The sequence below is a fragment of the Rutilus rutilus genome (assembly GCF_951802725.1).
Source record: "Rutilus rutilus genome assembly, chromosome: 24".
Taxonomy (NCBI): Eukaryota; Metazoa; Chordata; class Actinopteri; order Cypriniformes; family Leuciscidae; genus Rutilus; species Rutilus rutilus.
In genome coordinates, this window is record NC_140228.1 from 9,998,842 (window position 1) to 10,052,471 (window position 53,630).

Here is a 53,630-nt window from a genome sequence, read left to right on the forward strand (position 1 = left end):
GTTCTCGTACGGAATTTATTTGTGCTCCATGCACTGGCATGAGGCGAATTGCTTATTTTCAGTTAACTTATGTGCACCATAAAATATTAAATTGTTTATTATTAGAGTCGACTTATTAATGGAAAAGATTAATAATCTTATTTATTTATTTAAAAAAAAAAAACTAAAAAAACAACAACAACAAGTGTCTACTTAGGGGTTCTGTGGAATTTTTCAAAGAATTTTTTTTAAAAGGTATCATTATATTTCGCGATATTTGGCATTAAAAATGTAACAGTGCATTATAGTCAACATTATGTTTGTTTTTGTTTTTTTGCTTTTCAAAAAAATAAACTGCAAACGGGAACTCCAAACGAAGCATTAAAGCCCCTTTCCTCACAGTTACTAGTGAGAGCTTGATGTGTGTGGGGGAAAGTGGGTGTCGCTGTTTAGAATAATTATACGAGACAAGGGAGGTATTTTCTGACTAGTCGCTTCACAGAGGACTCAACAACTCGAGATCTGAGGACTGCTGTGCCTTCATCTGCAGTACGGGTCCCGTGAACGGATTTGATCTGGATTTTCGACAGGTATAGGACCGGTCGAAATGTGGATGTAATGTATCCAAGCACACATTGTCTCGAGATCCCGAACTCTTAAGTGGACCTATGATGATCTGTCTACGAAGAGACGCGAAGGGTGCAAGCCACCACAGAAGCCCCGCGGACTGCTGTTGTCTGAGAAATGATAACAAATGAACGACACGGAAAGGAACATGGTTGAAAGGACCAGTAAATTTCTGTTGATCGTCGTCGGATCGGTCTTCTTCATGCTGATTTTGTACCAGTACGTGGCTCCCGGGGTGATAAACTTCGGCTCCCCGCACGGGTACCTTCTCGGCGAAGAGGACATGACCATTTTCCCCACTCCGGATCCGCACTATGTGAAAAAGTACTACTTCCCTATTAAAGATCTAGAGCGCAATATCGATTTCGAAATCAAGGGAGAAGACGTGATTGTGTTTCTCCACATCCAAAAGACCGGCGGGACCACCTTCGGCAGACACCTGGTCCAAAATGTTCGACTGGAGCTTCCGTGTGATTGTAGACCGGGGCAGAAGAAGTGTACTTGCTACCGTCCGAACCGAAAGGAGACCTGGCTGTTTTCTCGGTTCTCCACCGGCTGGAGTTGCGGTTTACATGCGGACTGGACCGAGCTCACCAACTGCGTCCCGGGAGTTCTCAACAAAAAAGAGAGCAAGTCAAAAAAAATGAGGTGAGTTTGTTTGTTTGACCCTGTAAGTGCTGAAAATCTCAAGGTTTTCAAAACATTCAGTGTCGCGAGGAGTTACTCTGGCTCTGTAAGTCAAATTTTGGGTTTATCGTTGCCTGTATAGATAACTTTAAGGTTTTAAACTGTTTTTCTGTGTAAAATCGCCTCAGTAAATCTCCAGTCGTGTGTAAACAACAGCATTTCTGTAGCCTAGTTCTCGCTTAGAAAACGTTCAAGTCGCCGTTTACCCAGTCAAGCTTAAAGTATCAGTTTCACGAAGAAAAAACATGCTGGAATCCGTTACATTTGTTACGAATGAGTTTCTTTTGGGCAATATCGCTTCATTTTTTTTTTTTTTTTTTTTCATGTACTGCTTCGGTGTGGGATGGTGTTTCCTCATTTGTTTTACCTAAGTTATGCTGTAAGAGTTGAAAGGGACATTCCACGGCTTTTCCATTTTGAAAAAGTGATTTTGACGTATTTTATTTTATTTATTAAACGTTTAATCAGACAAAAATATGATTTAGATAGATAATTTTCATCCGTAGTAGTCTCTGGGACCTATATATAGCCTAATAATATATTGCCATATTGAGATGTAGTATTGCTGTGTCTTTGAAAAGGCTGATGGGAAATAGTTGACAGCTTTTAGTTAATTTAGCCATTGGTCATGTGTTCAAGCCAAGGTAGTGGCACTACAAGTCGTATGTTAGAAAGATTTAATGTTCACGTTTGATATGTCCATATTTTCAATAATCAGTTGTTTACTCTATGTATCATGGTTACAGGACTAACTATTTAAAACCTACTGACAACTCATTTGACACTTGTCCTTAAAGCGTTTACATCCTGAAGAGATGATGTCATTATGACATAAAAAAAAATAATAAAAAAAAATATTCATGGAATATTACATCATTAAGTTGAAACTTTTATTTAGTCCCTTGAACTTGACCTAAAGAAAAATGTATTACTCAGTGGCATAGTAGTGATAGTTAGTTTATTGCTCCATCCCTTTGACTTTAAACTTGTCCTTAATTTCTATGAAAATGTCCCATAGTTTCTGCAAAATTGTATTTGGAACTATCAGAACTTTTTCTTATTTAGGCTAGTTTATATTTTTGATGAAATTGGTATCACAAGTCCTTTGGGTGAAGGTCTCTGCGTGTTACTGTCTTTCTGCGTGGCGAAGTAATTTAATTCCATTTAAACTTTGATCTGACTCCATTTAATCACGACCTCAAATTTAAGTTAGATTGCTGCTAATTGGTTATTGGTCAATTATATAATAGTTAAACAATAGGCCTACATTGGATTGTTCTAATTAACTCTTTACTTATATTTTACCCGTTCATATTAGGAAGCTATGTCGCTCAGAGGTCCTCATGCCTTGTTTAACGTGGGTCTCACGATCACAATCTCGCCAGCTTCGATCACTAAACAGAGGCAATTGCTATATACCTGAGATTGGTTGCATTCACGCTTACACAATCAAAGATACTTTGGTATAGCCCCCGTGATTGCATACACTTGAGATTAAAGTAACGTTTACTTCAGTAGAGGTATGGCCACTACTACAGATATAAGTCAAATTACTTTACTTGTCTTATAATAGCTTTGAATTGGCCATGCCGTGGTTTCCCACGTACACTTAACTAAAGTAACATTAAATTAAAACAGAGGTAAGACACATCCAGATTTACGTTGGTCAAGCATCACTTTTGCTGCCCTAAACGAAAATGCACTTTTTGTCTTTGCAAAACACATACACTTGAATTAGTGCCAAATATTAGTCATCACTAATCTGACGCAAAACTTGCTGTAACATACGAATCTGTTTAATCTACTTGGGAAAACTATTTCAGAGTCAGTCGGAATAAATTCAAATGTAACAATTTATTATGTCAGGTAAATGTATCATGTCAATTTCATAATCAGTTGCTCTGAAACACCAAATGCTCTGGAATAAAGAGAAAAGATGCAAACCTGACATTAGAAAATACATGATGCTGAGAGTAATTAATTTGAGCTACAAATCGCCCTGAGCATCTTGTTGCATTTCTTTATATAAACGGAAACTTCTTTCACATTGAAACATTTGCTAACAATGGGAATTTGCATTCAGAGTTTTACACCTTTTGGGAGCAGGATGCCATTTGCCTGGAAGACACACCCTCCTCTGTGTGCGAGTTATCTCTAAACTCTTAAACACCTTAATACCTTTTGGTTTACTTCTTTGAGAATGAGACCTTTGTACTAGTCACACGGAGACATTTCAAATGATACCAAACATGTGTAATACTGTATGATAATTATTCACATTAAACCATATAGATTCTTGGGTGAATTTTGGTGATCTCAGCATGAGAGAGAATGAATGGGGGAAGAGGGAAAGAGATGTAGATTAGGATGATTCTGAGGTGAGACTTGCGTCTCGAATGGCGCACAAGAGTTTGAATGTTAATTTCATTTGTTCTCTCAGAGAGTTGCCCTCTTTTCCAGGTTTTCCAGTCTTACATAACTATGGTATTTTGGTGGAAACTGTGGTTCCACCACCCCATGCAGGGCTTGAACCTATACAGCGTTTCATTTTATAGTTTTAACCAGTAAGCTATATCACCCCTATTTCTGTCCTGCATGTCAATTTTTTTAAGTTGATCACAAAATGAAGTGGCTCAGTTGTGTTTATTGTCACAATGACTAGAAAACACCAAAGCAGTTTCAGTTTATACACAAGGAAGCTCTCCAGCTGTGTAACCAGTTAACTCAGACGCACAATGGGGTGTGTTTTAGCAGGCCTGCAGGGAGAGCTGAAATAACATGCTGATATCTTGCTATTCCGGACAGCTTAAAAAGACATCTTTCATGACTTCTTTGTGCATTTAAAAATCACTGGGACTAAATGTGATAATGGATACTGTGACTCATGTTTCAGAGTTACTAAGTGCAAGGAAAAGTCATCCTAGAACTTGCCTTGCCTTTCACTTTCCCAGGTGGGTTTTTAAAGAATTTTTTTTTTTTTTTACTCTTCCGGGGAACTTTGTGGAATGACTGAGCATTCCAGTGTACGTTTAGCAAATGGCCAGTTAACCTCTTGAACCTCTAATTGACATGATGTTTGGATAAACCTGCACTTTTCAGTCAAGACCTTCTAGATCCACAGGATTCTCAACCATTGAATGGCCACATTCTGTCAGCTGTAGGCTAGGCTGATGAAAATTGGAAATTTCATGGATGGTTATGTCCAATAACTGAAAGAGAGGGTTTAAAAGCTGGCCCAACTAGCCTAATAGGTATCCCGCTGGCTGAGTGCATCACATATGCCTTGATGCACAGGCCTAAGTGACTCGCACTACCAAGAGAGCCATCAGTTGTTACTGGCTGGTCTCAACAGCCCCACACCATCAGCCACAGTTACACTTAAACAAGTAGAGCGCCGTTCACACTCCCCTGCTGTTGACATGTTTTCAAGATGGAATCGCCATGTGTTCAGTGACTACAAAGTGCTTTATAGTACACAATTCACTGGGTTTTAATACAGAGATAATGTGACCCTGTAGGAAGGTTAAGTTAAAATCTCTAGGAAAGTTTTAAAAGAGGTAAATGCATATTAAGAAATGTGTTCACATGCTAATGAAATTGATGGTATGCACAATATATCAGTTATCTATTATAATATATTTTGAATTTTTTCATTTAGATTATGTTTGCCATCATCTAATTCTCACTTAAAGTTAATCTACTTTTTTATAAAAACACTATACTACAATGTATACTACATTCTACTAGAAGTTGAACCTCCTTCTCTGTGTTTTACAGTTGCTTGTTAAGATTATCATAAAATTCAGAGTAAAGGCACATTATCTGTCCTTCCCCTGGGTAACGTCTTAATGACACACGTGTGCGTGTGTGTGTGTGTGTGTGTGTGTGTGTGTGTGTGTGTGCACGCCGATGAGAGAAGGAGAGCAATTTGAGACTCAACCAGAAATAGAATAAGGTTAGTTGCACTTGAGGAAAATGTTGTAACTGATAGTATGGGGTCTACCGTCTGTGCACTACTGTATTAACATCGCATGCAGTTGCATGGAGAGGTGTTGTGTAAATGACTCATTTGTGATTTGTGACTGTCAATGAATACTTTGTGTATCTTGTGTTCGTAATAGGCCTTTATCACACTACCGTGTTCAGGTTCAAGCTTCAAGCTTCAAATAGTAGTGTAAAAAACTTCCGCTATAGCCTGTATCAATAGCTGTGCCCATAGCACGGGATTGTTGTGATGTCAAATTCAGCACAGATAGGCCTACTTCTTCTAAAGACACCAATCTCATTTTACAATCATTAATTGAGTATTGTGAAACAAGAAAAAAAAAAGGTGTCGTAATATTCCGACACACATATCGTGATTTACTACAAGTCCTTAACCTAATTATAATGATAACGACATAGAGGAATGATATTCAGTTTTTCCCACAGGATTTTGTGAGACTTCATTTAAAGGGGAGCGCTTAAGCCATACTGTATGTGTATGCGCAACACTTTAGAGTCTGACCACCTTATTTTATTAGAGAACTGCAAGATTACAATACTTACTGTATTAAACAATGTTCGCATTTTTTCACGCACTTACTTCACAATGCAATCATCAATAATTTAGATCAAATTGAAGTTGTTTAAATAAAGGGGTATTTCCAGCCCATGCACAATTCACGAAATTAACTGGTTTGGTTTGAGCTATATCCTCCGTGTTTGAGTGTAATGATTTGATAGCATTATACTGTAGTGTAGACAAAAATTGGTGGTAATATAATGCAAAATGAAAGAAAATAGCTTTAAAAACGAAATTAAATCAGTCAGACAATTCCTCATGACTAGTTGACAATCGCGTCTCAGATAATGTGACACAAAATAAAAGACGACATACATAGGGTCAATATAAACCGATTTAAATGATGTTTGATTAAATTAGTTTAAATTAGTTTATTTTAATTTTCTTCTCAAAACTGGCGTCCATTGACAATAATGCAGGCGGAAATTCGTTTACGCTACTAATCGGAGCCGATTGTGAAGAGGCTGACTGTGATAAAGGCCTATACAGGAAATGCAAGTACAAGTTAGTATAAGCAGAACAGCTTCAAACAACCTTTAAAATATTTTAGCAAAGTCAGCAGATTTAACAGAAAATTGTCATTTCAAAATAGTATTCAACAAGTCAAATTATTGGGGTATTAATCGAGCCAGTAGCACAAACTGTGGACATTGCTAAAGTTTAATACTGAAGAACACTGCATTCTGCCCTGTGCTTAATCCATCACCCACACACACCATGTTAGTTTTCACCTAAGCAAGCAGCTATTGACAGCTTTAAGTCCAATCTGTCTGTAGCCCTTGGCAACAGACTGTTTGCATCGTCTGCATGTCATGAGCGTATAATCTTAACGATTATATAGGAAACTGCAGTTTAAATGCAGGGCTGTCGTCCATAAACCTTACCGTTATCAGATAAGATAAGATTATGTTGCAATAATGTTATTTATTAATCTGTATGTAATTTAAGTAGCACCACACCGCTCTACTTTCTGGGCTGATGATGTGCAGTTCAAAGTGGAGATGTGATGAAACGCTGGCTGTCATAGATCTGGATCAGGCGGGATGGTGACATAGATTTAGACAGAGCTGCTTTTGTGCTAAATTTGGGTCTCGGGCTCCACTGGGAACTGTTCAGGGATATTATGTCTAGGTAAGGTCTCTTTGTAGCTTGAATGATTATAAGAGGATTTGTTCTGGACATAAATGCTGATAATAATCAGTACAGCAAATCTTCAGCCTGATTTTTCCACCACAGCTATTATGAAACTAATGTGCAGCATAGGTTTATTATGAATTGCTTTGCAGTATTCATGGTGCTTGTGATGAATACTTGGCCCACTAGAGTCAAATGGCTATTTCTGGAAGACTTTAACTGACTAATAGGTTTCAGTCGAAGATGTAGCCTACTGTATGAATAAAGCAATTTGTGTATTAAAACTAAAGGAGACTGTAATAACGTAATAATAGAACAGAAATGTCTGTTGGCGTTCCTATTGTAGTTCTAGCATGTGTGTGTTTAGAACGATATCTGCATCGTTATCAACATATAAATAGCATCTGAAATGTAGTATTTCAAATGAACAACTTTAGAGATGTAAAAATGTTAATGAATAGTTTTAGGTTCGTAGGATATTGAATTCATTGAGTTGATTTTATTGTATTTAATCAACACGAATAATTTAATCTGTTCAATTCCATCAAATTTGTTTAATATATTTACCTCATGTCACATTATTAATGGTTTTATTCTGCTCTGTGTGATTTATGATGCCATATTGAACTAATTTAAAAGGACTTCATCACTTTAGTTTAGCCTAAAAATAATAAACTTTAAAATGGGAAAATTATTAATTCTGTAATTTTAATCTTACATAATCATAACATTTTTGTAATGGTTTATACTTTTTTCTTTTTTTTCTTTTTTGAGAAGGTTTTTGGCTTAGTGTAGGATTGAGGTGTGGTTTATTTATTTGCTTTTTTGAGGGCTTTTTTATTTATTGGGGGGTTTGGAGTCTGATTTATTCTACTGTTATTGAAAGTATGAAAAATTACTGTTTTCTATGTATGTAAACGGATTTTAAAATGTAATTTATTCCTGTAATGGTAAAGCTGAATTTTCAGCAGCCATTACTCCAGTCTTCAGTGTCACATGGTCCTATACATATATATTTATATTAATATAAAGGATTCATAAAGATTTTTATGCCATTTTTAGCAAATCTTTTTGCCTTTTGGTCACCGGTAAAACATAATATAATAATGTTGCTTGCAAAAAAAAAAATATATATATAATTACGTAGTTTTGTCATTTACCGGTAGGGCCTAACGGCTAAACATAACAAGCTGAAAAATTAATACAATGAATGATCAATGAGACCGAGGGGTCACAAAGGTTCTAAATAGACTCTGACTGGGTGAATCCTCTTTGCCGCACTGGTGTAATCTTGAAGAAGGTGTGTGGACTGGTAATAATAGTGGTGCTGGCTGCAGGATGTGATTTACAGTGAGCCAGAGAGACAGGACAACAGCCTGTGAGGGAACAGGCCAGCGGTAAGCCACTAACTACCTGTCCGCTGAGACAAATTAGGGCCAAATTCTCTCAGACTTTCCCCTGCTCTTATTTTTTTTTGTTGTGCTCATTACCTCCCTCGCTGTATCTACTGCTCTTTCTTACCACTTCATAGCTTTTCTCTCCCTGTTCTTCTCTGCGGGCATGACTGAAATGTCTCCTTTAATGTAAAACTGCACAATTATGACCATCTTCTTTTGTGTTGCTTGCGTAGTAAAATGATGCTGGAAAAGTATATAAATTGTGGTTACCTGGCATGCGAGTTTAATGCAGAAGTCTGGCCATGGATTTCCTGTAGCAGGCATGAAACTGGATGAGCTCTGGATGAGCGGTGGTCTGTAGCGGCGATGAGAAGCAGGAGGTTCGTCGCTAAATTGAATCAGATACTGTCTGGCTGTGATGGCTCACGGTTCAGTGAGAGCCACTCAGACACTCTTTGGAGGTAATTGGAGGACTTTTCTGTTCAACCTCACTCGTTCTTACGTTGATTTATCTTAAGAGATACCGTACCGGTGTAGAGCTGATATTATTCAGATTTTTCACTGATATCACTCATTCAGACCCTTTTCTGGGCCTCATTGTCCGCATTGGAGCTTATTCATTCCAACAACCAAACTGTGAGACATTTGAGGTAAATTGGACATCATTCTTTGAGTAATGTGGAATATAATAGGTTTTTTTCTTCTCTCAAACTCAAATCCCTTTATTTTTTTTGTAGTCTGAACTCTGAACAGATATTGAAATTAGATTCAAAACAGATTTTGTTAATGCATCTCAGTCTGAACAACCTTTGTCGTTTTCACGATGCATTTGGATTTGGTTAACTGACCTCATGAAAAACATAATCAATGGCGGTCCATCAATTGCACATTTCTTGGCCATTACACATTGAATTGGATGTGGTGTTTGCAAAGTTCAAAGCCTTTGATGGTTGTGGTAAAGCTCAGTATTAAGGTTAGCTGGTCAGAGGATACACCTGAACTTTGGGACGTTAGCTGTGTCAGTGACTGTACATTGCATGATAGCGTAGAGCACAGCCACGTCCATATGAGCTGGGACAGCCTTAGTGTGTTAATCCAATCAGATCAGCGAGGGATTAGAGGCCGTTGTCTCCGAAGAAAACCATGGAGTTATGCTAATCTCTTTAGCGATGTGTGCTGGGCCATTGCGTCTCTCTCTCTCTCATGAGATGGAGACAGACAGTTGGTTCCTGTGTTGACATGGGGTAATTTCATACAAAAAAGAACATCCACGATGATGCTTTTTTTTTTTTTTGGACCACAAGGGTTGGGAACATAGAAACGTCTTAATGCCAGTTCACACTGAACTGACAGACGCCGACCAACGGCAACAGGTTTTGTCAGATCAGTGTGTTACCCCTGTCGGCATCTGTTGTCGTTGGTCAGAGCGCGTTTTCACCATTTGAACGTGTTTTTTTAGGGTCGTGGAATGTCTTATATATAAAAATTTGTAATGAATCAGAAACATGCAGCACAACCATGGCTGCATTTCCCAAAAGCATCATAAGCCTATGTTGATCGTAGAAAGCATTGGTGGTTTTGGGAAACACCGCCCAGTATAGTTTGATTCCTAAATTAATTTAATATAATGAGTCAGTTCTTTTTAGTGAATCAGAAACATACTGTGCAACCAGTTTCCTGAATGCATGAATCTTATGAGTCGGCTCATTTTAGTGAATCAAAAACATAGAAAACCGTTATCGGTAACACTTTAGTTTAGGGTCCAATTCTCACTATTAACTAGTTGCTTATTAGCATGCCTATTACTGGTTTATTAGTACTTCTAAAGCACATTTTGCCTTATTCTGCTTGACCATATTCTACATCCTTTAATCCTACCCAATACCTAAATGTAGTAACTACCTGACTAACTATTAATAAGTAGTAATTAGGAGTTTGAGGCAAAAATTTTAGTTAATAGTTAGTGAGAATTGGACCCTAAACTAAAGTGTGACCAAATTATCTTATTATTTGGGAATGCAATTGCATTTTCCCCCCAATGTTTATTTCCGACAATCACTAAGAAACCAAGAATTTCAAGAATCGTTACTGGAAGTGTTATCGAAACCAGAGCCGTTAAATTCTTTACAATTTTGATCCCTACAGTGTTACGGAAAAGGCTTAGTCAGGCCTCGGTTTTAACAAACTTGAAAGTTTTTTCTTAAATATGAAACTCTTGTCTGTACCAAACCGAGAAACACTTTTAATGTCTTATTCAGCATGAAAGTTGAAATTGATGCTTACAAATGCGTCACACTTTTAATGGCAAAAAGTCCTGCTCGAATACGCCCTGCGCTGCCTCAGTGACTAGATGACTGATGTTCACATCATTTGCCGGGACTCAGTGCTGTATGAAATTGAATTCAGGGAAAGCGAAGCCCGCAAGATGGGGATTTAGTAGCTGATCATTGTATTCTACTCGGGAGAGAAATGTTATCAGTTACTCCCTTCGGGAAAAGCAGGCTTAAACCGAAGCAAACATATACGGACTTCACCACACAGGAAGTACACGAAAACTGGTCGATCTGTCAAATAAAAGAGTTTCTCATGATCTGTGTTCCTGTCGTTCTCATCTAGCATCAAGGACATTAGGGGGATGAGGAATTTATGTTGGCAATAATGACTTTTAACATTTTGCCATGAACTTTGATTTCCTTGCCCTCCTTTGTCTTGGTGTGTGAGATGTCTGCAGTTGAATGACATCTCACTTAGCACGTCTTCAAATCTATACCGGTGCGCTCAGGAAATGGGCCGTCCTGCCGTCTTGCACTAGATTGATGCTCTACAAGGGCAAATTACAAGGTAATGAGTGGTTAGCAGGAGACACTCTTTAATTATGGCCTGATGGTCTCGAGTGAATCTGAAGGACAACTATGGATTATTGTGTGCCTGTTTCTGTGTGTCTGGATGTTTCAAGTAGCTACTGGTCACCGTCTCACACTTTCCCCTGTATTTTTAGTCTATTCCGAATCTGGAGGCCCATTTCAAGGCGGACTAATAATAGCCCTGGGGCCTATTATGACAATGACGTGCAATCTGTCTCTTTCTACTGAATGGTCGGCAGGACACAAGCCGACTGCAGAGATTCAGCTCGTGCTAGCTGAGATACCCTCATTAAAAGTGGTCTTAATGAAACATGTGAAAACGAGTGATGAAGGAGAGCAGTTTGTGCGGGAACGATGACAGAATCAAAGCTGTGACCAAATGGTGGTTCCCAGTGGGATTTCATTATCGAATTGTCAAGCACATGTCAACATATTTGCACATGCACACTTAGTGGTTCATGTAGGAGTTGGTGTTTTTTTTTCTTTTTCTTTTTTTGGCTACATGTGGACGTCATTGGTGACAATGGGCAACACAAGCTGTGTTACACATAATTGTGCCTGCACAGAATCTGCACACTTTTCCCCCACATTTTCCACACTGACTGTGGAGAAAAATCAGCTGTATTAATGTAAATATAATTTAATTTCTTTTTTTTTGCCTTTTTGCTTCTTCAGTGAGAATTTTGCATCGATTTTGCAATGTGCACATCCGCGATAGTCACATGTGCGATGTCAAGTATAGGGATCGTAGTGATTCGTATAGAACAGGCCCCACAGTTCGAAACGCACATGATTTGCGGATTAATTACAAAGTTGAACCATCATAGAGTGAAAGTTTATCATTTGCATGTGTTTTAGGTCCTGTCAGTTTAAACTTTCAAGCAATAAAAAAAATGTAAGCACAAGACATGAAATATACAGTGGGTACGGAAAGTATTCAGACCCCCTTACATTTTTCACTCTTTGTTATATTGCAGCCATTTGCTAAAATCATTTAAGTTCTTTTTTTTTTTCCTCATTATTGTACACACAGCACCCCATATTGACAGAAAAACACAGAATTGTTGACATTTTTGCACATTTATTAAAAAAGAAAAACTGAAATATCACATGGTCCTAAGTATTCAGACCCATTGCTGTGACACTCATATATTTAACTCAGGTGCTGTCCATTTCTTCTGATCATCCTTGAGATGGTTCTACACCTTCATTTGAGTCCAGCTGTGTTTGATTATACTGATTGGACTTGATTAGGAAAGCCACACACCTGTCTATATAAGACCTTACAGCTCACAGTGCATGTCAGAGCAAATGAGAATCATGAGGTCAAAGGAACTGCCTGAAGAGCTCAGAGACAGAATTGTGGCAAGGCAAAGATCTGGCCATGGTTACAAAAACATTTCTGCTGCACTTAAGGTTCCTAAGAGCACAGTCGGTGTATGAATGGGTGAATGTGAGGCTATATGTACAGCGCTTTGGTGGCCGTAGGTCTGTGAAAGCGCTATATAAATGCAGTCCATTTACCATTTACAGTGGCCTCCATAATCCTTAAATGGAAGACGTTTGGGACGACCAGTACCCTTCCTAGAGCTGGCCGTCCGGCCAAACTGAGCTATCGGGGGAGAAGAGCCTTGGTGAGAGAGGTAAAGAAGAACCCAAAGATCACTGTGGCTGAGCTCCAGAGATGCAGTCGGGAGATGGCAGAAAGTTGTAGTAAGTCAACCATCACTGCAGCCATCCACCAGTCGGGGCTTTATGGCAGAGTGGCCCGACGGAAGCCTCTCCTCAGTGCAAGACACATGAAAGCACACCTGAAGGACTCCAAGATGGTGATAAATAAGATTCTCTGGTCTGATGAGACCAAGATAGAACTTTTTGGCCTTAATTCTAAGCGGTATGTGTGGAGAAAACCAGGCACTGCTCATCACCTGTCCAATACAGGCTCAACAGTGAAGCATGGTGGTGGCAGCATCATGCTGTGGGGGTGTTTTTCAGCTGCATGGACAGGACGACTGGTTGCAATCGAGGGAAAGATGAATGCGGCCAAGTACAGGGATATCCTGGACGAAAACCTTCTCCAGAGTGCTCTGGACCTCAGACTGGGCCGAAGGTTCACCTTAAACCCAATTGAGCATCTCTGGAGAGATCTGAAAATGGCTGTCCACCAACGTTTACCATCCAACCTGACAGAACTGGAGAGGATCTGCAAGGAGGAATGGCAGAGGATACCCAAATCCAGGTGTGAAAAACTTCTTGCATCTTTCCCAAAAAGACTCATGGCTGTATTAGATCAAAAGGGTGCTTCTACTAAATACTGAGCAAAGGGTCTGAATACTTAGGACCATGTGATATTTCAGTTTTTCTTTTTTAATAAATGTGCAAAAATATCAACAATTCTGTGTTTTTCTGTCAACATGGGGTGCTGTGTGTACAATAATGAGGGGAAAAAATGAACTTAAATGATTTTAGCAAATGGCTGCAATATAACAAAGAGTGAAAAATTTAAGGGGGTCTGAATACTTTCCGTACCCACTGTAACTCAATTTGGAATTTGTGCGCTGTTTTCTGTGCAGACAACATGCAAAAACAGAATTCCGTTCTTTCACGTCTATTTGGGCTTGAACGGACATATGCATGCAAAATGCTGTCAAAATGCCAGACTCTGCGAGTATCCTCGCAAACAGTCGCTTAGCCTATGGTTTAAGTGAACGTAAACAACTAAAACAGATGTGTACCAGGATCCATGCATTCGGTCTTATAGTGACAGTAGCCTAATAAACCTGCTAATGTCTGTGTCATTAATGTTAATCAAACAATAAAATACAAGAGCTATTCAAGTCATCTGGTGTTTGTTTTTATAAATAGTTTTTATATCCCAATATATATCCCAGAAAAACACAACATCACTATGTCTGTTTTTTCCAATATCGTGCAGCCCTACCAGTGAGTATGTTTAAGGTGCGGTCTCTGCAGTGAGGAACAGCCGGGTAATGTGCTATAGTGGAGAAGAACAAAGTTCCCGTGTAGTTGTTATAGAGCAGCACGGTTGGTTCTGATTCATTGGATTCACTCTTTTGCAGACGTTCACCTCCCACTGCCTCTAATATGCTCAGCCCGGCAACACGCGTATAGTAATTCCAGGCTCCCTCTGGCTGCTTTCTGGCTTTACAGTAAGTCCTGGACACAGATCCTGCAACACTGCACCAGATTGATTCCTTTTGCATGCCGTAAATCTTCCCACACCCCTGCTAATGCCCTGAGAACTGAGCTGGGAGAGATGCCTCTTCATTACCCCAACAGCGGGGCATCCGAACCAACCTGTGACACAGCCGATTCTCAGCACAAACTGCATCTGTTATCCGAGAAGATGTTAAATAAAGAAAAGGAATGGCTGAGCGTGTTGAAAATGATAATTTGGCTTGAATCTGAAGGGTTTGGGTTTTTTTTGTTTACCCTTGTTGTTGCTGAGCAGATGTCTTCAGCCAGTGCGAATTTGATGCCGTGAAATCAGGGCTGGCATTGTGTTATTATAGACATCTGGATGCTGTTGTCTGATATTTGGCTGTGCAGCAGTTGAGGGCTTTAAACCAGCAAATTTTTCGATTTTTCTGCCTCTTGCGCCCACAGTTGAAAAAGCATAAACATCTAAACGCTAGAAGGAAGAGATCGATGGACATGGAGCATATGCTGGGAAAACAAAAGTTGAAACTCATATTTTGAAGCTTCCCACCTCCCTGATTTTGAAACATAAACCTAGTGGGATTGGGAGGGAGGGAAAACCAATGCACACATCACTGGAGATATTATTACCCATTTATGGTACTATTTATACCTCCACTGGGTCTGCAGAACACTGAGGGGAAGTGAGGTCATATATGTTGAGATTGCTGGAGGCTGATTTACATTCTCCTGAACATGTTTTATTTATTAATACAATGATGGAGGTCAGTAACAGGCGCTTTTCTGCACATATCCAGCATGGTGTTGGAGGCGGCGAGAGCACCGGCTCGCCTGCAGCGAGTCGAGGGATGTGGGTGGGTTTTGGTTTATGCTCTTACCTGGACATGGATCAGAAAGGCAACAGGCCGTTCAGGCTTTCAGTGGTTTGAGATGTGAGAGCATGCCCATGGGTTGTTGTTGGTGTTGAAATTGAAGGAGAAAAAGAGAGGGAGAGAGAGAGAGGAGTGATAAATACATAAATCTAACCACATTGATGAAAAGATTTACATTGACCTCCAAAACTGTCTGTGAAGAGTAATTGTGGGAAAAGATGAATGGTCTGTTGCCTCCCTTCAAAATCACAAAAGGGGATTGGGTGCAAGACCGTCTATTTATCTATCTCTCTATCTGTCTGTCAATGGCAGAAACGTCAACAGGATATATCCCTTGGCAGGGATTGAAAAAAGTATCAAGTCAGAGTTTTGCTTCTAGTGCCACAAACATAAATAAATGTTAAAAAACATCAGTAAATTACAAGACTGCGCACTGTACATCATACCCGAGGGATGATGGAATATCATGTCTACTACTTCATCTTCTGCTGTTTTGCATTATTCAGCCGTTTTCAATTAGGTAGCAAAGTTTTTTATGTAACTAAACATAGCACAGGGCCACTAGTCTCCAAAGCAGCTAAAGGATTCAGTTTTTGCTTTATAATCTGTTCTCCAAATAACTATAGAGGAGATTATGAGCGAGTTTAACCTTAGGATGCTGATGTTAAAGGGATTGGGACCAAGAAATAAAAATCTGTCATCTACTCGCCCTTATGTCATTTCAAAGCTGCATGACTGACTTTCCTCTGTAGAACACAAAAGGTTTTCTGGAGAACGTTTTGGGCTCTCGTTTGTGTAACAAAAATGAATCAGGACTGTCAAGCTCCAAAATGACCAAAAATGTACCAGAGAAGTTGCACATCTCATACACTATATTCCAAGATAGCTTTGTGTGAGAAACAGACTGAAATATAAGTTATTGACTTCTAACCGTCCACCCCAGTGAAGTGTTAACCTATGCGACTGGATCTCAAGAAGTGCTCGCCAGTCCCATTACCTTGAAAAGTGTGGCCAGGCTTTTTGTATAAAAAGGAAGTCATACAAGTTTTGAATGATATGAAGTTGAGTAAATGATGACATAAGGTTCATTTTTGATGAACTATCCCTTTAAGGAGCTTGAGAAGACACTCTCAGAGTTGTTTGTTGGTGGTGTGTGTTTGTTTAAATTTCTTGGTGTGGCCCTGAGTGTGGGTTTTTAATATGTCTAGATTTTATTGCCATTGGGAAAGGCTGGAGCTCTTGTGAACTACAGCCTAAATTGACAAGTAGATTGAATTTGTGCAAATGGATGATGAAATGCTATTGAAATATTCATTTTTCCGTTGTGCTACAGATGGGTTGGGGCTCCCACCCACATGTCCCGGTACTGCTTCACTTGAGAAAAAACTGTCACAGATTCGTCACCTCACAGCTGTTCCCCAGAGGAAGAGAGTTCCCATAAACGGACACATTTCTCTTCATGATCAAACCACTATTGAAGTTGTTCCTCAGAACGAAATGAAAAGAAACCGAGGGAACAAGCATTCTTAATACAAGAACATCCAGTCTTCTGTTATTAAATGTTCTGAGCTGTTGTCCTGCGTTGCTATGATAAATTTAAAAGGGGAAACTTGGGATCTAATATATTAAAGGCAGAGCTGGAATCTTGCAGTATGGAGGTATGTGAACTGGTCTGTTCGATGAGCATGATAATTGAATTGTTGGAAATGCAAATCCGTTTCAATGGCATCTGCAGACAATGACGAGTGCAAGAAAAAGACCCACCTGTGAAAGCTATGAGTATGTGCAGGGAATTGTGGGAAACCATTGCTTTGCAAGCAGACAAAGACCCTTTGAATCTCTGCAAGCTTTTCAGTCTTTTCTCTCTGGACTAAAAGTAGTTAAGACCCATCATGTCTGTCAATCTTTTCTCTCCTTTCTCTGTCTCTCATTCACTCTTTCATTTTCAATAGATTTAGTCAGTGTAGAAGTTTTTTGTTTGTTTTTTTGTAGGAATACATTGATATTGAAATTGAAAAGTCGACATAGAATTTTAATACTGGCCATTTAAGGGTTCTCAGTCATAACATGAAAACACTAAGCAATTTTATAATTAAAGTGAATTTAGGCATCACAACATTATAATGTACAGTACGAAAAATGGACATTCATTTTGAGACATTCACAAAAGATTGCATTTAATAGTGTTGTTAGTGTTTTTAAATATTAGCTTTAAGTGGGTAAATCTATCGCTATCCCTTTAAGTTAGTGCTTTGTATGTTTCACTTATAAGACTTGTTTGTATTTGTTTGAGCGTGGTTCTAGTTGGGCGAACACAAGTACATCCAACCATCCATCATTCTCATCAGGCGAGCATGTCTTTACCTCAGCAAGCCGTCCGTTCCCCCTAAACTCCTGAGTAGGTGCTTTGGAAAGTTTGTTCATTGAAAAGAAGTGCTGAAGGGAATTTTCCTTTTGAAGCGCAGCGGCCACGGCTACGTACAGGCCTTTGCTGTATGATGGCGTGATTGAAAGCTAAACATGCAGGATTTCTAGAAGATCAAATGATACGAGTTGCTTATTCCTCCAGTGCACAGTGTTTTCCTTGGATTAGCGCTGATTTGCAGGGGTTTGAATATGTTAGTAGGTGCAGTACACGTTGCTTGCAGGCCTTACACTTCAAAGACATCTCACACACTATTTTAATGGCCACTGGTGGAGGAAACTGGATGTGATTTATAGGTTGCGAGTGAAACCACTTGATTTACTTTGCTGCGTCTTACGTCATTTCGAAGGAACTCTGCTCCATCATCGTTTTTTGGCAGCCCTGTTGAAGCCACGGGGACTGTGACCAGGGGATTTTTTTTTTGTCATAGAATGTTCTGGGTTTTTTTTCCAAAGAATTATAGGCTAATTGATGACGCAGCTTAGCAAGAATAAAAAGTGCTGGTGTCTGCCAGTAAAACTGGATTGCGACCAGAGAAAACAAAAGAATCATGTATTTCTTGTGTAGCTGGGTTGACTTCATTTTTTTATGTTCTACTGTACGATATGTGAAGCTCAGTCTGGTTTTGTTTCTTTTTCAGGTGCGTTTAAAGCATCCGTCCATCCCCGACATGGCAGAGTACTTTCCCTTTTAGTTTAATGCTAATCTCATAGTGTTTACTCGCTGCTTAAAGATGTAATTGCCTTTGGTAACAAAATATTAAACCTAGGTATGCACAATAGGCTATATCAGTAACATAACTATTAAACAGGTTTTTGCATTCTCATTTCTTCTATTCACATTTAGATTACATTTGCCGCTCAAAGTTCATCTTTAAAACATTAATAATTTAAAAACACTGTTAAATGTAATCTTTAGAGGTGAAAGTGTTGTGATTAAATGATTGATTTTAGCCTGAGATTGGTCGATTGAATGAAATTTTGCTCATTACACCTGTGCACTAAAAATGTCTGGGTTAAAAACAAGCCATTTGGCAACCCAGCACTGGATAAATATCGGACAGGACACATGCTGGGTTAAAGGAAGTGTGGGTTGCACACTTTTACCCAACTTTTGCTCATATTGACTAAAAGCTGGGCTAATTTTGGTTAATGTAACACTCGCTTAACAGGAGATACTTCAAAATGGCCGTGTCGTGTCTCTCACTTTGTCTGCAATGCAAGCGAACCTAGCAGATGTGAAATAATGTTGGTTACTCTCTCTGCAGGACACTTGTGTGCATGACCTCATACATGCACTAAAAATGATGTGTGTGCGCTCTTGCGTTGGTCGGTTGCGTGTATGGAGTTCAGTGCGGGATGCAGTGGTCTGGGTCCCTCTGTGCTAATGAAACACGAGGTGATCTGTGATTTATTGTGTCATTTATCACCTTCTATGTCCCAAGTAGCTGTTGCCCAGATGGTCTTGTCGTTAAGAGGTGTAAATTTCACATTTAAATGGAATCATTCCAGAACTATGTATACGCATACATGCCTTTTAAAATGAGTTCTTTATCACATTTTAAACAGTAAACCTCATTGCTAATGTAAAAACTCTGCAGCCATCTCCAAATATAGTTTGTCAAAGCTTTTATTTGCCATTTTGTGGCATGTCACCAGGCATTTTGCTTATTTTGGTCCTGTTATTGAGGATTTTGTGTGTGCGTGCTTGTGTGTACACACATATATGTGTTTGTGCTGATCCTAATGCTGGCAGCTGCATCCTGTTATCATTTACTAGGGTCAGCAAACCCATTGAGTCTTTGAATGATGGCTTTAGCCTCCCTTAGCAGGTGTTTAATGGAAGAATGAGCCAAAGCCTTTACCTTCAGTTTCATTAAACCTTCAGACTGGAGCTTTTAACAGCAGCTGAGGATGGGCCGAATAAAGCCGAAATCATATTTAAGCATCTTTCAGGGAAGAAATGGCCTTTCAAAGCATTGAGAAGGAAAACGGCTCATCTGGGATTCTTCCTAAAGGTTTTGGGTCAAATAGGATTTACAGAGGGTTCTTCTCAGGACTGCTTTGAGCTTCATTTAAGAACATAAGATGTTTCTATTTGCCTGTTTTTGGGCAAACTTGCTTTGATGTATAATATTATTTCAATGTTAATGCAGCGATGTTGATGTGTTAAATGTGCTTGTCCTCTATCATGTTGCTGAACTCTAAATAGACCATTTGGCCACCTGAGAGAAGAGGTTTGAAGTTTGAACAAACCAATGTCCCCATTCACATGCTAACAACTATTCAGTTTCACGCAGTATTCCATACAAATGGATAGGGTATCGATTATAGCTGTCATGTTAAGGAACATCAAGGGACAGGGTTATTATTTTTTTAAACAATTAAAATTCAATGATGGCTGAAGGGTCTTCCCCCTCGTTGATGTCAATTATCAAACACTGTTTGGAAATTGACCTGTGAAAGACAGAAAGTCAATGAAAAGCACTTAACCGTCATGTGGTCAATTAGTAGACACATGCTGATTGATTTTTCCATTGGTCAAGGAATGCTGAAAACCTTTAATGGTTTGTTTACATTTGCCCTTTTTTACAGGATTGAAGGCATGAAACGGCATTCACAATGCTGTTAACTTGTGACATTTCTAAGTGAAACATTTAAATTTTGGCAGATGCTTTTCATCCAAAGTCATTTCCAAGTGCTTTCTTGGAATTAAACCCATGATCTTGGAAAAATATTGAAACATCCTTAAAGCAATATAAATGTATTTCAGATTCAGAAGCGAAACTGTGATAAAGACCTTCTTTTATATATATGCATAAATATAATTTTCATGGTTTTGGGCTTAACACAAGCATAAAAATATAAAAAATAAAAATTTCAAAGTGAGGAAAAATAAATTATATTATATTTAGATGAAATATTTTATTATATTTTTGCTCTTTAGAATAATGTGCAGTGATGAATCGTGCAACAAAACCAGAATTTTTTTTTTTTTAGAAAGTCAATGTCAATTTGTTTTCTTGTTGTCCTGAAAAGCGTTTCTCTTTCTTCTTTGTTTTCGTAGAAAGGCCTGGCTTGGTTTAGCCTTGTCTTATTCTTGGTTTCTCTTAATTACATGCTCGTCATACGCCCCTAACTGTAAGGCTGTAATTAACTGGAAAGCGTTTCGGCGAGCAGCTGTTTGTGGTCTGTGGTGTGGGTTGGGTACAAAGCATGACAGCCGAGACTCTGGATTAACAAATCACTGTGTCATGATCTGTTGCTGAACGTTATGATAACGGTGGTCATTATGACATGATATACAGACACAGAGTTTTCTAAAGTCAGGCAGGGCTGACAGTGGCAGGTGGCACCATAGACCAGAGAGACTCTTTTGTCCAATTATTACATTATTCCACTGGTTCTCTATGTGAGTTCCTACATTAGTTGTTTCAGAGCCATCTGGACCCACTCACTCTTGTCTTAAAGCTCTTTTTCTTCCGTTTAAAGGTCAGTGGCCAGCGGGAATCTGAGCCTGCATGTGGGCTAGAGTGGTCACCACCATTAACATCAGGCGTAGAGGTCAAAGGGTCAGTCCCTGTGGACTTATTTTATGGCATGCCGCCTCCTAGTCAGAATGATCCCATTGCTTTTTCCAGATCGGACATCAAGCCCGATTGGTCGAAAGCAGAATCGTCTTGCTCACCACAAATCTTTTAGGTGCAATATAATGGATTTGATTTCAGTTCAGTGATACTTGACACAATTCCAAAGTGACTCTCGATGCATCTCAATTTTTCAGCTACATTTGTATGTAAATCTTTGTCGAATTAAGACAAATTCTTAATTCAAAAGCAAAACAATATATTTTTTTTATAATTATAATATATAATAATAGAAATTATATTAATAATTATAAAAAAAAATTATTCAGTTTATTTCATTACGAAAAATAAAACATTTCTGGATAAAACCAGATTAGCTTGATGCATTTGGAAAGTGTGAATCACTGGTGGGTTAAAAAATGGATCGACTGCAATGCAAAAATGTTTAGTTATTTGCTGAAGGTCTTTGTGGAGATGTGTTTTTTTATTTTATTTTATTTTTTTCTAAGATGAGCTTTGCCATTTAAAGCCCATTAGGTTGATTGATTGTGTCTGTGTTATGGTAAATGGCAGCGTTGGGTTGATGCCCCTTTTCATAAACTCCGTTTTTAATCTTGCAGAAAGGTTCACGCATCTGTTCATTTTTCATCCTGGCGGCTGGCTGAGGTTCATCGTGGCTGGGGGCACCATATGGTTGAATTACCCAAAGGCCACTGGTTCATCACCTGTTTTTTTGACCTAATGTAAAAAAAAACAACACTGGTTGAGAGTGCTTGAGTGGGCAGAGAGGGCAGAAACACAGACTTGTGAAAAACAGCATACACTGAGGATGCCTTCTCTGTCTGACTGAATGTCATGCGGTTCACGAGGAACTCTAGGTGTGTTTAACTAATCCAAAAATGTGTCTGTCACTTTTTTTTATGCTAATAACGGTGAACCCTGTCTGTTAAGTTAGCATAAGTCTCAACTTTAGATGGCATCCTTATTGACTGTTAGCGATGGGTTATATTCATATTGCACTGATATTAAAATGATTGTTCATATCCATAAGCCAGTAATGATTTTCATGTTATGGCTGATAACCGATGAATTTTTTTATCTAAATAAATGAACAACTAAAATCGAACTAATGTTAGATTTTATTATTTTTTCCTTTTATATCTTGTTTTTTCTTTTGTTTTTAAATGTAAAATAAATCAATGTAGTTATTATTCTTATTCAATTCATGTTTATTTTTTTATTACACATTTTGCATGTAAGTCAGGACAGCATTAAAATAGTAAATATTTTAACATAGAGGAGCATAAGGTTTCATCAATCATATAATTTCAAAGAATTATTAGAAAGAAATGCATGTTGCTATAAAAAATAAAATTATTATTACTTTTTTTTTGTTATTATTGAATAATTGATTATAATAATTAAAAAAATAAAATAAATCATTATTTTTATTTTATTTTAGCACCTTTAAAGGTAGCTTCCATAGGTAAACCTCTGATCAGATCATCATGTCTAAATTGGTTAGTTTTTGGACAGAATAACCTGCACTGTGAACCAAGTGGACAAAGTCTGCTGATGCGAGACTAATAGGACTTTGATAAACTGGTGATGATGACGGTTAACTCCATAGTGCTGGTAATCCGGAGTTCGTAGGTCTGTGCGTTTGATGTCCCTCAGTTCTCAGATTATCCCTGTGGATCCCTCAGTTCTCAGATTATCCCTGTGGATCCTGTTAGTGTGATGTTCACACTGCTAATCTGAGCCAGAAACATGCAGCACACATCTCATATTCACATCCACACATGGACACCTGCTCATGAGATCACAGCTGCGATAGAGAGGACGGGAAAAAGATTTCATTTGACCTCATCAGATGTTGTTATTTTTCTGCAGCGAGCGTTAATCTCTCGTGTTTTCTCCTTTTGTCTGCTTCTCACTGTTTTTTTTTTTTTATCTCCCAGATCGGAGAAGAAAAGATCTGAAATGAACCTGTCACTGTTTGCAACGTTCGCTTGTAAAAGGCAGATTTCACAAATTAGAAACTGTACTGATCTTGCTCTACTGTTGTCTCTTTTTATCTCTTTGGAAAAGACTATTTATGTGCTGCTTTAGTGCTGGTCTACCTAGTTTTATTCAAATCATTTACCTTTTAAAGGGATAGTTCACCCAAAAATGAAAATTGTCATAATTTACTCACCCTCAAGTTTTTTTCCAAACGTGTATGAATTTCTTTCTTCTGTTGAACACAAAATAAGGTATTTCGGAAATTCTTAATTATAGCCATTGAACATTAGTGGAATTGAAAGCTATCAATTTTAAAATGTATTAGGCTTAAAAAATATAACAACTTTGAATTTAAGTGATCTTAAAACAATCCTAACATAATAAATGTCATAAATGTATTTGCCTGTGTCTAACAGGTAGGAAATACACAGAAATTGAATAGTTATCAAACAGTCTGCACTGCATAAAGGAAAAATTCAATATAGAATAGATGAATCCTTATTAAAAGCTACAAAAGTTCTTTAGTCAAGAGCAATGAGTCATTTTCTCTGTTCCCTTTGTTCTTTGATGAACGTTAATGACAGACAGCATTAGTGGCCGTTGTCACTAAGTCCTGCTGCACATGACGTGGATCTGACACGCATCCCATTTTCTCACAACTCTTCACGTTCATTTAAGACTGCTCTTATGAGGACACTTTTGTCTTGTCGCGCTTGAATGGTTTAAAAGCATTTGCATGAATAAGAGCGTGATGATCATATAATGTTACGGTAGCCAAAGGATGCCGGGAAAAACAGATGCTGCGTTAATTGCGCTAAATATTTTTAACACGTTAAACTGAAGAAAAAAAAAGTAAAATATGTACAACATTAATGTTGACCGCGCTCATTTTTATATATGCACATTTAGACCACTTAACTTAGTGATTGCTATCAGGATGCAAAGAGACTTTCAACCAGCATAACAAAAATGTTTCTGGAACAAATCCCTTTCACTGCCTTTTATTATGAGCAATAGTAAAAGTGCCGGTTTAAAACTAATTTGTTTCTATTTTTCTCTCTTTTTGTTCTCATGCTGACCATCTCTGCATCTCTACTCAAGGTAAGGACATTTTATTTTTCTCAGTTTCATTCCCTTTTATAGTGTGGTATCTCGGTGTGAGGTATTTCAGGTATCTCTGATCGTGTTGCCAATAATGACGCCTCATGGGATCTAGGGCCCTTCTGTGTCAGTGGTCCTGCCTTGAGACCATCTGGGTCTTTCGCTTTTGTCTGTCATCAAAGACTAAGATTATCCAGATATCTTTGATATGGAAGACTGCGGATGAACATGCACAGGGTTATACAAGCTCAGTTTTTTCTGGTATTTCCGTTTCCTTTTTTGCTTACTTTACCGTTCAAAAGTTTGGGGTCTTTAAAGAGAAAAAGGTTTCTTTGCTGTAGGTTTTTGCATAGCCTCAGCCACAGTGAAATATAATTTCTCAAAAATTGTATGACTGCGTAACCGTTTATCAAATAATGCTCTGATTGGCTGTGATTTTGTTACTCAGTGAGGACCAAAAAAAATGTTGAGGCTAGAAACTTTAACAACTGGTTGTGAATTTAAGCTGTTCAAAGACTGCTTAGTTCAGATTATTTGCTATTATTTACAGCTTACTAGAGCAGATGATTTCACTGCATATGATCCAAGGGTATATCTGTCATCTGGATGATCTCCACCCAATGCTTTAAACTTGCATTCCAGCTTGCCCTTCCCTTTACAGTCAGCAAATGGTGGAGGATTGTGGAAGGGTTTCTGTTGCTATGCAAATGCGTATTTGGTTCATGTAAACCAAGCCATAAATAAACCAAAAAACAGTGGCCTGAGAGTTTGTGCATAGGCTCCTGTCAGAAGCTGCTCTCCTCATTGGACAGTGCAGTTGTCCATCATTTTGGCCAGCCAGTCGGTGTGAGTGAGTGAAATGAGGTAAAAAATTGTTCTAAAAACAATTTATGCAAGTAAAAGTTCTGCAAGCGAGGAGGCGATCCTCTTCGAAGTGGAGTTTATTCTTTTACACACTCTTTCCTTTTCCTGAAATCGGTAAAGTTACCATAGAGTTACAACACCGTGTCTCTACCAAGAGACAGTCCTTTCACTGAGGGATCAAAGCGCCAGCACTTTTGTCTCAAGCTTACAGAGGCAAAAGATGAGACCGTAAGATAGAAAGCGAGCATTTGAGGAAGGCATTCAGATGTTCCTCTTTGCTGTTGCTCAGTTTTCATCTACTTTTAACTGTCTCCCCCATCCGTGTGTCTCTCATACTGTCACTTTCTTTGATTTGCTGCCTCTCTCTTCACATGGAGATATGAAATCTTGTAATTGCAAAGTGTGAGGCTCTGTGCCAGCTGTACATTTTCACAAAATGAAAATTCTGTCATTGTTTACTCACCCTCATGTTGTTCCAAACTCATATTAGTTTCTTTCTAGTAAAGAACACAAAATAAGACAATATGAAGTTACGGTTTTCATTGTTTTTCCATGAAATTACAATGAACTGAAGCTTTAATGCTTCCAAAAGGATTCAAACGAATCATTCTGACTGGTTTTGAGAACCAAAGATAAATATTCATTGTTAAGATTTGGTTAAAAAAATCTGACATTTCTTCTTCTCTAAATTAAGGAGAGTTAAAGCAAATTAAAAGATTTTCAATGTGAAATGCTTAAGTTTTACCCACACAAAACTCATTATGGTTTCTGAAAACTTGGAATATTAGTCATATGGACAACCTTTATGATACTTTCACAGTTATTTTGGAGCTCGACAGCCCCAGTCCTCATTCACGTTCATTGTATCAAAAAGAATGACCAGGGTATTCTTTAAAACGTCATATGGGTTAAGAACAACATAAGGGTGAGTAAATGATGACAGAATATTCATTGTTTATGGTTTTGTTGGAGTGAACTATCTATTTAAGGTTTGTTGGAATCAGATAAGGAATCAGGCACTTTTCATTTTTGTTGTCTGACTATCTGAGCAAAGTCATTTTTGATTGTCTTTTGGTGCTATTTGAGTGGATGAATTTGTTAGTATGACAATTTTTTTTTCAATTGTAACTATTTTTACACGACTGATTCAGAGAAATTATGTTTCCTCATTCTCAGAAAAGCGTCAGCAGTAAAGACGTAGAATACTGAGACTGATCCGTGTATGGTGACGGCTGCAGTGTCTATCATTTCTAAGCATTAAAGGTTTACTTGTTTCTTACATTTCAGTCAGTTGACACCGTCCCAAGAAGATGTTTACTTCGAGTGTTCACCCCTGGTGAAATAGCGTCTCTTTGAACAGATCGTTCTCCTAACTACCATGTCCTTCTCAGAGGACTTGCCCTGTTTGTGTGGATTCTCTGGGGTTTTTTCTCTCTGGTGACTTACCTTTTACTGTCAAGTTTTTTGAGTAGCCTGAAGAGAGCTGTCAATCTAGTTGATTGACATTGAGAATACATTCGCACCTTGCCTTTGGTTTGGGAGTTTTCCTTCTGTCCATTCATGTGTGCCATTATCCGTCCCTGCGGCCCATGGCACTAAGTCTGTCACGGCGGCCTGTGAAAAGTCACGTTCAGTTGTGTGTATATGTGTGTGTGACCCGGGGGAATGTGGCACCTCATTCTTCAAACGAGACAACAGAAGCGCCGATCTTTGAAGCCTGCGGTTGTGCCGGAATTGAACCCTGTGTGACTCCGTGACCCCAGTATGGGAGGAAGCTTGTACACTGACAATCCCACGCAACTCAAGTAGAGGAACTTCCATCTCCCTCATGTGCTAACTGCTCATTAATGTTTAACGTGCAGCATATGGCAAACACGCACACAATACTGTCACCCTGCCAAGTAGTAGTGAATGTATTGGAATGGTTAGGCTATTCTATTTCAAATAAATGTTTATAACTAAATAAATAAAACTTTCTATTCATCAGAGTCCTGAAAAAAATATCAAGTATTTTCAATATTGATAATAAGACATGTTTCTTGAGCACTAAATCAGCATATTATAATCATTTCGGAAATATCATGTGAAGTAAATTTCAGATTTTGGATGACCAAACGAGTGTCCAAACTTTATCGAACAGGACCTGTGGTGGACTCTGATATGTGTAATATGTGAATGATTTTTGAAAGTTAAACATTCTTTTAAAACCACCTTTTGTGTTTAATTGAAGAAAGAATGTATATATAATGACAGTTTTAATTTATGGGTGAACGATTTCTTTAATTAGTTTTGGCAACGATAAGCTCTTCCGTTTGGCAACAATCACTTGTGTTGCACAGCAGTGCAGATCTCAGGTGCATGAGTGCGTCTGCACATCTGTCCCAGCCAGGGTGGGAATTATGTAATTTTAGGGGCAAGGCCATTTGGCCTCCACCTTTTCTTTTTTTTTAGGGGCACCAAGGCCATATGACAGGGCACAAAGGCCATTGAGTACAATTCAATGGTTTTCCCATTCAGATTGATACTATAACATCCTAATTTGGAATAAGACATGGATTATGACTTTTTTAATAAAAAAAAATAAAATTTAATGAGAGAGAGAGAGAGAGCGCCATTACATCCAGAAGGTATACACCCTCACACAACAATAGAAACAACATAAATGCCAATAAAAGCATTCAAAATATTCATTCAGTCCTCTATATCATGTGAGAATGTGAGTGTGTGAGAGAGAACCATTTCATCCAGAAGGTATAAAATAATCGGATAAAAGAAAATGAGTGTGTTTTTAAACAACCAAAACAAATAATGCATAACGAAAATGATGTGGCTGTAAAATGATCAAGCATTTGGCTTTTATTTCTCAAAAAAAAAAAAAAAAAGTATTTATTCCAACTCCAACATTTGGTTCCAAAACTAAGCCTATTTATTGTAATTTTTACCCATTTAGTGTTTATAAGTGCCAGTGCCAACAATTATATAACAATACAGTTAAGTCAACTTTATACTGTAAAATATGTATAACATGTAAAACTATGAATACAAACTTAAATAGTAAAGGCCATTTGGCCTTAGTTTTGTCTTCTTAACATTACAAAAAAAGGATTGCACCTTCTGCAAATTACCCACCGGAGAACAAAAATAAATGAAATGAATATAAAATATCAAGCCAAACAGGTACACAATGTATACAATTTATATAAAAAAAATAAAAATAAGTGTAGCTTTGAAAAGGGGAATGTTTTATTGCAAATATGCATTTTGTTAAATAGAAAAAGAACAGCATTTTGTTTTTCACTTAGGCTAGTTGAAGTATATTAGCACGTTTTGTAGTAGGCTATTATATATTTTTTGTTAATTGAAAATGTTCTATGCTCAATTACTTTGCTATAGCCGATTATGTCTTCCCCAAAAGTACGAGTGGATTTGGAGAAGCAGGCTGGGGAGTTTCATTTTTTGTTGTTTTTTGTGACATAGCCTACAAACAAGGTCTCGCAAAGACTGCAATACAATATTTTTTCCTCCATCACGTCCCGGTGTATACAGTGAATGCATGCTGAAATTATTGTTGCGTGGCTACATGAAAGTTTAAGCATATGTGATATTGCCGCAATTGGTCTGACTGGCGCGTGAGAGAGACGAGGGTGCATGTGTGTGTGTGTGTGTGTGTGTGTGTGTGAAGGGGTTCTTTTTTTAGGCTATACTCTCTTGCAATTGAACGTGAATACGTTCGTTTACTACTTAAAAACATCAAAGCTAAACATCATATCTAGTCAAACAAACCGCATCACGACATCACTACAAATACAGTATGGGATTAAAATCAGCGAACATCAATGTATAGGCTTCGGTACGGGCGGAAATATTGGCGCTGGGTTAAAAAAATAAAATGCGAGGGACAGTATCGTTACCTTGTTTCAGCAACGCTGAAAGGAAGCGATCCCAAACTTTAAACATTCTCTGCCGTTTATGGACATCTTTACTCTCCGCCATCGCGCCAACTAAATTCAAAATGTATCACGCGCTATGGTGTGCTTCCTGAACATTGAACAACGGTCCGTGTGAAACAATCAGATCCCTGCTCGCTGTAATTCAAAGCAAGCGCACTATGCCGCACTGGCGCTTTATACATGGAACTTGGACAGGGCCAGGGCACACAGGCCACTGTGGCCGTACGATGAATTTTTTTTCACGGGGCAGGAAGGCCAAAGTGTAGGGCAACGGCGGCCATGGCCGCGTGGCCGCGGTATAATTCCCACCCTGGTCCCAGCCATTGTCTCTGTTTTTTTTCTCTCCAACAGTCATCTTCGTGTTTTCTCATTCTCTCTCTCTCAAGGCCTGTTCACACCAATAAACAGTAACAAAAAAAAAAATCACAAAATAAAGTGATTTTCCTCAACAAAACTAGTCCTGTTGGAATTCTAGTCCTGTGGGAGTCTTCGAGAGTATTTGCATGCAGTTTAGCTCGTTTTGTTTTACTCTGATTGTTTTGTAGCTTTTAAAACCCCACAAAACTGTGAACTGTGAACAGACCTCAACTCTTTATCTCGCTAGCAAAAGTGTATGTTTGAGGAGGAGGGTGTTCCCGCCAGCACAATAATTTGCTGACATGCCTCATGGGACCTGAAGAAGGTTGAGCTTGTGTGTGTGTGTGTGTGTAATGCACCAGGGCCCTGTACTTCAGCCCCAGGCCTGATTGGTGAGCTGTGTTAGTGGAGGTGAAGGGCTGACATGAGGTGAGGGGTCTAACTGTGGCAGGATCTCCACCCCAGAGCTGCTCTGTGGCCCCAGCAAATGTTTCTCATTCTCAGCTGTCATCCGCTCCTCACAGACAGACTGGCACGCAGGGATCACCCCCGCCCAGAGCCCTGGAACGCGACATGCCGTAATGCTCCACCCCCAGTGCCGCCCGTCGGGGTCTATAGAGACAGAAACGGAACACAAGCCCCTGCGAAATTCACAAAATATGCTTGTAAGCCGCCACATAGACGCTGCACTCTTTTTAAACCGAATAAAGGAGTAAGACCACCCCTTTCTTTCTCTCCCCCCGCTCTAATGGAGTTGCCGGTTCAGTCCCAGAATGCAGCTCAAGAGGATTTGGGAGAAGTATAGATTTAGAGATGAGTGCTGCATAATGACCTGTTCATTTATTAATTATCTGATACTACTTTACCAATGTAAATAATTCCTGATAACATGGGTAGCTAATCAGGGATATACTGTTAACTTCTATTGTTTTTAAAAAATGTTTAATTTTTTTTTCACAACATTTTAATGGCCCACAGATTGTGTCGTATAAATATCTGAACATGCAATATATCATAAGAAAGAACAGAGCCTCTGCTTAAAAACAAAAACATTTTATTATTATAGCTTCATGCATTCTTTTTTTTGTCAACACCTGAACACTTTTCATTAAAAAAAGCAACATTTTGAACAAAAAGCTGAGAAGATAAAAAATTTTTCAAAGACTACGTCCGGATCAGATTCAGAATGATGATAAAAACATAAATGGAGTACATCAACACCCCCAAAGCTTGCACAGTCCTATAGCTCGTCCTGGGTTGACATTTCATTCAGTAACTTTAGGCAGTTTTGATTTATATGCTGTTTAATGTTTGATGATCGTGTTTTTTTACATGTACATAAGCAATGCTTTTATAATCGTTTTGATCCGGAGATTCTGTACTCTTTCAGAAGATGCGTAATAGCGCCCCCTACCATATCACCATGTCCTAACCAGACGCGATGAGATTCCAGCGACAAATTATTTGTCTTTCCACACCAGACGCAACGCGATAAAAATCACAGCCAATCAGAAGAGATCGAGTCTGAGGCTGAAGCTGTGTCTGAAATTGCTCCCTATCCACTATATAGTGCACTATTTAGGATGTCGGCCATTTTGTAGTGGTGTACGAATTCTGAGTGAACGACATCATTCCCTACATTCGTTCACTACTTTTACCCACAATCCTCTCTGAATTCGAGTGTACATCCGATGTACACTTGCTAAGACACTATTTCCCACAATCCAACACGATAAGGCGATAGAGCGCGAATGAAAAATAAACAACGTCACCATGGCAACGGCGCAAACAATCATTTATAAGACCAGACGCCTGGTTATTTATTTATATATATACCGTTATATACTGTTGTGTAGTGTTTTGTTCTCTTTTATTTTCACCTATAATTATAAATGTAAAAAGTAAATAAATATGACAAGCAAGTGTTTTTATTATCTTTTTTTTTTTAAATATCAAATAACGCAATAAACGTGAAAAATACATATAAGCCAAAAAAGGAAATATTAAAGATGGGTAGGTAATGTTTATGACGAAATTGTCCGAGCTCTCTGGCGCGTGATAATTATGTCAGCGTCCGAATTCGCTCACTCATTTTCGTTCACTCTTTGCTGATGTAGTGCACTCAACTGCCATTCACTATGTAGGGATTAGTGAATGAGTGAACGAGTGAGCGGTTTCAGACACAGCTAGTGACTAACAATGAGTTGACAGTTTGAATGTTCTTTTTCACTTTTTTTTATTTTGAAGATCTGAGGTGAATTGTTGCTTTCAATATGGCTATTATAAAAGGCACACAAAATTATATTCAAACGCACACAGACAATTTTAACATTAAATAAAGCACATAAACAGTACCTGAGATTATCATACTTTCTGTTGTTGTTCCAGCCGCGATGTCGCAAAGATAGAAACCGTTTCTAAAAAAGAATCATCACGTGTCGCCGTCGCGGCTGGTTAGGACAAAACCTCTGATTAACATGGAAAAGATACCTTTTATCGCATGTCGCGGCGTCGAGTTGCGTCTTGTTAGGACACGGTGTATAACAGTGAAAAATATGGATTGCCAGAAATTTCCATCAATGGCGGGGAAGCGTTGTCTCAAAAATGACAGAAAATTCTGTCAATGGCGTGGGAAGAGTTAAGCTAATTATAATTTCTACAGACTAAAACTAACCTAATTTAACTTTTTAAAAAAATAAGCTTGATTGATTTTCTTGCTAAATTTTAATTAGATTTTTTTTAAAACACTTTTCAAACCTCTTGGTCATTACCAAGAAAGGTTTAGTCAGATCTAGCTATAGATCTAGGGATATCAGTGAGTATAAATAAATGAAAAAATTCAAGATATCGGTTATCTTTTTCTTTTCTTTTTTTTAAATCGGTATTTACCACTATTGGATATTTTATTGTTCCTATTTATTTTTGATACATTTGTGTGTGTTTTTCCTGCGTATTATTTGTATTTTTGCTTTTATTTTAATAGATTTGTCAGGTGTTTTTCAGACTCGCTATTTGTTTTCTCTTGTCCCATGGAGAGAAATTCAAGAGATTCAAGTTTGCAAAACTTCTCCAGATGTGCACAGGGCTTTTTTTTTTCTCTTGTCCCTTTCTCTTCCTCTTCCTACACATACCCATAAATCAATAAACAGACAGTCTTAGAATAATTGGGTTGTTAAAGTCCAAGGCTGTCTTTTAGAGAATTTCTATTGAACCATTTTTCTGAAAGTAGTCCTACAAATGAACGCAGGCGACTGTCAGATCGATAGAAATCATGTGGTTAGTCAGACCATCTCTCACATGTGCCAGAGGGAGAATAGTCTCTTCTATACAAACTTCCATAGACATTTACTTGGCGGTCTAAATGTAAAAAAATAAAACTAAATTTAAAGTATGGCTATTACACATAGCTCTGTGGTGCTCACATGGGGGATGTGAATTCGATTCTGACCCACAATGTGTCCTGATCCCATTGCATCTATGTACTTTTGCCACAAATAACGTAGGCTAACTAACTAGTTTAAAAACACTCTTAATGTAAAAACGGCAAAATAATAAAAATAAATATTTTGACTAGTTTTGTCTTTACGTGTCCTTCTCTTTTCACTATTGTTTCTGGTCATGTCTACTTCTGCTATGAATGAATTAGCTCGAAAGGCTAAAACCATGCTTTTTTAAATAGTAAAGTAACATTTATTAAAACGCAGAAACCACAATCTTCATTAATGTCCTCCACTTGCTCTCTGTCTCTCACACACACACAGGCGAACATTAGCGAAGGGAGGTAATTGTGTCAGAGCCTTAGAGGGAGGTAAAATGGAATAATGAGACTCATTATCATACTAAAGAAGGACAGAGAGAGAGAGAGAGATGGAAGGACGAGGAGGTGCTTCCATCAGTTTGCGAGCGAGAACGTCTGTGCTCTTGTTAACAGAGTTTAGCTGAGGAGCAGTGTCAGTCTGGCATTACCGAATATTCTTTCTTACGCCACCGAAATGAAACCACTTTTCCCTCTGCTCAGTTTCTTTGATCAGCCCGCTCCAGTCTTCTTCCACAATGGATGAATGGCTGGGAAATAAGACTAGTGGAGCGCGTTACTGCCGTGCAAATGACAGGTGAAGGGCAGTTTCCTCTCGCTCACTGGCAGGGCTGATCCAGTGACAGACTTTGAAGTTTAGAGGAATCTCCTCTTCATGTTGAATCGGGGTGGATAAAGCACTTCAGACTCTGAGATGTTTTTGTCTCCGCTCTGAAGTGGGCGAGATTACAGCGTTTTGAGTTTTTTTAATCCTAACCGAGCGTGAGATTAGAAACACCAGCACAATGGAGCAGGAGGAGAGTTGTTCAAGGACAGGAGAAGTTTATGTCTTGAGGCAAATATGACAGGCAGAGACCACGTTTTTCTGCATGTTGCTTTAATATCAGAAGCCTAGCTGTAATATCTCTCACATTAAGAGAGGGTGAAGGGGAGAGAGAGAGAGATAAAAGAAAGCGAGCGGTGTTGTTTGATATGATGCACAATGATGCAATATTTTGTGAAGGAGACTCTTTTCTTTCTGTAGTCCCTTGTAACCAGACTTTTGATTATTTTAACTATACAAAAATAAAAAATACTATTAAAATTGTGCTACATGTTGCTTTGCTGGCCGTAAATGCAGTGAATCCATGATGAATGCAGTAAACTAAAACTCAATGATAATTAAATGCATTTGGTGGCACTGTGGAGCGAGTAAATTGTGAACAAACATTGTTGGGTGAAACTGAGTTATCATAATATCACCACCACAATGAGAAATCACATGATGTCCAAACACCGAACCATCGTTATTGACCAGCCGAATGAGGAAAGACAGCTGTCCATCAGCCGAGAAGATAAGTTATCTGATAGCAAAATGATTGTGAGACATGCTTCCTTTAAGTTTAGTACAGGGAGATGGGTTTAAAAACACACAGCGCTGCAAAAAACGTCGCTTTGCACACCGTTATCTTTGTGTCCCTGCAACGCCTGTGTCGGCGGAGAGCGTTTTCTCTGCAGCCGGCCTTATTGTTATCAGACCGAGGAGCCGAATTTCACCCGAGCATTGGGATATTCATGAGCATGTGAAACAATATAAACACGATAACCATATGCCGACTCAAGTGTATTCTGCACGATATTTGGCGCAGTCTGCTTTATTAGTGTTTTTTTTTTTTTCATTTGCACTGCTTGAGCTCATATGGTTTGTTCTGTATATTTTTTGTTTAATGTTTTCAACTAAAAGAAAACCTCAAGATATAATGTAAGCTTTTATCATGAATTAACATGAATGAGCAATTATGTATAAATTAACATTAATCTAAATAAAAAATGCTGAAAATATGGTCATTGCACTGCAGTGTTGGTTCGAAATACCAAAATTGGGTCAAGCCAGCCAATGAGAATGACACTACAGTTTTTCAGCCAGCACTTGCCATTTTTGTGTGCAGTGTGCTAAGAGAGTCATTGAACGGATTGTGGATGGTCTGTGGGTGTGCTAACTTAGGCTAAGATTTTTTTTTTTAATTTATGTTGTTTAAGGGTAATTGCGTTAGGATATGTATATTTGGAGCAAGGCACAGATTCACAGATGTTAGCACTCAAACCTGTGATCACCATGAATCATCACTGTATACATTTATATGTCTAGCACTAGACTTTTTATGACCTTTGCCAAGAGCAAAAATAGATAGAACTCAAAAAGCAGATGAAGTTTTTAGCCATCTGATCGCTATTTAGTAGATTTGCTGGTAACTTTTTACTTTAATGTTTTGAAAGAAGTATCTTAAAGGGATAGGTCAACCAAAAATGAAAATTGTCATCGGATACTCACCCTCAAGTTGTTCCAAACCTGTATGAGTTTCTTTCTTCTGTTGAACAGAAAATAAAATATTTTTAAGCACATCAAAATATTAAATTTTATTAATAAATGTTGAAATTCGCATAATAGCTAAGATTAATAGATGCTGCAGAAGTATTGTTTATTGTTAGTTCATGTTAACTAACGGTAAAAAATTAAACCAACTATTTTTTTTATTCTAGAAACATTGGGCACTAACACTAGGGCTTGTTTAATAGTCATAAAAGGTGAGGAACACTAACACATTTCTGTTTATTACAGTTAAAGAGATGCTATTTGTGCTCTTGTGGTGTGCTCATCTCTACCGCTGAGCCAATGAAAATATAATTTGATTACCTTTTATTGTGTGATGCCAAGAGCTCTTGCTGAAATTATGAGTCAGTTTTAATAGCATCATTACTCTTTTATTTCATGTAAATGAGTCATTAGCTGTGCGATATATCTACCATCTTTGGCTTCGTTTTGTTTTGGCTTTTGTTGTTTATCTGTAATCGTTCATATGAAATATTACTCTTTGTGTGTACCAGTAAATGTGGTTTATATTTAGTATTTTCCACCAAACCTTTGATTACAGGGTGGGTGGCATGACCTAAATCTTCTATCACGCTATGATGTTTTATATATTGCATAACGGCAAAGCTGTCTATGTGAGAAATGACTATACTGTTCATTTTTTTTAAATCGAGCCATGGATGTATACAGTACAGCCATATTATTCAACCGTTTTCAGCTCTAAAAAAGATACAGGTTTATTGAATGTTTGTTGAATGGACAGTGACCACCTCCTGTTTGACACTTTTGTTGTATCGACACTAAAAAAAAAACAGTGTGTTGTGATTTCAGATTCACTTTAAGCCTACTGGTTCTTTTGATGGATCACAAGGAGGACCAAACACACTTCACATGTCACTTGCTTCTCCAGGGTTTTGTGATTTGAAGAAAATGCTGAGCAGGCCACATGTCACCTGTCACTTCACCTGCTATCAAACCCGCTGAGGCATAGACGCTGCGCACGGTGCCTACCCATACAGTGTGTTTGTGTATCGGTGCATGTCCGTGATGTTTCTTGAGTGCTTTGACGATATGTCTTATCTTTGCTGAGTGGCTGCGGTCGTGTCTCGCTGTGGGTCTCGCTAAGAGTGCTGAATATCTGTTCTCCACTTCCAAGACATTTATATGCGTTTGACCGCTGTCCTTGGTGCTGAACAACTGTCTGGGTGAAAGCTGGAGTGATTGAGTGGGGCACTTGTACTCACACAGGTGGAAGGAAGTGAGGGACCTACCTAGTGTGGATGGTAAAGTGATGCAGACCAAACTTGATCACGTTGTTAATTGAGTCCACTTCCTCTCTGGCACCAAACCCTGCTGCTCTTCAACCCCGAATGACTAACATAGTGGATATGGGGTGTGTCTTAATGTTGTCACCTAGTAAAGTTTCCTAAACAACTGAGATTGACTGAAAATACAACCACATTATACCACCCATTATAGTATCTACTGTATATTCAGCTGTATATTCCGGATCCTGTGTTGCATTACAATTCATAGATTTATTATTTGTGAGTATAAAATTATACATACATACATACATACATACACACACACACACACACACACACACACACACACACACACACACACACACACACACATACACACACACACATACACACACACACATATATATATACATATACACATATATACAGATATACATACCGGTATATATACAGATATACATACATATACACACACAACAATTAACATAGTTACATAACACAATTAACAAGTTAATTGTTATAGCTTTGGTTCCAATAAGTGATAAAGACGTCTCATAAAGACACTAAAAGAATTGATTTATGACACTTGAAAATATATATTAATATTTATATTAATATATAAGCAGAAATCAAGTTAATTTACTGATCAGCAGTCTCTGCGGGAGATAACCAGTTTGTAGTGGTTGTGAAAAAGGCTAAATTTGTATTGCCTTTTCTTGGTCTCTTTGTATTTTTTGAATTAATTTGTGTATTTTGTTTCTTTTCAGTCTTTCCTTCCTTGCGGTTTAGATCAGTGAAAGAATAGACAGCACTGAATTGCTAACTAGCGGCCAGTTGCTTAAACATATAGCCATTATGTCTTAATTACTATGACCAACTAGCAGTTAGTCAAGGGGGGACCATTCTTACTTTTTGGTATTAAATTAGACCAATCTACATTTTTATGTAACTAACTTTAAGAAGTTATGAATAGTCTTAAATAAAATATGATGATAAAATTAAATAAAATATGATGACTAGCTTGTGAGACAATATTCTTAGCAATTTATGCAACCGGCCCCAGTTTGACTGATTCATTGAAAACAACTGAATCAAGATTTAATTTTGAATCGTACACTATCATGTTCTCTTTTTTTTTTCTTTTTTTTTTTTTCGTACTTTGTTCTTTCTTTTTTCCTCTTTTTTTCTTTTCCTGCATCTTACCTTTTACTTTTCCCTCCTATGATTTTTTCTTTTTTTCCTTTACATTCCTCCTTTTCTTTGTCCTCTTTTTATACTTCCATTCCTTCCTTTTCTCCTTTTTCTGTTCTTTTTCTTTCCTACTACTTCCTTGAATTTTTCTTTCCTCTTTTTTTCTTCCTTTTCTTCCCTTCTTTTTCTTTACCCGAGCACTCGCGCGCGCGCACACACACACACACACACACACACACACACACACACACACACATATATATATATATATATACATATATATATACATAAAATATCCTTCGCTCTTTCCTTCTTTTGTTCTTTCTTTCTTTCCTCCTTTCTTCCTGATGACACTATACATTGAGAGTTAATATATTCTTAGTTAAAATATACACAACTTGTAGTCTTGTCAGACTCAGGAATCATGCTCCTTTTGTTTTGGCTATACTTTCGCTATTAGCTTGCTTTGTGTGTGCGTGTGTGTGTGTGTGTGTTAGTTCAAGTGTGGGAGATTGACATCTGGCCCTGAAGGGTCTCCAAGGCCCGTCTGCTTTTATCAACCTTCAGGCATGTGAAGGTCTCTGTCTGACCTCCTACCAAGGACCCTCAATGCATTACAGCAAGGTCAATGTTTCATTTGAGCCTTCACTTTTTTTCTTGTTCATCTTTATACTGCTTTCTCTCAGCGTCACCATGATAAAGATGCTGTCTGTGCTTTTAAATGACAGAATTCACAGATGTCTCCATTTGCCCCGATCTTCATCGAACAGAGCGAAAATAGACTTTGCAATTATCCAGGAGTATCTGATGTGTAACAGGCATCCTGGAGAGGTCAGAAACACTTATTAACATCAAACTGTGCAAGCGTGCGTCATGTCTTCCTTGTGCGTTTGTTGTCTTTGTACACTAAATAAGACATTCTTTGTTTATTTGCACAGAATAATGTGAACACACGTTAAACGTGATGGTTTAAATATAAAACCGATAACAAGCTAAAGATACAAATATCAGCACACAGTGTATTCTGACTAACATAAACCAATCCTAACTAGCAACACAATGCATACTGGTCTCATTTTTCAGCATGGCAGTAAAATGAATGTGTATATTCTAATATAAAGGAAAAATTGCAGTACATGGTACAATAAATAGACAGTTTAGCCTGAAAGGATGGATGTGCAACACCAGCAGTGATGTGAGGAAAAAAGGGGAAAAGCCTCTGGCCTCCTTCCAAACAGCCTGAAAAAGAGGAGCCAGAGAGAAAGAGAGAGTGAGAGTGAGGATGAGGAGGAGCAGAGAAAGGAACGGCATCTGCTTCGCGCCTCAGTAGTTTTAAAAAACAAGCGGAGGGGAAAAACGCTGGATGCCAGAGACTGAGTACACCTGTCTGTGTGTCACCATAGCAACCTAATTAAAAGGCCAATAGGATGAAGGCACGGGTTGGTTAGAGCTCAAAAACAGTTCAGTGGGAAGATCAGAGTGAGACTGCAGAAAGAACGCTTCAGCTGGGGTGATTTAGAGAGAGAGAGAGAGAGAGTGTCAGTGTCAGTCTGTCTGGTCCACATCAGAATTATTATTATTTTTTTTTAACCATATGTGACCCTAGACCACAAATCCAGTCACATGGGTCAATTTTTTGAAATTGTGATTTATACATACTATGAACCCTGAATAAATACGCTTTCCATTGATGTATGGTTTGTTAGGATAGGACAATATTTGTAAAAATGTGTAAATCTGGGAATCTGAGGGTGCAAAAATATCGAAACATTGAGAAAATCGCCTTTAAAGTCCATTTATGTTTGCAATTGTGCTGCATTCACTCACAAAAATAAATGTTTTATATATTTACGGTAGAAATTTTACAAAATATCTTCATGGAACATGATCTTTCTTTGCTTAATATTTTGCCACAAAAGAAAAATCGATAATTTTGACCCATACAATGTATTGTTGGCTATTGCCACAAATATACCCGTGCGACTTGTGACTGGTTTTGTGATCCAGGGTCACATATTTACAGTTGCTTTCTTATTATTTCATAGTATTATAAAATATTGCTTTTCTCTCTTGTACCTTTATTGGATTTTTTACTTTTTTTTTATTATTATTATTTTATTTTTATTTTTAATCAATTTTACTTGCTAACCCATATTTATTCTTGCTTTTGTTATTTAGCCGCCTTTTATATTTCTACTTTTTTTTTTTTTTTTTACTTTTAAATTATTATTTTATTAATATAATATTTGTCTTTAACCCAAATTTGCTATTGCTTGTATGTATATTGTATGTTTTTTTAGTTCATATTTCTTTTCTTTTTTCTTTTTTACTCAATTTTACTATAACCTTTTCATTATTTGTACATTTATTTACAATTTTATAAATTATTGATATTTTATGTATTTTTTGCTGTCCCATTTTGGTCACACTTTAGTTTAGGGTCCAATTCTTCCTATTAACTAACTATTAATTACGACTTTTGCCTCAAACTCTTAAGTACTGCTTATTAATAGTTAGTAAGGTAGTTGTTAAGTTTAAGTATTGGGTAGGATTAAGGGATGTAGAATATGGTCATGAAGAATGAGGCATAATAAGTTTAGTGCTTAATGAGTACTAATAAATAGCCAATATCTTAGTAATATGCATGCTAGTTCATAGTGACAAATGGACCCTAAACTAAAGTGTCACCATTTAACTTAATTTATCATGCAGTAAAAGCACACTCCGTCTCAAACTGATTTCAGAGAAATGGACTAGAACAAAGGTCTCATGTATTTCACTTCTAAGCCCCTCTGTCTCACTCTCTCTTTCTCTAAGATCTCTTTGTCTGTCTGGGAAGACTAGTGGTCTAAAGATGCCCGGGGTTAAACACATTCCAACACTAAAACCTAAAACACACTAAAACAGGCACCTTTGTTCTAAATAAAATGAATGAAAGAAAGAAATAAGATTAGTTTAATTAACTAAACAGACAGGGAAAGCAGTCTTTGGTAATGAAAATAATTCAATTTTAGTCCGGACTGTATGCATTAAATACCCAGGACCGAAGAGATCATGTTTCCATTTTATTCCAAGCAGTTCTGTAGGAATTGTGGGTTCTGTCGGAATTGCAGTGTGTGTCCGTGAGAAGTCAGTGAAGGTGAAACGGAGGATCTTCCCCTCGGGCTGTTAGGGGGTCTCTTTGCTATAAACATTGCTCACATTCCTGCTACTAATTGGATCAGAACCGTAGAGTTCCTGGTGGAGAGCGCTTTCATTGTGCTTTTAGAGTCTTACGTGGGTGGTGGTCTGAATCTTCTCTTTCTCACACGCTACTATTTGGTCTGTTTTTTTTTTAAGGGGCACATTTTTGGTCACGTCTGGTGATACATTGGATATTTATGACATTAAAATAATAATAATATTTCTTTAAAAAAAAAAGGTTGTTCTTCTGTTGTGAAACTTAATAAAATGTTATTTCGAAAAAATATAAATATTACATTTATTTTACAATAATAGTAATAATTGATTGACAGTGATAGTAGTAGTAGTAATCGTCATTGTAAAATTTAAAGGGTTAGTTCACCCAAAAATGAAAATTCTGTCAGTAATTACTCACCCTCATGTTGTTCCAACCCCGTAAGACATTCGTTCATCTTCGGAACACAGATAAGATATTTTTGATGAAATCTGAGCGCTGGCTCACTCCTCCATAGGCTTCTAAGGGACTGAAACTTGCTGGCCCAGAAAAGTTATTAAAGAGATCGCTAATATAGTCCAAGTGACTACAGTGGCTCAATCTTAAGTTTATAAAGCGACGAGAATACTTTTTGTGCGCAAAAAAACAACAAAAATAACGACTTTATTCCACTATTCATTTCCTTCTCTCTGGGCCTCAAGTTGGTTCACGCACAAAAAGTATTCTCGTCGCTTTATAAACTTAAGATTGAGCCACTGTAGTCACTTGGACTATATTAGCGATCTCTTTAATAACTTTTCTGGGCCAGCAAGTTTCAGTCCCTTAGAAGCCTATGGAGGAGTGAGCCAGCGCTCAGATTTCATCAAAAATATCTTATCTGTGTTCCGAAGATGAACGAAGGTCTTACGGGGTTGGAACAACATGAGGGTGAGTAATTACTGACAGAATTTTCATTTTTGGGTGAACTAACCCTTTAACATTATATTATTGTTGTTCTTTTTTTTATTGGCCACCAGCTTTCTTAAAGACTGGTAGGCTTTTTTTTTTTATTGTTTTGTTTTGCTTTTGTTGTTTTTTTGGTTCTAGTTTTGTTTGGTTATCACTCAAAATATTTCATGGAAAACCTGAAAACCTTTCTCTGAAAACTTTCCCCACAGCACATCCGCAAGGAGTATATATTCAGGGTTGGATGTTAAAGGCCAGGTCATCCTAGACTCTCTCAGGAGGGCATCATATTATGAGAAGGATTTATGAAATCCTTCATTATTCCCTCTCTAGTCTCCAGTCTTGCCTTAGTCCCTCCTGAATCGTCAATCATACATAAACATGAAGAACTGCATGCAACAATAAGCTCTAGCTTTATTAAAGTGCTCCATCCTTATCGACTGTTTCGCTGCTGTCTGTCTCTCCACCCATAACTCTCTCTTTATTTAAAGTTCAACTGCAATCTTCAGTTTGTTTTCTTTAATGCATGTCTTTTTAAATTGCACAGCATATGTCAGCTCGCATTTTCCATCCGTCGTTCATCGTCACAACATTTTTTTTTATTTTAATGTTTGATCATTGTCTTTCTGCTAATATTTCACAGATTTCATTCGGATTCCTAATAATCTGTTAACTGCTAATTTATTAACATGTTGTGAATTGTTGCATTATAATATGTTAGCATGTGATGCTCATTTTGGAGTGTGAGGAAACAGATGTTCTGACTTTTAAAAAAAAAGCTGAAAAAGTTCCAGATGAAATCATAGGTCTGCTTCCGCACCGCTCACATAATCTTCAGACAACTGATGCCCCATGATGCCCGTCACAATTCACATCATGACAGCTTTTTAATGACACCCAAGAGGTCACGCAGGGTTCCTTCAGTGTGTTGGTTTGGTGCTTGATCTGTCCTTGCACATTTGGCAGATCTTAAACCTGCCGGGAGTCTTTCCGCCTGCTAGCATCTCAACATGTTCTAAAGAGGAACACCTGTGCTGGTTTAAGATAGGAATAGACCTGCAGGGGGTCCACACATCCTTACTGACTTATTTACCACATTTCCAAGATGTTCTCTGTTTTATTTCTGGTTCTTCTTGCGGTTCCTCATCTATTTGGGGCACTAGTACTCACATTTATTTTATTTTTTTCATAAAAATCGAATTCTTTATAGCTCTCTCCTCATCCTTTTTCTCCTTTCTTCCTCTCTCTCATGGACACACTGCCATCTTTATCTGCGTCTCTTCCTCCCACATCCCAAGACGAAAGAGTCGCAGCTCTCTTGTTAGTCACGCTCTCTCAGCTGTAACGGCTAGCATGCGACAGCGAGCGCCACGAATAAGGTGGAATTTACATTCATCCTGGTGAAAGCAGTTGGGGTGCCTTTGATAGTCAGAGAAATCTAGCTGAAATCCTCCATCCCACCGTACTTTAACAGGTTTGATGCCGTCACAGATGAAATTTCCACCTTCTGAAACTTGGGGAGACCCTCTTTCATTCTCTGGTTTCATCTTAGTTCTGGTTCCCTATACACCTTCATCATGTTTGTGTATATTCACAGATCAGAGTAAAAATAGCTTATCTTGTTTCAAAGGATTGTGTAAAGCATCATTTATCAGGTTATATTTTAAATGTGTAAAACGCAGTGTTATGTGAAATGATTGTGATATTCTACCTTACTGTTAGCATGAGCGTTGCGTTATATGCACTGCTGTTCAACCAAACGTTTTTAGTTTTTTGGGGGGAAAATGTCTTCTTTTTTTAGCAAGGATAGATAAAATTGATCAAATAAATGCCCTTTTGAACTTCCAATTCATCAAAGAATCCTGGGAAAAAAGTAGCGTGGTTTCCACACAAATAGCCTATTAAGCAGCATGACTGTTTTGAACATTGATGATTGAATGATTGAGTAATGGCTGAAAATTCAGCTTTGCCATCATAGGAATACGTTACATAAAGTAAATAAAAAATACAAGACCGCTGTTTTAAATTGTAATATTTCACAATATTACTGTTTTAATATATTTTTGATCAAATAAATTAAGCCTTGGTGAGCATAAGCGATTCCTTTCATAAACTTACTGATAATGAACAGTAATAAAATTTATATAATTCATACAGACCTCTCATTGGTCTATAGTGTTGTTCCAGGCACTTCTAAGACAAGAATCCTCCAAAACGAGGTTAAAAATGATCACTGACACCATTGTGTGAAAAATCAGCTTTTCCATTAGGGCTAGGGCTAATTTCACACCACACACAAAAGCCCATATTAACAGGTTTCAACATTCACACTAGTTTGATGAAACATTAACCACTTTTTATTCAACAATTCTGACTCAGTCCAGATGAGTTAAGCAGTTTATAACTACACTTTGGGGTTTTATTCTGTGTAGATTAATTACCTTAAGGGTGTAAATGTGGACTGCTCTATGTGGACTGCTCTATGTTAATAAGATTTAATGACAACGTTTCAAGTAAGAGTTTATAATAATTCTCAATGGCTCACTCCCATAAAGTATGGTGCAATTTTTGTGAATTAGTAAAATAAATGGAATAAATAAACTGGTGAAAGAAACAACCAGGCCCACCAAACCCTGAATAGCATGTCAGTAGAGTTACATCATCTGATGAAAGGTATAATCATATCGCATGCGGTGGACCAGTTCAAAATGACTTCTTGTGGAGCCTTGCATCAAATTTTGAAGGATCAAATGCTTGTAATCATAAAAAACCATCCTGGTGTCATTGATATGTCAGTGTGTAATCATCCTTGTGTGGTCAGGAAGAGGTAAGGTTCAGTTGTGTGTGAGACAGAGTTTTGTGTGTGTACACAAATGTCCACACTGAATTGTCAATGCTTTTCTTTGTCTTTTTTTTTTTTTTTATACTCGGCTCTTACAGAGAAATGGATTTTCAAGTGGACCATCTCCAGGATGACAGACTTGAGTCATTTTGCACAGTCTGGTGCTTTTTGCCGGCAAAAAAAGAAACTTTCATTTCCCAAACCACACTCAGAGCAGCGAAAACAGAACTGAAAACACCCCAGACAGCACGACCCTCCCTGATGAAATTAAACCAGTCAAGGGTACTAACATGTTAAACCAGTAGAAGTTTGGAGGCTCTGGCGAGGTGAGGGAACTCTGTGTCAAGAGTCAGTGTAGGTACTGCATCAATAATTTAGCAATGCTTCACTTCTCTAGTTTAAACACACTATTGGGTGGAAGTACTGGGAGTGAAACTTCCTAAGAAGCCAACAATGGAGATGAATGGCCTTCTGGGTGTGTATGTGAGAGAAGAAAAACATCTTGGCCCCAACAAACACTATCAGGGTTAACACACTCATCCAAACCAAACACTGGAAGTTGTTCTCTCTATTTTTCTTCCACTTCTGCTGTGTGTTGTGTGTCTGAAAGAGGAAAAAGTGCCCCCACAGCTGTTTTGTGTCGGGTCTGTCAGAAAGGGTGACTGGTCTTTGTGCAGTCATCATATATTTGAGAGGCTGATTTGCATGTGGAGTCGTGTCAGATGGAGAGTTGTGACGGCTCCACTGTGAGCTGTCAGCCCGAGGAGGAGTCTTCCAGCACGCTCTGTTTTCATCTCTGACCTTGAACTCCAGACTCTCCAGCGGGCTGTTCATTCCGTCTCTCTCAAGAGCCACATTTCCTTTCCCATGTCTCAGTGGAAGAGAGCAGGGTTGTAACCTCAATAATGGGATTTTTAATGAAGTTGTGGATTGTTTTAATGTTTTTGTTAAGTGTGTTTGATTCAACAGTGAAAAAGCATGGATGGAGATGAATGATGAACCACCACAGACATACCAACCGTTGGTATGTCTGTTCATTTAGGCAACCCATCAGTCAGTTTATTTAAAACTATGTAGTTTTACACAGTTATACTCTTCCTGACATTGAGGTTTTGTAGTACAAGAGGATTAAACAAATACTTAAAACAACATCCACCAGATTCCTACACTTCCTGTTGACTTTGCCAAAGCAGCCTTGCACACAGGCACACATGCTGAAATCCTTCCACCCAAGCTGACCTCAGCTTGGTCTTAATTTAATTATGAAACACTTTTATAAAAGAGACTAGTGTTCAATAGCTTAATTTATGAGTCTGCACACTGCAGCAGTCCAAGCTCGCAGTATGACCCTCAGTTACATTGTGAGGTGCCCTAAGTCTCAGTACTGGGTCCATTCTCATTAATAATGTGGCTGTTTCACTGTGTGTTATTAGTATTGACCGACCTTGCACAGAGCAGGCAGCCAGTTATTGGCTGGGATTTGGATCTGCCATGCGTGTTGATGGGGGCCCAGAGTTTAATCGCTGTGGAAACATGAGAGTTATTAAAACAGGAAGACTTGGCACTGCAGAGGGATCTCAGATGTCTCTCAGGCTCACTAATGATTATAAGCCTGTAGCCTTGTCACCAAATAGTGTGAAAGGAAGAGGGGAATGAACAAAAAGAGATCTGAAGATCCTAAAAAGACATAAAGAGTCAAACAAAGTATTCTATTGATTTAGGAGAAAAGAGGAAAAGATCAACGGAAGTCTGAAGAAGTCAGAAAGTCACCTTTAACAACGATCTTGCTGTGACAGGGAAGGTATTGAAATGTGCATAACCGTCCTATGCTTTTGTTAGGGTCTGGTTAATACATGCACACTGCCACCATGTGGTCAGTAAGGGGACTGCATGTACAGCGTAAGGGCATTTGAGTGCACAATGTTGGCTGGATTGCCACCTCTTGGCCAGAGGCAAGATGATTGCTCAGTGTATCTCAGCACCCAGTGATGCCTTTAAGTGCAATGTGGGTCACCAGCAATGAATTTCAGCATTGCCCACTGTTCTTGTCTAATCAGAGATTTCATGCTGTTTTCGAATGTGTGATCAGCTCTCTGGCACTTTGAGGGGAATCTGTTACCTTGGCACATTTGGTCACAGGGGTGTGAAGAGGTAATGTAGGGTGAAGCACAGCTGGAGCGGGTGTTGACGGGGGCGTTGAATCAGTAACTGAGAGCTAAAGCTCTCTGTCGTCAGTTTGGTTGAGATTAATCTGTTGAAAACCACCTGCTAGGTTGTTGGCAGTGCTTTGTCTTCCTCCCACTCCACAAATCCTTTGCCTGGTTCCGCCAAAACTCGTTTTCCCTGTGGCCTTTGTCCCTGTAGCATGTTGTGGCAGAACGCTCTGGTAAATTATTTGTGCATATTTTTCAGGAAAGGTCCCTATAGTGTGCGTGTAAGCAGTGTAAGAACTAAGGTCTTTTCTTGAGGTGGTTTCATCACCATCGTTATCTGACTGCTCTCACTTCAAAACAGCCTTTCAGTAAAAGACTCTGAGCCATGCCTGTTTTTTCACTTCAGCTCCATATAATGATGGTTTAAAGATGTCTGCAGATGTTTGGGTATAAGGATTTTTTTCATCTCTTGTTAAGGCAGTGTGCATGGGCGTACAAGATATTTGTAGTGTGTGTAGTGAAATTTGAGTTTTTATTCAATTAATTTTAAAACGATTCACTGAAATTAATTGAAATTTACTAACTTTAATGCCATTTTGCTACTTACATTTATGCATTTTAGCAGATGCTTTTATCCAAAGTGACTTAGTTACATGCTATATCAGTAGAGCTTGTATTATAACATTATGATGATGATAAATTATATAATTGTTTTAATACATAAAAGCACACCAAATATAAGGTCCATCGATCACAAGAGAATCTAAGCAGGCAGGATGTGAAGTGGTGGGAAAGGATTAAGACATTGGTGCTCCAGGGCATGCTGGGAAGACTGAGCAATTCAGGCATTTATTGAGTCACGGTTTACACCTGTTACATCCTGTCTTTCAAAACAGAGTATTAATTGTAGGATAAAGTTATAGACATACTATACCCACGAAACAGGTTACATTGTGATCATTTTCTTTTGTTCTACTGTACGTGTTTTGTTGAGATAAATAGCATATTCGTGTAAAGCATGGCACTAGCAAAGCCAAGGTCATTCAGTTCCAAGGGTATGCCTTTACTGATCAAATGTCGCTTTAGATACAAGTGTCAAATTTTTTAATAAAAATATCATAATCTTGTTTATTATTGGTTTGATTTATGACTAATGGAGTTCTCCTATCCTGTTTCCTACAGAAAGTTCTACTACATCACTCTACTGAGGGACCCTGTTTCCCGCTATCTTAGCGAATGGAGGCACGTCCAGCGCGGGGCCACGTGGAAGACGTCCCTCCACATGTGCGACGGACGGACCCCCACACCCGAAGAGCTGCCGTCCTGCTACGAGGGCACGGACTGGTCAGGGTGCACTTTGCAGCAGTTCATGGATTGCCCCTACAACCTAGCCAATAACCGCCAAGTGCGCATGCTGGCTGACCTCAGCCTGGTAGGCTGCTACAACCTCTCAACGGTCCCCGAGAAGAGGCGCTCGCAGCTCCTGCTGGAATCAGCCAAGAAAAACCTGCGAGACATGGCTTTCTATGGCCTCACGGAGTTCCAGCGGAAGACGCAGTACTTGTTCGAGCGCACCTTCCACCTCAAGTTCATCCGGCCGTTCATGCAGTACAACAGCACGCGGGCGGCTGGCGTGGACCTGGACAACGACACGATACAGCGCATCGAGGAGCTCAACGATCTTGACATGAAGCTGTATGATTACGCCAAAGACCTGTTTCAGCAGCGCTACCAGTACAAGCACATGCTGGACCGGCGGGAGCAAAGACTACTGAGAGGACAGGCGTCTTTCCACAGCCCGTTCCGAGAGGACGGAGTCAGGGGAGAGGGTATGGCACGCCTGCCAACCGAGGACTACATGAACCACATCATCAATGGATGGTAACCGCCCACCCCTCTCCAGAGAGACCGAAAAAGAGACAGTAACGAGGAGAGGGGGAATAAACGTACCCAAGTGGAATACCCATTCCCAGGCTGGAGAGTTCATTGTTCCATCCTTTGGTCTGGAATACAGGACCAGAACACGTTCTAGAAATGTGTCTGTGAGCATTTCGCTTAGTGCAGCATCTCAAAGGCCTTTTTAAATGAAAGTTCTGGCATAACAGGTATATTAAATTATCGAATCCTTTTTTTTTTTTTTGTGCCACAAAACATTTTTTCTCGACCTCAGTGCTGCAGTGTTTCACAGAAAGAGTGACTGTGATGAACAAATAGGAATTTCAATACCTGATTCACATGAATATAAAAAAATCTATTGATTGTTAAAAGATTGTTTTTTTTAATTTACATAAATATGTATAATAAATCTTAGATTGCTTTTTTTAAAATCCTGGTGTGAAGTGGATGGTGCAGTCACAATTGGCTGAGAATTACTAACAGGTATTGTGAGTGAGTATGATTTTATAGATCTTAATATATATAACACAGAAGATTCCCTTTTTCCATGAGTGTTTTTTATTATTTTTCCCCCTTTGAGTGTTGAACAGATTCCTGTAAGCCCTGGAGATTGTGTTGAAAAGCCATTCCTGAAAGTCAAAAGTATCCAACTGCAGTTCTGTCAATACTGATACCTAAAAAAAAAAAAAACCTCCATCATGCACTGTTTTGTTTGTTTTTATTTTAAGCATGTGCTAATTTATACAGTATGCACTGTATGCATTCTGTGCTGTGAACCTTTTACCCATAATCCAGTGCAGTATATTTGCATTGTGAATCACATACTTTAAATGAACCAAATCTTTCTCTTCTTTTTCCGATCCGGATTCACACTTGCCCTCATTAACTGTTGAGTTTGTGTGCATGTAAAACATGGTAATTGAACCTGCACTGAGCATGTTGAGGCTTGACATCGCTTACAGATAGTTCTCGTTTGGCTCTGTCTACAGAGACTCCTTAACTCCCATCTTCGCACTTCCCTCCTGCTGAAACTCAAAATAAATAGACTGCTATTGAAGCCCATTGAAGATCCATGTTAAAATGCTTATGGGAAAAGTGTGAAGAAATGGATTCCATATGTATGTATTAATCAGAATATGGAGAACAATCCTGATTAAACCAAGAGATTGGCGAGGAAAATGTGACGTGTGTATGTGTATATGTGTGTGTGTGTGTGTGTGAGAGGGGGAGAGAGAGAGCTAATTTGAGGTGTCGAGTTTGCTTTCCAACATGATCATTACTGTGAGTATTTCTGTTATTCTTGACACCTGTATCTTTAAAGGTACCAATAAAAATATATTTCCCATTTTTATGACACGGTTGTGTTGTCCTTGTATAATTTGTGTGTTTTTTTTTTTTCCTCTCTAAAGGGCAGTATAGCTTTAAAGGACAAAACATAGCCATTACTCCAGTCTTCAGTGTCACATGATCCTTCAGAAATCCTTCTGATATGCTGATCTGCTGCTCAAGAAACATTTATCAACATTGAAAACACTTGTGCTTCTTAATATTTAGTGGACATTTTATTTAATAACGTATTTTATTTGAAATGGAAATCTTTTTTTAACATTTAAGATAACATTGAGATCTTTTTTTATACCATTTAACAAATGACTATATATACACATATATACACACAATACATAATTTTCATATATGAATCACCTTATAATTAATTCAGTAGGCCAGATGTTCATGTGTGACCTATTATGTTTTTATTCAGTAAATTTTTATTGTATAATTTTGGCGTACCCTGTAGGTGGTTTGTCTTTGTGTGGATAACAATGTGCTCTGAAGTATTACTAATTCTGGAATATTAACATTAATTTAATGAAATTCAGTTAGGACTTCGTTTACAACACCCCTAAAACACTATAATCTCAGGAAACCCAACAACACTGTATGAAAGTGTTGGAACCATCACAGGTTTCCGCTCCGTGTCTTAAAAAAAAAAAAAACGTGTTTCTGTTTTGAGTTTATCAGCAGTTCTCTCCTGAGTGATAATTATCTTTTGGAGGATGTGTGACTGTTGGTGTTAGTGTTCCATGAACTGTGTTATGACTTGCATATTTCCTGCGGAAGACAATTTTGTTTGACTTTCTGCCTGTCTCAGATTTCAGTGACAAACAGTAAGCGACTCTAGACTGTATTAGATATTCAGTCATGTTACAAATTTTTTTTAAGTTTGAGAATATCACTTATTTCTAGACAAATTTCTCAGAGCAATCTTACCAGGCCAAATAAAACATTGTTATTCAAATACTATATGGTTAATATATAATGATTATAATTCAAAATCACCTCAGTGAACAAAAAAAACAACATGTAGTCAGATGTGTGCTTTTCGCGACAACAACAAAAATAAAGAAATGAATAAACCATTGCAAAGCTCTTTCTCCCTGGCGCCAAACCCTTGTCTCTCTTTCCTCCGTCACAGTTTCTCTTCCCCTGAGAGCGGAGCTGAAATCATCAGCTGTTCCTCTGAGAGTTTCAACACTCACCTCGGCACTGAGATGCTGTAACCACAGTGATCCAGCCCAGCAGCTGCACAGGGACGGCCACTTACCTCACTGTTCTTTATGTTGTTCTTTGTGTGACCCGTGGGATTGGCTTTTGTGTTGTGTGGGAAACAAAAGACCAACATGGACTTCACAGGTTAGTTCGGACTGCAGGGGACGCAATGTTGCTGTCACAGTTTCATCACTTCTCTTGCATATGTCCATTAAAAGAGCAGTAGTGGACTAAGTTAAAGGCAAAAAGTAAATACAATATAACTAATCATAAAATAATTAAGCATTTAGTATAGAATACAATCTTATCTTTTAAAAGGTAAAACTGAGACCTACACTATTGCAGGTTTGATACTGTGTTCCCAGACAGCAACATAGCGTCTGCCCAGATCCGGCCCACATGTGGAATTCACATGTACCAGATGTCTGTACCAGACGCTATGTTGCAGTCTGGGTTAGGCCTCCACTTGATGTCCGATGTAAAATTCTCAAATCTTGATGCAAAACTACCGTATGGATATTAAAATAACAAATAGATGGAGGCTGGAGCTGTGATAGTGGGTAGTGCATTTGTTCAGGACACATTTGGGGCGGCAGTGGCTGAGTGGTTCATGTAGGTTGTCTACAAACCGAAAGGTTGGTGGTTCAATCCCCGGTTCCACTTGACCAAGTGTCGAGGTGTCTATGAGCAAGACACCTAACCCCAGCTGCTCCCGACGAGCTGGCTGGCGCCTTGCATGGCTGACACCGCCGTCGGTGTATGAATGAGTGAGTGAATGGGTGAATGTGAGGCAATGTGTAAAGCGCTTTGGTGGCCATAGGTCTGTGAAAGCGCTATATAAATGCAGTCCATTTACCATTTACCATTGTGCTCATGAGTGTTGTTAAAATTGAATGTTATACATTTAATGTGTCATAAATTATTTCTGATATATTTGAAGGTTTGGGGTAGGTAAGAGAGTTTTTAAAAGAAATTAATACTTGTATTAATACTTTTATCAGGATGTCATTCAAGCCAACCAAATCCAGATCTGTAGTGCTAAAGAAGGGCAGGATGGTGGAGAAGTTTTGTCATCTCAGGAACTCAAATCCCGACACTGTCTGAAAAAACAGTAAAAAGCCTGGGAAAGATCTTCGACAGCAGCCTCAGAGATACAACATCCATCAAAAACACCTGCAAGGTGTTGGAGAGGTGGCGAAGAATGTTTAAGAAAATTTAAGGCATGGGTGTACCAACATGGGATTCTGCCAACACTCTCAGAAAAAAAGGTACAAAAGCTGTCACTGTGGCGGTACCTTTTCAAAAGGTACACCTTTGTACCTAAAGAGTGCATATAAGTCCCTCAAAGGTACATATTGGTACCAAAAGTGTACATATTAGCTCCAAAAGTGTACATATTAGTTCCTAAATGGTACATATTAGAATCCTTTTTAAGGGTACTGTCCCAGTGACAGCTTTTGTACCTTTTTTTTCTGAGAGTGAAGGAGACTGTAGTCTCTGCTTCTGTACGAGTTTCTGATTTCCACCATCTCAGAACTACGGCGGCGGTGGAGGAGGAGAGGCCCAGCAAAGCAGTGGGAATGGCACGTCAGGGTGCCTGGACTAGATGGGAACAAGCTGTGGAGAGGAAGATCACGTGGACTGACCTCTGGCGGGCAGAGCCACACCGCATCAAGTTCCTGGTCCAGGCAGTCTATGACGTCCTCCCCAGCCCGTCCAACCTGCACACCTGGGGTCTGGTCGATACACCAGGATGTGCCCTGTGCCAGAGAAAGGGAACCCTTGAGCACATTTTGAGCTGCTGCCCATGAGCTTTGGGGGAAAGGCCAATATCGCTGGCGGCATGACCAGGTTCTCAAAACAATTGCAGAGAGCATGCAGGTTACTATCAATAGCTGCCAGAGGTCAAAGCCCTCCAAGCAAACCATCATCAGGGCCAGAGAGAAGCCAGAAAGATCTTCTAGGATAACATCAGGGCTTCTGAACACTGCACAGGATTGGCAGCTGAAAGTGGACTTTGGCAAACAGCTTAAGTTCCCCCAGCACGTGGTCGAGACCACCCTGAGACCTGACATTGTCTTGGTATCTGAGGCAACAAAGAACCTGGTCGTGTTGGAGCTCACTGTGCCAT

At 38.6% G+C, this 53,630-nt stretch overlaps 1 protein-coding gene across 1 annotated transcript; it reads left to right on the forward strand.

The window, feature by feature from the left end:
• The first annotated feature begins 406 nt into the window (after nt 1-406).
• On the forward strand, nt 407-50,303 carry hs6st1b (heparan sulfate 6-O-sulfotransferase 1b). The gene is made up of 2 exons (XM_084399002.1): nt 407-1,254; nt 48,236-50,303. Exons 1-2 carry the CDS (start codon nt 734-736, stop codon nt 48,936-48,938), a joined length of 1,224 nt encoding a protein of 407 aa, XP_084255128.1. The 5' UTR covers nt 407-733; the 3' UTR covers nt 48,939-50,303.
• The last annotated feature ends 3,327 nt before the right edge of the window (nt 50,304-53,630 follow it).

What these genes read in the sequence shown, in the direction of transcription:
- hs6st1b (XM_084399002.1), top strand. Translation starts at nt 734, where the DNA reads ATGAACGACACGGAAAGGAACATGGTTGAAAGGACCAGTAAATTTCTG. An exon ending in AGCAAGTCAAAAAAAATGAG is followed by an intron (nt 1,255 to 48,235) that starts GTGAGTTTGTTT and finishes TGTTTCCTACAG; the next exon opens with AAAGTTCTACTACATCACTC.